This window comes from Fistularia commersonii, chromosome 1, assembly GCF_037954325.1.
Source record: "Fistularia commersonii isolate RoL2024-O1a breed Wild chromosome 1, RoL_Fcom_v1.0, whole genome shotgun sequence".
NCBI lineage: Eukaryota > Metazoa > Chordata > Actinopteri > Syngnathiformes > Fistulariidae > Fistularia > Fistularia commersonii.
The window spans coordinates 3384019-3456107 of NC_141284.1; the positions used below are offsets into that span (position 1 = coordinate 3384019).

The 72089-nt window shown below is 45.2% G+C and overlaps 3 protein-coding genes across 3 annotated transcripts; 2 read left to right on the top strand and 1 right to left on the bottom strand.

The window, feature by feature from the left end:
• The first annotated feature begins 2940 nt into the window (after positions 1-2940).
• Positions 2941-36506, top strand: adcy1a (adenylate cyclase 1a). The gene is made up of 20 exons (XM_086144497.1): positions 2941-3740; positions 6063-6212; positions 10619-10737; positions 13485-13596; positions 16152-16279; positions 18325-18483; positions 19427-19568; positions 20568-20723; positions 23253-23447; positions 24926-25023; positions 25208-25292; positions 25996-26085; positions 26210-26472; positions 26616-26742; positions 27169-27285; positions 29869-30015; positions 30427-30525; positions 32961-33075; positions 34434-34558; positions 35489-36506. The coding sequence occupies exons 1-20, from the start codon at positions 3069-3071 to the stop codon at positions 35798-35800; spliced, it is 3411 nt and encodes a 1136-aa protein (XP_086000623.1). The 5' UTR covers positions 2941-3068; the 3' UTR covers positions 35801-36506.
• Positions 36507-51050: 14544 nt separating this feature from the next.
• Positions 51051-54502, top strand: igfbp1a (insulin-like growth factor binding protein 1a). The gene is made up of 4 exons (XM_086144501.1): positions 51051-52451; positions 52534-52706; positions 53138-53266; positions 53374-54502. Exons 1-4 carry the CDS (start codon positions 52085-52087, stop codon positions 53482-53484), a joined length of 780 nt encoding a protein of 259 aa, XP_086000627.1. The 5' UTR covers positions 51051-52084; the 3' UTR covers positions 53485-54502.
• On the bottom strand, positions 53392-70116 carry LOC147237136 (insulin-like growth factor-binding protein 3). Its single transcript, XM_086144498.1, has 4 exons — positions 69626-70116; positions 67419-67666; positions 65160-65279; positions 53392-58112 (listed from the first exon to the last, which is right to left on the bottom strand). Exons 1-4 carry the CDS (start codon positions 70023-70025, stop codon positions 57987-57989), a joined length of 894 nt encoding a protein of 297 aa, XP_086000624.1. The 5' UTR covers positions 70026-70116; the 3' UTR covers positions 53392-57986.
• Positions 70117-72089: the final 1973 nt, after the last annotated feature.

A 72089-nucleotide genomic window follows, 5' to 3' on the forward strand; every position in this document is an offset into this window, starting at 1 on the left:
TAGACAATGCAAAGACAAAGTTACATGAACTCCATAAGTAGCGTCTCGTAATGATAAACATCAATCTGGTTTAATACATCTAAATACATGAGCACCAGGTCCCGATCAGATTATGGATCAAGTTGTAACTTTAAAATGTAACTTTCACTTTGTGTCAATGATTTTCTTTATATTTATTCCTGTTCTTTAAGGAAGATACGACCAGAGGACCCCTGACCGGTTCCAGGGTTCTCGGCGGTCTTGGCCTCGTCGTCGGCGCCACGATCGGGACCCGCAGCCCCATTGATTATCGGGACACGCCGGACGACAGCAGGTATTGATCGAGGCCGTAATTGACTTCACGCGTGCGGAGACTCTTTTGTCCACGGCTCCCAAAGTGCTTCCCATTGACGTCTTCATCCGCTGACCCCTTCGGCCGCAGTCATCCTCAGCACAAAAAAAAAAAAAAAAATCAGGCAAGGTCATCCCCCCTCCTTTTGTCTTCTGATGGTTTTATGCTGAAAAGACGCACTTTTTTAAAAAAAAAATAGCTGGTTATTTTTAGGGACAACTGCTTTTCCAGTGAGGATTTTTTATTTTGACAAATCTGGTAACAGGGGCGTACAACCACCTTTTCAAGTAGAAATGCTTTTTTTTTTTTTTTTTTTTTGAGGGGGGGTGAAAAAAAAACCCAAATATAACTTTCCATCCTTCCTTCATTTTCCATTTGTCTATAAAATCTGACTTTTTATCTTCTGCCCTAAAACATTTTGCTTCCATTGTTTGTTGAATCGAATGGTCCAACGCGGGCTTTGTGACATTTCGGACGCGTGTGTGTGTGTGTGTGTGTGTGGGGGGTGAAGGACCCCGGAGCAGGTTGCTCTAGCACATAAATCACAATATTGCCATCTATTTATAGCAGGTGGCCTTATTACATATTATAATGGCCGTGTTGATGCCGGGGAACGACACCGACTATTTCCTGCTTCCACATCCGGTCTGCAAAACCTTTCACAACGCCGGCGGCCATATTTGGACTTCCTTTCAAGGAGGAAAGAGTCCTTGACAGGAAGGGTCAAAACGTAGCTACTAGTCGAATGAAAGTAGGATTTTGCCGAATTCTGATCTGTGAATGTTTATTTTTGCAGGGGGGATTTTTTTTTTTTTTATTCTTTAATTGCCATTGTTATTATTATTTATTTTTTTAGAGAATATTTTTGCTGATTTCCAGGTATTTTTCCCTGTAATTTTGTGTAGAATAGATATAAAATGAGAAATACACAATGAAATCTAGGAACCCCCCCCCCCATTAGGAATGAATGAATACATTAAAATAAATCAAGTTAAATTAACAGCTGGGATATGCTGCCCCCCCGTAACCCTAAACAGTATAAATAATGAATGAATAAATTAATAAAAATGAAAAAGATTCTTAAAATAATTGTGGGATGCCATTAAGCAAAATATTGGGTTTGAAATTGACCCTGGGAGACTTAAAACAAGTTATTGTGAAAAACCCTGATGGCGAACACCCAAAACAAACAGGAAGTGATGCGTAAACAAACACTTGAATAAATAACAGTTGGAAATGAAAACAAAAATGGCTTTTCTCTACGGCGGACAATCAGTTAGGGTGCTACATGCCAAATGAAATTAGGTTTTAATGATTAAATGAATTTGAAACATGATAAAATAGAATTTAAAAAAATTTAGAATTTAAATAAAATGTTTAGAAAAGTCGAAAAAGCACGTTGAAACTTTTGGAAAATGCAGGTTCTTGCCAAACGCAACAAAAAGTCTCTCCTTTTGCACGAAGATGCAAACAAACAAACAAACAAACAAACACAAACACAAAAAACAAACACACGCAAAAAAACAAACAACACAAACACTCAGACAGTGTCATATAGTTTAATAATACATAACATTCGACATGTAATATTAAAAAATAGATTAAACAAAAAAAGGTGCGACTCCTTTACATAATCAACTGTGCGCACACACACACACACACACACACACACACACACATCAATCCGTTTATTCTTTTAAACGGTGGCGCTGCACATGCACGTGCATCCCGATTGTTGTGTGTGTGTGTGTGTGTGTGTTTGTGTATGTGTATGTGTGTGTGTGTGCGTGTGCGTGCATATATATACATATGCAAATGAGCCCCCCAACACGAGCATGGCGTGGACGCGCGTCCCCCTGCTGCCCACATTCCCACTATTTGGGGAAAAGAGCTATTTTTAGCGGCGCGTCTCCGCGTCCTGCAGCCGCGCGTCTGCGCCGCAGTGGAGTGCGCGTACGCGTGTGTTTATTTGACGAGATGCGGGAAAGACCAAAAAAAAATCGCTGCTCAACCGGAGCTTCCACCGGCGGAGGCTCTATTTTTAGCGCGGGAAATACATCCGCTGCAACTGCAGACACTGATGGGGGGGGGGCGTGCACGTGTGCGTGCGTGCGTTTGTGTGTGCACCTGTGTGCGTGTGTGTGTGTGCTTGTGTGTGTGTGTGTGTGTGCTGTTTTCACCCTCACCTCTCCAAAAACAAAAAAAAACACCACAGAAGAGGTGTTTACTACGTGATGAGGAGAAAGTAGTTTTAATTCCACGCGCGTGTGTTCGTGTGTGTGTGTGTGTGTGTGTGTGTGTGTGTGTGTGTGTGTGTGTGTGTGTGTGTGTGTGGTGGGGGGTGACGGATCCTCGTGGTGAGTGTTTTGATGGTCACGCAGGCGTCCGGAGGCTCCGGCCGGTTTCAGTGTCTGAGAACCCCACGGGTGGTCCGAGTGGGAGGGAGGGAGGGGAAAATAGAGAGAGAGAGGGAGAGAGAGAGAGGGAGAGAGAGAGGGAGGCTGCTACTTTCCTGACGACGCACCAACAATCCGTCAACCTGTGGAGAAGGCGCGCACTGGATCTCCACCTCCATCGCCGAGCGTCCACGCCGCCGCCGCCGCCGCCAGGACGCATGAGCCGCCGGGGGAGGAGGTCGGCTCCGTTCCCCGCCGGAGGAGGAGGAGGAGGAGGACCGGAAAGTTAAAGGGGTGGAGGTGGAGGTGGCGCGGGGGGAGTCGCACGCCAGCCCCGCTTCATGAATGGCCGGAACATGGAGGAGATGCCGTTCGAGAGCGTCAAGAGCCGGCGGAGGAAGGCTCGGCGCCCGGGCCGTGCGCCTCCGGGGGCCGCCGCCGCTGCCGCCGCCGCCGCCGCCTCCACCTCCACCTCCGCCGCGGACGAGCTGTGCAGCCCGGAGCTGGAGGCTCTCTTCCAGAGCTACAACCTGAAGCTGGAGCAGACCGCCACCCTCAAGGCGCTGGCGGTCCTGATCGTGGCCGCGTCGTCTCTGGCGCTGGTGGAGCTGCTGTCCGGCCCACGGCTCACCGTGTCCAAGGGCTCCCACCCGGTGCACTGCGTGGTCTTCCTGTCGCTCTTCATCGTCACCAACGTCAAGTACCTGCAGGTGACGCAGCTGCAGCAGATCGCCAAGCTGGCGTTGCTCTTCAGCTTCACCTTCGCGCTGCTCTGCTGTCCTTTCCCGCTGGCGCTCGGCGCGCCGCAGCCGCCGTCCGCGTCCGCGTCCGCAGCTGCCGGCGGGCCGGAGCGCGGCGTGTGGCAGCTGATGCTCGTCACCCTCCTGGCTTACGTGCTGCTTCCGGTGCGCACCCTGCTCGCCGTGCTCTTCGGCGTGATGCTGGCCGCGTCCCACTTCGTTGTCATCGCGACGTCCGTTACCGGCGGGAAGCAGAGGCAGCTGTGGAGACCGGTAAGCGGGATGGCGGGATTCGAACCCGCAACCTGAGGGGAGGGTGTGCGGTGTGCGTGTGCGTGGACCAAAGAGGGCAAAAAGCGGCACTTTTTACGCGCCTGCGTAATGAGGCGCCCCGGGGAGCTGTCCAGCCGCCGGTGCTGAAGCGGCACACCCGGCAAACTTGTGTGTGAGTGTGTGTGTGTGTCTGTGTGTTTTTTTTTTTGTTTTTTTTTTGTGTTTCTTTTTGCACAACATCAACACACACACAAAGTACAGGCTGATGATTTCACCCCCCCCCCCCCCTCCAAACTGCTACCACCGTGCGTGACAGGACTGGAATAACTGGGTGGTGGTATATTTGGGAAAAAAAATGAAACAAAAAAAACTTTTCTTTTTTTTTTGTGAGTAAAAATATGTTGGGATTGCAAACAGAAGATCCCCCCCCCCCCCCCCCCAAAAAAAAAATCCACCCGGCCTATTTTATCTGCCTTCAGAGCACCGTCACAGTCCTCAGTTCCTCCAAGAACACTAAAAGTAAATTGATTTTTTTTTTTTTATTATTTGCTGAGGCCTAATAAAGGAAAAGGATCCACTAATTCAGCAGTGAAGAGCCACCAGACTCCATTTATTTCACTTATTAGAATAAGAAGGAGGTGGAGGCACTTCCGCTCTTATCCATGTTAAGTGAAACCATAAACACTTACCGATTTTTGTCTCATTTAGTTTAATTCTCCTTAAAAAAAACAACAAAAAAAACACAGAGGCCTCCTTGTTTTTCCACCTGAAACACGTTTTAATTCTTCGCTATATGGAAATTGCGCTTCAGCCTAGCAGCTAGAACGCAAAATTGCCCAGACATGTGACTGAGCGGCTGAATTGTTGGACGTTCCTATATGCTGCCCTGTGATTGGCTGATGAACCGTGTTTCTCGCCCAATGACAGGATAGGCTAACAACCCTGTTACCGCAAGCTCAGGATAAGTGTTGGATAATGAATGAAGTTGTTGTTTTCTTGATTCAAAGACCAATATTCTATGTTGACCGCGGCCTGATTAGAGTTTGGAATACAATTTTAAATTCTGTCCAACTAAATTGATGTAATCTGATCTAATTTAATCTAATTTACGAAATCGGTTGTAAATTCTAGGAATATGACATGAATCTGATGTCTCCTGATGTAAAATTGATGTAAATTTGAAGCAATCTGACTTTGTAAAATGAAGTTAAATCGACATCCCCTGATGTAGGATCAATGTCTTATGACTTTAAACTGACATAATCTGACATTAAATTAACGTACTATGACGTAAATTTGATGTAATTTGGTGTTAAATTTAGGTAATCTTATGTGAAATTGATGTAATCTGACGTTAAATTGACAGAGCAGGTGTTCAATTGATATAATCTGATGTTTAATTGATGTGATTTTATGTGAAATTGATGTAATCTGATGTAAAAATTAAATAATCTGACGTCAAATTGTCGTATCGGACGTTAAATTGATATCACCTGATATTAAATTGCTGTAATCTGACGTTAAATTGACATATCAGATGTTAAATTGACGTAATCTAACATGAAATTGACGTATCAGATGTTAAATTGATGTAATCTGACATGAAATTGACCTAATCTGACGTGAAATTGACATAATCTGATGTTAAATTGATATATCAGATGTTTAATTGAGCTAACCCGAAGTAAATTCACATTCTCTGACGTTAAACCGATGTAATTTTAAGTTTAATCGACGTCCCCTGATGTTAGATTGACAAAATCTGACCTTTAATTGACATAATCTGATTATATATTGATGTCCGGGTTGCTCCTTGACATTCACATTGTTGTGGCAAAATCACTTCGACAATCCGAACGTCCGATAGCAGCTTCGACATCAGCCGATGTGTCGGTTCCCCCCGGGCCTCCCGACAGCGTTACCAGTTTCACCATCAACGTGAAAATCACTCACGAGCGGCATCTGTTTCACGATACCGACCCCCCCCCCCCCCCTCCATCTGGCTGCACGGGATTAAAACATATCCTTGACCTTTGACCTTTTTCTGTTTTTTGAGGGAGGAAAGGTAAGCGGGGGCGCCGTTCATTCTCCAAATTAAGAGCGCGTCCCGATCGATAGTCCCTGATCATTAATCGATACGGTACTTTGTGTTTCCGGCCTTTTGTTGTGTAATCTATACGCCGCCGCCCCGATTCATCTTATGGATTAATCAGGGATTGTCTAATCTGAGCAGGACGTATCGCTGCATATGGACACGTGCACGCACACAGCCCCCCCCCCACCCCAGCTGTGATTGGCATGTGTGCTCTTGTTGTCACGCAGCTGGTGGCCAACGCCGTGCTCTTCACCAGCGTCAACGTGTCGGGGGCGTTCGTGCGGATCCTCACGGAGCGCGCTCAGAGGAAGGTCTTCCTGCAGGCCCGCAACTGCATCGAGGAGCGTCTCAGGCTGGAGGACGAGAACGAGAAGCAGGTGAGGCGGGAACGTGCACGAGCGCGCCCACACGCTTGTGCGGAAAGTCCGTTGCTGATCAACGACGGTGGACGGCGTCCCGATGCGACGGTTTCCTGTTACTCGAAGCTCCGCCCACTTGCACGCAAAGCCAGAGCTCCTTCAAAATTTAAAGTCGGTTTGATTGTCAATTTCTCCGCATGTAAGATAAGATAATACTTTATTGATCCCCAAATGGGTCATTCTCAGCAGCGCAACAATAACAATATTAACAAATATGAGTATAAATATAAATAAAAGATATTTGTTTTATTTATCGTAAAAAAAGAAAATTAAAAGATAGAAAATGACGTCCATGAAAAATAGACAGCAAAATGAAACACAACAAGGATAGAAATAGTCAGAATGAAAAAAAAATAATGTACCGGACATTTGTCACAATCCTACGGTGATGTGAAATTAACAAAATAATAATAATATAATTAAAAAAAAAATTAAAAGATAGCAAAAGACGTCCACAAAAAATTGAGAGCAAAATGAACCACAACAGAGATAAAAATAGACAGAATGAAAAAAAATAAAGGTACTGGACATTTGTCCCAAACCCACAGTCACATGAGATTATCAAAATAATAATAATATAATGCAAATGAAGAGGAAAGTGCATTGTGAGATTAAACAGTAAAAATGAAACTATGAAGTATGAAGTATAAAATGCACACAGATACAAACTGATATTTGACGGCATGATAGAGTAGCAGCACCTTTTCGTGCAAAGGTCGATAAGTATTACCATAATTGTCTGTGGTGCAACAGCAGCATGATGGTAAAAGAAACCCTAGTAATTTTATGTGTCATACATATGTTTATATTTCATTTTATTTATTTATATATATATATATATATATATATATATATATATATAACTGTATGTGTGTGTGTCCAGTTGAGCCCCAACCTTTTTGTACCAGTTTTATTTTTTATGCAGGAAAAAAAAAACTTCAGTTTTTGTCACTATTACACTTTATATTAGGCAGTTACTATAATTTTGCACGATATTAATTCACCATAGAGTCAGAGGGAACCCCGCGCTTGTTTCCCGCACGAAAGGACGCTTCTGCGGCCTCATTGTTTGCTCGTTTCCTCCCGAAAAAGCTCTCCGGCGAATGTTGTTTCTGGCTCATGTTTTTTAGCTCGTGATAGCTGATGTGTGACAAAGTTAAGTGTGAAAGTAAGGCAAAGGCGGAAACAGTTGTTTTTTTTTTCAAAATTCAGTTCAGAGGGGAGTGGGATAGATAAATAAAATAAAGAAATCATCCAATCGTCCACCCTCACTATAAAATTTGTCACTTAATATTTACAGGGCTACCAGTCTGACATCTAACCATTTCTGACACATGGGTCACATGCTGCAAAACTCTAGCAAGCGAGAGAGTTACTTAGTTATCCGCCAAGTTATTTCTTTTAAATTTAGGAAAAAGGGGATTAAAATGAGTGGATGAGCTGGACCAAGTAAGAGGCCAAAAATGTACCACTTCCACAGGGAGTGAGAGGAGGACTTCTTTTTTCTATGTCATGTAGGTCGAACAGGCTGGCGTCGCTCACAATCAAGGACACTTTACACTTGACTTTTAGCGCCTCCTTGTGTCCGACAGCAGGGGGTTGTACATTCGAGACTCCTCAACCGTGACGTCAACAACGACTGCGTGGGTGACCCCTCCCAGTTTGGATATAAACCTGTCCCCTGAGTTTTCCTTGTTTTTTAGCATTAGCAGGTCCCACATAGGGGAAAAAAAAACAAAAACAAGGGCGTCCTCATACGGGGACGGCAGGTTTATTACTCCTCACGGATGTTACTTCGGACGAAACTTCCATCCACGGAAGGATAGAAGACGTTCCGATAATCGTTTATAGTTACGTCCGTCAAGTGTTGTCAAGAATCACTGCCTGTGTACCTCCCATGTACCCTCATGTCACTCTGGTTGTTTAGCAAGGCTTCTGCTAAGAGGCAGTGCAGATTTCAAGGTTCATCATGATCTGTTTCTGTGCTGCAATTGAACTCATGCCTACAAAAAATTCTTCTATGTGGTGACGCCATGCCGGCTTCCTCTTCCTTGCTCCTTTCGCCGGTCGCACTTGAGCATGCTGCGGTGCCCCCATGACTTCCTGCTCTGTTTGCTATGGTAGCAAACGGCTATGTCTGTACGGCAGGTTTCGCAATTAGCATAAACTTAGCCATTAGCGCACACCGGTAACATCACACCTAGTGTGCTCAGGGCTGCAGGGTAATCGTCGTCACGTATGTCTTGGTTAGCATCGTAGCTTAGCACACCAGATGAAGGAGAGGGAGAATACTAGAAGCTAGAAGGTGCAAAGAAGTCAAAATGTCCTCATATGAGGACTCTGGGTTTCACAATTACAAGCATTTTTTATTTATTTTTTATTCATCTTGACTTAAAATCTTGAAGGAAGACAAATTAGTTTAGACCAGAGGATGTTTAGTTCTTCCTGTGGGTTTTTGGCTAATTACTTCCCAACTTTTTGGGCTATTTCCCATTTGCCGCTCACATTTAACGAATTAGTGAATTTCACTTTTTTGAAATGAAATTTAGGTAAGAGGGTGCAAGCCAGCCGATGCATCGCCCTTTCCGTTCTTTTATTTATTTATCTATTTTCGTATATTAAGTTGGTTTTTTTTTTTTTCTCAGGTGCCGATGTATTTCTAACAACCTTCCCGCCGGCAGTAACTATGACAGCAGCTATTTAAGGAAAGAACAATTACTGTGGCACATGCACCCGGCGCCACACATTCCACCCCCTCCACGCACCTACACGCCGCCATTTAACCGCAGAACAATCAGGCAACTTTCACATGCGCGCCACACACACACACACACACACACTTTGCAATGTGCCGCACCCTTTTCATGGAACTCACCCACATGGCTTGTTAACGGAGAATTAATTATCCCATGTATGAAACGCTAGACAACATGTGAGCGCGTGCACAGACAGAAACACACGTGTGCACACACATGCACGCGGGCACACACACCCACACACACACTTAGCACCTGTGCTTTGTAGATTAGATGATGATATGCTGTGTTTTCCCCAGCAGTAACAGGCTCCCTTCTGACAGGTAATTACACAAGCAGATTGCTTTCGTGGCCTCCCTACTCCAGCAAAGGTCACAGTTTATCTGGGCGGGACACACACACACACACACACACACACACACACACACATGCGCACGCACACACACACACACACACACACACCCGACCCCCTGATTGGGATCTATCGCCAGACGACGTCATGCAGTGGCCTGCCGGACAGCACGTGTCTCCGGTTCTGGTCGCTCTGTCGCTAAGCTTTGACTGCTAGGTTGTTATGCTAGTTTGCTAGTTTACAATTTGCTAATGCACTTTTTTTTGGATCCATAAAAAAAAGAACATTCATTTGAAAAAAAGTAACCATATTAATTTTCTAAAATTTATTTTATAATTTGAAAATATCATATATTTCACATGATTTTTGGTATTCTTATTTTTATTTTTTATATGATATCTGCAGATGTCCAGCTGATATGTTATATAAAAATACTGTTTTAGTTTGACTTTTAATGTTGATTATTTGCTGATTTCTGGTGAATTTTCGAGTTCCTTTGAACTAATTTTCTAAAGGAACTTGAAAATTAGGCCAATTTTCAGGTCAGCTGGTAACTGCTGTGATTTTTTTTTCATTTATTTTTTATTTGTTTATTAATTTGTTATGTTTTAAGATGTTATTTCTTCCCTTTTTTATTTTTAAAATACAATTCATGCCTTTTTTCCTCCCAAGATAACATCTTCTGGATTGTCAGGCCACTTTCCTCTGGTTAGAAAGATGTTTTTGTTTTTTTTGTAATTTCAGGTAATTATTGCACACTAATTTTCAAATATTTTCCCCCTGGAGGTGATCCTTCTTCCAGATAATTCTCAGATGAGCTCTACCGGAGGCAGACATCATTTAGTACTAATTTCTATTTTTATTTTTCCCCTGATTTATTACTTTGAGTAATTTCTGGTTGGAACACCTTAAAAATCAATAAGAAAATGAGCAGGAATTTAGGAAAGTAAAGCAATTTTGTTCTATTTAATTTTTTTTTTTTTTTTTTTTTTTTTTGATAATGAGTAATGCAGGGTGACAATAATAAATCCTGAATATTTATAATAATGACTCCGCGAGCAAGAAAAAATGAAATTGAATTTAGAATTTATTTTGAAAGGTCAGATCGGTATCTGGTATCTGCTTGTGACATCTAAAAACATAACAAATCTGCGCAATCGTCGCGTTTATACGAATCCAAAGGGCACAACGTTGGAATATTTCTCCATCCCCGTCGGTTCCCTCTAAACTTCTGACCGAATCCCCTCCCTCCGCAGGAGCGTCTGCTAATGAGCCTCCTGCCCAGGAACGTTGCCATGGAGATGAAGGAGGACTTCCTGAAGCCGCCCGAGAGGATCTTTCACAAGATCTACATCCAGCGTCATGACAATGTCAGGTACGTGGGCGTCATGGCGACGGCGGTGTTTTGATCCAGGTGTCACCTGCCCCGAACGCCGGAGGTCGGGAATAGACGGAGCAATTAAGTTCAGCCATTAAAGCAGATGCAATCAAAGAACGTAAAGGTTAGCCGCGGAAGCGGGAGGAAGTGGCGGTTCGCCTGCAGCAGGTGGAAAAACATCGCGCCCTCCACAGGCGTGTGCTTCCATTGGCACGACATCCGCTTTTTCTCTTTTTTTTTTTTTTTTTTTTTGGTTTCGCGGGATTGTCCGACGTAATAACACGCTAATAATCATTTCTGTTAACTGCGGAAACAACTGTCAAGTCTGTAATGATATAATAATATATCATATTAATATAATATGGTGTATTAATATAACAGGCAGGTACTGAGAGTGTTTAGACAAAAAAAAATTCTTTCTGGATTTCATATTGTCTACTCCCATGACAAAGTTTATCATTTTAAAATGACATTTGAAAATATTTGCTGAGAGATTTGCTAAGAGATATATATATATATTTAGTTTTAAATATGCTGTTTATATCTTTTTTTTGATTGGAAAAAATGAAGCAAGTGTTTTTTTTTTTTTATTTGTTTTTTCATATTTTACTTGTGACGCTATTTGATATAAAGTATATAATCATATTTTGTTTTAAAAACATTTTAATGAGCCATTTTTATGGATTTTATATCATCTACTCCCATGACAAAGTTTATCGTTTCAAAATGACATTTGAAAATATGTGCTGAGAGATTTGCTAAAAATATATATATATATGTATATATTTAGTTTTTAACTATGCTGTTTCTATCTTTTTGATTGAAAAAATGATGCAAGTGTTTTTATTTTTATTCATTATATTTTATTAGTGACGCTATTTGATACAAAGTATCTTATCATAGTTTGGTTTAAAAAACATTTAAATAAGCGATTCTTGTTGTTTTTTTTATTATAAATTTTTTCTGTCCAATCATTGGAAATCCTATTAATTATTCTCATGAATAAATTAGCAAAAATAAAGATGAAAAGGTGAAAATGTTAAGAATGAAGCAAAAGATGTCTCATACTAATCATGCACTTGAAAAAATTATATAGCAATAAATAAAATATTATAGCATATGATGTTTGAGAATGAATGTGTAATAACGTTGTAATAACAGTGAAATAAGATTGCAATGACAGTAATCTGCCACAGAATAATGTAATGCGATTACTTTTTTTTTTTTTATTGCCTCGCACTCGGTCGCGCACGAGGGTCACCGAGGCAACGTTTTTTAATAAAACCGCCATCACATTCCAACGATTGCGGCGAGGAGAGGAAGGGGACGAGTGGGCGTGAAGGGCGAGGCAACGTGTCAACAGCCCTCCCGTGGAGAGCACGTCCGCTTGTCTCCTGCACCTTCCCAGCGCTCGGGGGAACATCTACAGCTTCCCGGTCACAATTGCACACTTTCACATGCAAACACACACACACACACAAAAGGGGAAGCTTTATGTTGCTGAGCAGGGGCGTGACATCTCCCTCATCCGGTCCCTCTTTCATGTGGCCCTTGAGAAACGTTTGATCGCACCTATTTAAGCTCCGCCACCTCCTTCCCCGCTTCCCCCTCTTCCCTTTCGCTTATATCTCCATTCCTCTCCTCCACACACACACACACACACACACACACACACGTCGTGATCCTGGGCTTTGCATACATCAGGCTTCCCGGAGCTGCCGCTTCCTCACTGCCAAAACAAGTGCAGGAGCTACAGTCACGATGCGTACAAAGGCGCGACAAAACGCCAAGTCGTGGCGGAGATGGGGGTTGTAGGGGGGGGACAATGGCGTCTGCGCCACGTGTTTTGTGCAGCGGCCAATCAGAGCGAAGGAACCGGCTGGAGCTGCATGAGGCGCGAGAACTTTAGCATTTGCTTCGGACGTCGACAAAGCAAGCTTTGATAGCTTCCACCGAAGCATTGGTCGGTGATTTTTTTTTCTTTTTTTTTTGTGCAGGATCTCCAAAACATGGAAAAGTATAATCGATGTCTTACCAAGGAGTCCATTTTTGTAGTTTTTTATTAACCGAGGAATTGTAGTTTTAGCGTTCAAGGATAGAGTTTGACAAAGTCAGCGGGAAAAAAAGGCCACATGAGATCCACCTCCAGGCCAGATGTGGATGAGAGGGTGAATTTCTGTATGTGGCTCTGTGATTGGCTGCTGGCCTTGTGATTGACAGGTGAATCCCCGCCTCTGGCCCCAGCAACCTGGAATTGCAGTGTTTTTTTTTTCTTTTAAATAATTAAAAAGAAAACAAAAATGTTAAATTTCTTTATTTACACTCGTGAACCCACCACTTTGTAACATCTCTGCATCCAAAGCGATGCATGCAAGCAGCTAATGTCCCAAGCTAAGCTAAGCTAATTGTGCATGGGATCAGCCGGAGCGTTTGAAAATGTATTTTCTTTTTTTAAAGCTCATTGGGATAAGCGGTGGGGGGGGTAAGATGGCTATGATAACCTTTGACACCTGTATGGTTACCACAGCAACCTTCACTAATGGCTAGTGATGTGGTAAATTGCAAACAGGTCACCACCAGTTGGCATGTCAAACACACACACACACACACAACCTTTTTAATTTGATTTAACTATTAAGGTGAATAATCTCACAAAATTAATGCAAATTAATCCCCATTAGAGACCGGAACTGATGGATTACCGAACTGTCCAATCAGCTCTCTGGGTCTCGTCCCCCCTGCAGCATCCTGTTCGCAGACATCGTGGGTTTCACCAGTCTGGCGTCCCAGTGCACGGCGCAGGAGCTGGTCAAACTGCTCAACGAACTCTTCGGGAAGTTCGATGAACTGGCGACGGTAAGCCCACCCACACACCCACCCCCAAATCTATTTAAAGATTTGTGAGAAATTCTTTGGAAATTTGATTAAAAATTAGCTTGAAAATATATCTAAAAAAAGGAGGAAAAAAATCACATTTGAGAAAAAATAGCCAAAGGCACATTAGCCGATAAAGATGCGATTTTTCATCAAAAGTAGTATTTTTTAATAATGTAATTGAAGTTATTGAAGGTCAGAGTCCAGCTGTTTCAGTCGGCGTCCATGCCATGTGCCATCTTGTCTTAGTTACTGTCGCCACGGCGACTCAAACCCAGCTCTATCTAAACCGCATAGTTACATTTTTTACCTTTAACTTTTAGTAGTTTATTTTCAATCATGATATTTAACATAATAACAATAAATCTATTAACATCAAATATACATATGTGAATGTATAACATATATAACACAACACAGATCAGTAATACCAAGAGGTCAGAGTGTCAATAAAAACTATTTAAAAAAAATTGGAAAAATAAAAGGCCAAAAAAAAAAACAACTTGAAAATCAAAATCTGCAAAATGCTTTTTTTCTTTAATAAAAATGGTCAACAAAAAACAAATTCAGAATTTATCAAAAATAAATATTATTCTGATATAAAAGGACAAATCTGCAGGAACGGAGGAAACCAAACTCAATGAGAAGGGGGGAATAAAAAACACTACCAAATAGTTGCAGTCATTCCTGCAGTGCCCACACACACACACACACACACACACACATACATGCACCCGGTACTAAAAAAGAAACCCAATGTATTATTTAGTGGAGCACCTCATTTATTATGCCGGGCCATATATTGATCTGGAGGAGGGGGAGGATGAGGAGGAGGACATGAAGGTCAACCATGAGGAGGAGGAAGAGGAGGTGTGAGAGGAGGAGAAAAGAGGAAACCGATTTCTTTTTTTTTTTCTTTTTTTTAGACAGGGGAGATAAGAGTTGAGGAGGGTGGATGTTTCTGTGTGTGTGTGTGTGTAGCCTGATAAAGAGAGTCACTAAGCCCGTGTTGAGTTGTTCTGTGAGAGGAGATTAGCTGAGCGATAGCTTTCCTGCCGCCAGACGGCTGTAATCACGTTATTACTGCGCGACACTCGGGCGAGGGGACGTGGCAGAAGTCCACCTGCTGGGAGTCGGCCTGGAAATGAACCCCGAAGTAGCATTTCACAAAAAAAAATAAAACTGAATAAACTGCTAAAATGGTCAGAAATAACCTCAGGACGCGCAATATATCGTGTTTTTAAAATCCCGCAAACTAAAATCTGATGGGTGTGACCTTGAAATGACCCCCCTTACTGCAGATTTCTTCCCGAAATTGCAAAAAAAAAAAGTGATTAAAGATGTAAATGATAATTTCATTATAAGTGGAAAAATCTTACACTAGCAAGAAATTATTCTTAAACAAAGATCCTAAAAATCTGATCAAATATAATGAGAAAGAAAGCAAATCAGATAAAAGTAAATAAAATGGAATTAGATCAAAATAAAATTAAATTAAATAAGAATAAAACATCAAATTAAATAAGGTGAAAAATATCGGTATTTATCAATACATTTTGTTAATTGTATTCCTTTTTTTTTATTCATTTTTTTTTACTTTTATGTTTTTTTTAAATATTGTTTTCAAATTAAATAAAAGAAGAAATGCAGACAAAAAAAATTACCTGGAAATCAAAAGGAATCAACAAACCCATTCCTTCGCTTTGGCCTCTTCTGGGTTAATCATGCATGTGTGTGTATGTGTGTGTGTGTGTGTGTGTGTGTGTGTGTGTGTGTGTGTGTGTGTGTGTGCGTGCGTGTGTGTGTGAGTTCCAGCAGCCCTCCAGTGACATTGCAGTGAGTTGGGTGACAGTGTGCGTGTCCGTGCACGAGTGTGTGTGTGTATGCGTGCGTGTGTGTGGGGGCGGGATTCTACTTCAAGAGCATGTCGGAGCAATTAAAGAGTTGGCCCGCACTACAAACACACACACGCACACGCAACTGTGTGTGTGTGTGTGTGTGTGTGTGTGTGTGTGTGTGTGTGTGTGTGTGTGTGTGTGTGTGTGTGTGTGTGTGTGTGTGGCTCCTCTTCTGGCCACGTCATTGATGCAGGAACTAGACGGCGATCATCTTTTTTTTTTCCCTTCTGGTTCCCATTCCAGAAGTAGATCCCCCCCTCACTGCTTCCATGGATTTTTTTTCAAATAAATTCAAAAATGTGAAATTATATGAGCACAATTAGCTTGAAATTCAGTATGAAATAAGAAAAATTAACGATGAAATGAAATGGAAGTTAAATATTGGTGTTAATCAGCTACTGAACATCATTTTTCTCCCCCGTTTCCCTGAAATTTTGAAAGAAATTCTTGAAAAGTTGAAGGGAATGACCTGAAAATCGATCAATAAATGATAATAATAATTAATAAAAATATAGGTCAATCAACACGAAACATCCAAGTGACGATTCGAAACCCTTTCCAGTGACGCCACCACTGTTCTGTCTTTTGTTCTCATCTGGATGTGTGTGTGTGTGTGTGTGTGTGTGTGTGTGTGTGCAGGAGAATCACTGCCGGCGCATTAAGATTTTGGGGGACTGTTACTACTGCGTGTCAGGACTGACCCAGCCCAAGGCCGATCACGCCCACTGCTGCGTGGAGATGGGCCTGGACATGATTGACACCATCGCGTGAGTCGCACACACACACACACACACACACATACACAAATGTGCACAAATGTCATCTGCTCTATGAGAACGCCGCAACCCAAACAAACCTGAGGCGTAATCCACGGTAAGGGGGCGGGGCTTCCCGCGCCCACCTGTGCTCTTGCAAAAGGGGGCGGGGCCAGCAGACATCCAATCAGGCACGCAGACGGTAGCGCAACAAGCTAACATCCCCGGACCGAACCAAAAACGCTCTGTTTGGGCGAACTTTTTAGCTTTGAATAGTTGTTTTTAACGGGACGGCCCGGATGGTACGACCCGTCAGGTCCTGTGAAAATAAACATCCAAATTAAAGAAGTAACAATAAAAATGGAATCTTCCGAGAGCGCCTCCGACGGGGCAGACAGCGCTCACGTCGACAGCAGACGCACTCCGCAAACATTTTCTAATTTGTTACGAGGAAGGAGCTCGTCGCTCCCCCTCCTCCCTCCGACACGAAGCGGTTGACAGAAACACAGAAAGCCTTTACCTCATTTCCTGGTGTGAACACCGGCTTGTCATGTTCCCTTCCTGACGCTCAGGCTGAGTGGATGGATGCTGCAGCAGGAGCCCTTTATCTCAGAGGACAGGTGCTGCCATACGTACTCAGCCCTCCGCGTGCACGTGCGTGCGGGCGTGCATGTGTGTGTGCGTGCACCCGCGCCAGCGTGATATCCCCTCCGCCTGACAAGCAGAGCACATTACTCTTTTCCGCCACCTTGTAAACACACACGCAAACACACACTTTGTCAACCCCCCTCTACATCTCCATCACCCCTGCTTCCCCTTTGCTCCCCCCTCCAGTCCGTGACTCTCGCCTGCCTGAAGTGTCTGACCTCCCGCCGCTGACGAGTAGCTTTGCGAGGTGATTTAGGTGGCGAAGGGTAGGGGGGAGTAAAAAAAGGAAAAGTTAACACCCCATCCTCCACACACACACACACACACACACACACACAGCAGCTCCTGTAAAGTTATTTCCGGTATGAGAGAAAATAAACACATGATAAATTTCACGCTGGTTTGTTGGGTTTAGCACACATCCTGAAATTGGACCTAAATTGGGGTCACACCAATTTTTACCTGAAATTTGGTTTCTTTAGCTCATGGCTAAAGCTAACAAGTAAGTAACGCCGTGTCGTGGGTGTGACAGTCGCCATGGTAACCGTAGGCGGACGGTCCCATTGTAAACACCTGTAACCTCTGACTCGCGGCCACAAGGCTAGCTCAAAGCTAAAGCTAACACGACATTGGTCGGTTGTCATGGTAACCATAGATGGACACTCACATCTGGACCCCACGCTGTGCCGTCGTTCGGTCATTCTTGGCCCCGCCCATCCTTGTGAGGAGGGGGCGGAGCCAAATGCCCTGTTGTGATTGGATGAGAGCCGGCGTTGGGGGTTGGACCTGATTGGTTCAGCTGTCAATCAGCAGGAGGATGGAGAACTCGGACAGGGAAATGACTGGCGTCATTTTGAAAAAAAAAAATAAAATAAAATAAACAAAGAAAATTAAAGGCGGAGACAAGAAAAAGCATTTGGGGGGGGGTTACGGGGCCGAGACTGAGCCGGGACATGGCAAACAGATTGAGAGATTAGTGGGTCAGAGAGGGCGGTGAATAAAAATGCGTCTTTAGCCGAGATTTAAAGAAAAAAAAAGAAATCAGAGGAAGGGGGTTTAGTGACAAGCGGTTCGACATGTGAGGATGAAAACTTTGTTTGACCTCTTGGTTTTATCTGCTACCTCCAACGGTCGCAAACCAGCAGCTTCACTGACGGCTCTGACTGACACTGTCTGGGTTAAGCCCCGCCTCCAAACTACAGGCCTTAACTTGTAACCAAAAGTATATACACAAGATGTGTGTGTGTGTGTGTGTAGTAAACACAACCTCAGCTAATAACAAGTCTATTACAGTCAATTCATTCTCCCATTGGATGGGGAAAGCCGAAGCAGCTGACATGTAAACACGGGATGCGAATGCCGCTCCCCCCCGCCGACTAATGTTTGACCCCCCCACCCCGTCCCTGCAGGTCGGTGGTGGAGGCCACGGAGGTGGACCTGAACATGCGCGTGGGGCTGCACACGGGGCGCGTGCTCTGCGGCGTGCTGGGCTTGAGGAAGTGGCAGTATGACGTCTGGTCAAACGATGTCACGCTGGCTAATGTGATGGAGGCCGGAGGGCTGCCGGGGTCAGTACTGGAGTGGCACACACTCACACACACACACACACACACACACACACACACACACTTGCTCGGAGCCCCTCGGTCACATGATGTGGTGTATCGCAAATGGAGGACGCCATGTTGGATTTCATTTTTTTTTTCAAGTTTGCATGAATGCATCGCAGAGCAATATTAGTACGGATTGATAGAACCTATACAAATTAATCAAGATGTCTCTCTGGCGTCAAACCGACGACCTCGGGGTGTGTATTTATCAAAACTGGCATTTATTTCAAGTTTTGAACATCCTTAGCTACATTTTAATGTGCCGTCGGAAAGAACTATCCTGAAAAACTGCTTCACTTCAGCTTTTTAATCTCTGAGGGTCACATGCTATTCTACAGCAAACGTTGAGACGTCAGAAGATAAAAATAAAATTAGCTTGCGCTAGTTAGCGCCCGCTAGCAAGTTCCGCTAATCATCGGTTTCTGCCTTTTTTTTCCTTTTTTTTTTTTTCTCCCCCTTACGTCTTTATTAAGAACAAGGAGAGATAAAACGGCCCAGTCACCTTCACCCCACCCGCCAGATGGAAGTCAGAAAGTAAAATCCCAGAAATAATGCTTCCCGGCTCGGCGGACGGGAAAAAAAAAAAAAAACGCACCAGTGCGCTAACAAGCTGATTAGCATTTTGAGAAGCGGCGTGGAGCGGGCCGCCTCATTGGCCGGATGCCGCCCCTGTTCCAAAGTGAAGCAATAAGATTTTAAGACTCGTTACCGGATTAAATGAGGATGAAAATCTCCCGGCCGCGCAGAGGTTTTTTTTTTTTTCCAGGACGACCCATTAACGTTGATAAAAATAATGAGGAGGATAATGGCTTTTCCCGGTGGGGTTGGGGGTGGAGGTGGGGGTGGGGGGTCGCGCTGGCCGGCCGGGCTAACGCCTTCCCCCTCCCCGGCTCTGCCACAGGAAGGTGCACATCACCCGCACCACCCTGGAGTGCCTGAACGGGGACTACGAGGTGGAGCCGGGGCTCGGCCACGAGAGGCACGCCTTCCTGCAGAAGCACCACATCGAGACCTTCTTCATCGTGCCGTCGCATCGACGCAAAGTAGGACCCCCGTGCCCTCACCCGCAGCGGGCCGACACATCTGTCAGGGCTGTAATAGTTAATCCCCCCGAGGCGGAGTGGGGAGGCAGGGTTGTGTGTTAAGCCGCCGCACACATGGCCGGTATCACTATCTCACACCAGCCTTTACATGTGATCCAGAGTGTGTGTGTCTGATGATTTTTTTTTTTTTTTTTTTTTTTTTTTTGCAAGTCCCCCCCCCCCGGCCAAATACACATACACACATACAACTATTTCACATTTGTCGTTTACAGTTTTAATCCTGCACATTTGCACATTCCAGGGGGAAAAAAAAGGTGGAAAGTACCTCTCCTCCTCGTTAAATAGATGTTTATTTATTATTTGTCTATTTAAAGTGATTCCGCCTCCAGCGCCACATTTCAGAATAAAAGGTGGAAAGTACCTCCCCTCATTGCTGTGTATAAATATAAGTATATATGTGCGTGTATATATATATATATATATATATATATATATAAACATTTATTATTATTTATTATTTGTGTATTTAAAGTGATTTAGGCTCTGGCGGTGTGCTAGTTACAAGAAAAATAAGATAAACGATGCCCAAGGGACAGTACAGAGCAGGGGTGGGCAATGATTTTGGCTGCCAGGCCACATTTCTTATTTAATTTTTATGCACGGGCCAACTAGGTATAAAGTCAATTGAAAAACTGAAAACTGCAATTTAAATGTATAAATATTTTGGCATTTTAATTTCAACGTTAAAATCATTCATGATCATATAAATGTGTCAACATTATTTTGAATGTAATCATCCATACAAAATTAAACAAAAGGAAAAAATAAGGAGTTTCTACATTCAATACCGATTGAAAATACTTCTTAAAATAAGAAAACAGTTTGGCGGGCCGGATAAAAAAAGCAAAAAGGGACGTAAAATGCCCAGGTTTGATATAGAGCGTGTCCGGGTTGGTCATGCCTTCATCCGATTGGTTCTCCCCCCTGCCTTCTTTCCAGATCTTCCCGGGTCTCATCCTGTCTGACATCAAACCGGCCAAGAGGATGAAGTTCAAGACGGTGTGCTACCTGCTGGTGCAGCTCATGCACTGCAGGAAGATGTTCAAAGCAGAGATCCCCTTCTCCAACGTCATGACCTGCGAGGACGACGACAAGGTGAGGGTGGTGGCGGCGGCGATGGCGGCGGGGCTGGTGTGCGTGAAGGACGGGGTTCCGACGGGATTTGCACGGGATTTTTCAAGGTTTGCACGAACCAGCGCACCGGTTTTGCCCTTTTTGTAAACAAAGATGGAGCTTCTCGATAGCGAATGTTAATGTTAGCGTTAGCATTTGGGCATCCACAGGCCCCAATTTGCACTAGTATTGTGTTTCATTTTTATTTTTATGTTTTGTTTTATTGTGTTAACTCTCTGAGAATAAAGGTTTTCTTTCAAATTTTAGAAATTTCTTTGGTGGGGATTTTTCTGCGTTTTTTTTGTATTTCGCTGGCTCAGTCCGTCCGATGAACGCTTCGGTGGTTCCTTCGAAGTTGGACCGTACGGGGATTACATGGATATCTATAGTCTATTGTCACATAGAGGAGTAGAAAAAAAAAAACGTCCATTTGTGACAGTGAAAAAAATCCCGCACGGTTTCATAATCTGCACATGCACACACGCGCGCAATCGTGCACCATAATCTGGATTTCATCAGCTTGTTGAAAAGCCAGCCAGTGGAATAGATATTACAGGCAACCTGTGGCGTAAAGTCACCGTGCGTGTGTTAAGTGTGCGAGTGTGTGTGTGCACGTTTTACATGCGCACGTGCATGTGTTTGCATTTGTGTTTGCGAGTGCGTACGTGGTTGTTAAGATGGAGCCTAAGAATAAATACTAGCCTGACTGGTTGATTTACATGGGTTAGCGTTGTTAGCGGTCTTGGCGTGCCAAATTGGTAGCCACGCCGCAGCCGCCGCCTGGCTTCCTCAATCCAGCGGTTTTCACATCATGGAATGCCGTCGGAAAGCGGCCCCTCTGGCTGTAATCCGGCCGGCTGCGTGAGCTTGGCGGGGCATTAGCGCTGCATGATTCTGATGAGGTTGCCTTATGACGGCTGGTAATCACCCGCCGCCTGCTATCATCTCTCCTAATAGCATTAGCCACATTGTTACATGATTATCCGAGTAGCCAAAATCCCGGTATTGTGACGCAGGAATGTTATAATGGAATTATGACGCGACGTTCTGTTTTTCGGACGCGGATGATCAAACGCCAAAGTTGGTGACGCGTTTGGGGGAAAAAAAAAAATCAAAAGATGCTAATTTTCTTCCGAGGTCAGCGGGACAAACCCGCCGCAGGTTTTCAGTCCAGCTGCATCGCTATTGTTGGAGGAGGTTACCATGGAGAGGCCGGTTACTATCATAACCCTGTCTCCATGGAGGCAAGGTGTGCAGCTGCTAGATTACCATGCAAGCTAATTTTAGCATGTAGCTTGAAGTTCAAGTGTTCAAGTTTTTTTTTTGATTTGAGGCTGGGCTTTGAGGCCCAGTGTTGGGGGAAAAAATATTCACAATTAGTTTTGTTATTTATCATAAAATCAACATTGTCACAAATTTTAGCAATTTACTAAGCTTATTTCAATATGTGATGCCATTTAAAAAATCCATATTGACGTAAACTACATGTCAGAATAGTGCTAATGTAACAACAGGGAGTGGTCTGCTCACAAAGCTAACGTCAGCTACTGGAAGGCTAATCGCATTGCATAGTTGATGCTAACACCAGCTGCTAGCCATGTTAGCTCTTTGTGGTATCCAACTGTCGGATACCATAAAGGTAGTTGCAAAAGTTGGGATGGAGTTTGTCCATCCAAACCATTCTGGAAACCTTTAAAACAAGCTAACTACAAGCTAGCTAAAAGCTAACTTTGTGACATAAATGGTTTGAGACTGGGTTCTGTACAACATTCTCCTGCCTGGGTTCTCTCTTGGTTGTCCATCTTCCCCCTCGCAGTCCAAAGTCAGTTTGTCCCCAACTAGCCACACCCACTGCACTCAACTAGCCGCTGCCACAGCACCCAACCTACCACATCCACTGTGCCGAACTAACTACTCTCAATGTACCCACTTACCATGGTAAGTGGGTACATTGCCCGTTACCCCGTTCTGGCGGTTCTTCTGCACCCATGGTACCCAACTAGCCATGCTAACTGTACCCAACTAGCCATGCCCACTGCACCCATATAGCCATTCTAACTGTACCCAACTAGCCATGCCCACTGCATCCAACTAGCCATGCACACTGCATCCAACTAACCATGCCCACTGCATCCAACTAACCATGCCAACTGTACCCAACTAGCCATGCCCACTGCATCCAATTAGCCATTCTAACTGTACCCAACCACCCATGCCCAATGTAGCCAAAAAGCCATTCCTACTGCACCCAACTAGCCACTGTCACAGTACCTAACCTGCCACATCCACTGTGCCAAACTACCTACTCTCACTTCAGCCATGGTACCCAACAGCCGTCCCCACTGTCCCCAACTAGCCATGGCCACTGTCCTTTGCATTCTTGGGTACCATCTGGTTGCAATGCATGGAACGCCTGATGTCTAATTAACTCATGGGCGATTCTCGTAAAGTCGTCGTGAATTCTGATCTTATGTTTTGTTGATCGTATGTTTCCCTCCCCTTCCCTGACAGCGGCGGGCCCTGCGCACCGCCTCCGAGAAGCTGAGGAACAGGACGTCGTTCTCGGCCCCCGCCGTGCAGCACTCGCCGGCCACGCGGGTCAACCGCTACATCGGGCGGCTGATCGAGGCGCGGCAGACCGAATCCGAGACGTCGGACCTCAACTACATCACCTTGTTCTACCGGAACAGGGACCGGGAGCGGAGGGTGAGCCTGAGTGCGCGGAGTTACCCGCTCCCCCTTCCCCTTCCTCCTCAAAAGAAAAAAAAGAAAAAACTCAGGTTAATTTTTTTTCCAAAAGGTGCAATAACCGCACTTTCCTCCTTCCAGATGAGATAACAGGCTTCGTGACTGTATCTTCCCCCACTCTCTCTAATTCCCCCCCCTTTTCTCCCGCGCTCCCACGTCTCTTGTCTATGATGTCTTTGTGTGTGTGTGTGTGTGTGTGTGTGTGTGTGTGTGTGTGTGTGCAGAATCCACCCACCCTCTCAGGAGGGGGTGCAGATAATGATTTGGGAACGTCTGAGCGACACACGTGATATCTTTCTCCTATGTGTGCGTGGGTTGAGCCCATAGAGGCACAAAAGGAGACAGAACAGGGGAGTGTGTGTGTGTGTGTGTGTGTGTGTGTGTGTAGACATTCGCATTGGTGGCAGAGAAATAGGGGCAGCATCGTAGGACTGTGGTTCTGTCTGTTTTCAGGCAGAAAGGCAATGGCAGGGCGCCGGAAAAGATGGGGTGGGGTGGGGGGGGGAGACGTTGCCGGAGGAAGACGCTGTGCGCAGGGCGTCGTGTTGCTATGGCGATGATATCAGGGGGAAATCTAATTGCGCAACAGACTGGCGCCCCCCCCCCCCGTTTGCTTTTTAAAAATTTCTCTTTTCGTGTTTCTGTTGGACGTTGTCACGTAAACCCGGCCTCGGTTTGACCTTCGGGGTCGGCGGCGTCCCGCCAGGCGGCGAGGAGGCCTGGCGCCGTTACCCAAACCCTACCGAGGCGTCGCGTGTGGTGAAGTCGACCGGCGAAACTCCCCTGCAGCCTTAGCTGTCCAACCAAGCTCTCCACCCGAACACTGCGTCCTCTCCCTGTGATGCTAATATACAAATTCATACGCGTTACCGTGACAATTCACCTGACATCAGTTAGCGCTAAAACACACATATTTTACATTTTTTTGCTGATTGTAGCAAAAATAAAACTGACACTGTCCGTGCCTCTTCTTCTCTGGTGATATTCATCAGTTCATCAAACCCCCCTCCATCGATAGTAGCTTGCTCCGGTGGATTAAGATCATTTTGTTTCTTCTCTGGTCCTGGCGGTGGCACTGGAAAGATCTCAACTGGATCGATGAAAACGTTCCCAGCCCACGTTGCGCTGTTTGGTACCCTGTTGGGGTCGACTCCTCGAACCGTCACCACTGTTTGAGGCTGAAATGACAAATTGGCACCAAAACCACAGCGCCCCCTAGTGGCTCGGTGGTGCAATTACACCACATTGCAGATTTATTTCTTTTTGCTTTGTGTTAATCATAATAATTATTATTAATAAATAAGAAATAATGTTAATTCTAAAGAAAAAATAATTAGAAGAATATAAGAAGAATAAGATGAATCATGACAATTATTATAATATTGATTATATAAGCCATTGTTATTATATATTGTGTGTGTGTGTGTGTCTCCCAGTATCACCAGGTGTACGACGACCACTTCATCTGCGCCGTAGTGCTCTCCCTCATCCTCGCTGCTCTGTTTGGCCTTATCTACCTGCTGATGATCCCGCAGTACGTGTGCACGAACACACACACACACTCACACACAAATACACACACATGCACTTTATGCACTGATGCAGCTTAACTGGATTGCGTGAGGAGGCTGCTCTGGGGGGAAAACGGGGGAAGCCCCTCTCTCGCTGGAGGGGCGTTCAAGGGCCCGGCTCCCCCCTCCTGACTGTGTTTCCCTCAGGGGGATGTTGGTGCTGCTCCTGCTGGTCCTGTGTGTGTGTTTCCACGTGGCCTGCGTCATGTACCTGCACCTCACCAGCGTCCAGGTAGGGTCGAGGAGAACGCCACATACACAGATGGGATGAGAGAAAAAAAAAAGGAAAAATCAGAAAAAAATAATGCGAAGCAATGATTCAACGACGTCACTTTAATTGAATATTATTTAATTAAAATTGAATTTATTTTTGTTTTTAATTTTTTTTTATTTTGTTTCATTCTATTTATCAATAATATGCAGTTTTTTTTCGGCTATTTATTGATGAGTTTGAGAGATCTTTGTCGGCTGAGGAGGAGGAAAGAGGAGATTCAACCATAAAAACCTATCTTTAACCTAAAAAAAAACAAAACAAAAACTGTGCAATATTCCATTTCACTGTGCAATATTCAGAACTGTGCAATATTTCATTTCATAACAGCTACACTACAATTTTTCCTTTTATCATACTATTGTGCACTCCTTACCTCACTTGTTACTAAGACACTTATAGTTTTATCACTTGTTTACTAAGACACTTTATAGTTTCACTGAGACACTTTATAGTTTATAGTTTATTTTTATTTCTAATTCTGCCTTTTTCTTTTTATTATTTATTACTGTTATATTTTCTGTAACTCTGGCACAACCATTTCCTTCGGGATTAATAAATTAGTTCTTATATTATCTTATCTTATCTTATTCATCTCTTCCGTCTTCTTCTTCCCGTGTCCTCCTCCTCCTTCTTCACCTCCTCCTCCTCCTCTTCATCCCAGTGCCAGCCGTCCTGCCTCACCATCCAGATCCGGACGCTGCTCGCCGTCTTCCTGGTCCTGCTCACCTACTCCGTCACTCAGACCTGCGTGGTGAGCTCAAGGACTCGGCGGAAAAATCAGAATCTCCAGGATCGGGAGAGAAACGTCAGAAAGCGAAAAGTAGGACGGAGAAGATAAACAAATGAATATATAGTGTGTTTGATTCCCTCCCCAGGTGGGTTGCGGGCCGTGGAACCGGCCGGGGATAAACTCCAGCACGCCGCCGGACGACATCGCCTCGCCGGCGACCACCAATGGCACGACGGCGGAGCGGGTGGGCGCCGACATGTCGTACGCTCTGCTGTCCTGCGTGGCCGGGACCCTCACCGTGGTGCCGTACCTCCGGGTCTCCTCGCTGCCCAAGATCATCCTGCTCCTCCTGCTGTCCGTCACCTACACCGTCGTCATGGAGACCAGCGGCTACCGCCAAGAAGTGGGGTAGGCTCAGCCCGATGCTCCGAAGTCCCCGGATGAAGGGACTTCTAGATGTTAACAAGGAGGACTTTGAGATTGGTTTAACTTTTTTAGTGTTTTCATTTTCTGTGTGTGTGTGTGTGTGTGTGTGTGTGTGTGTGTTCCAGCGGCGGGTTCCTCCACACTCAGGGTTACGACCCCGTTCTGGCGGTTCTTCTGTTCTCCGGCGCTCTCGCCCTCCATTGCAGACAACTGGACCTGAAGCTCCGACTTGACTACCTGTGGGCCACTCAGGTGTGTGTGTGTGTGTGTGTGTGTGTGTGTGTGTGTTACAGCATATGCTTCCTTTATATTAATTGTTGTTGATTTGTAATTATTGAAGAAAAAAATGATATATAAATATATCTGTGTGCTGCTCAGGCAGAAAAGCGGGACATCTCTTCGGTGTGTGAAGCAGGAGAGTCAAAAAGTAAATAAAAAAAAGATAAATAAATGGAAAAGTATTTATTTAAAAAAAAAATTGCTTTCTATTTTAAGAACAAGAGCGGTGTTGTTTTTGCGAATTGCCGTCGCCCTCTAGTGGCAAAACTGTGGTATTACATCAAGTTGCGACCCTTACTGTTGCTTCTTCTTCTTCTTCTTCTTCTTCTCCTTCTTCTTCTCCTTCTTCTTCTTCTCCCTTTTCTTCTCCTTCTTCTCCTTCTGTGGTGCCTGCTGCAGGCGGAGGAGGAGAGGGACGACATGGAGAAGGTGAAGCTGGACAACAAGCGGATCCTCTTCAACTTGCTTCCGGCTCACGTGGCCCAGCACTTCTTGATGTCCAACCCCAGGAACATGGTGAGGTCCCATAATTATTTTTGGCAAAACAATATTATTTTTTGAAGTTGACATTTAATCTAACATTATCAGAAATGCATAAAATATTTAAAATTATTTTTCAAAAATAATAACAGACCGGGATCAACAATAACTGAGTTACCAACAAATTTAGGTCATTTGCAGTATTTTAATTTAATATTTTTTAATAATAATAAATGATTAAGTCATATAATTTTCTTATTCCACTAAGAGCCATATTCAGCAGGTGTTTTTAGAATTATAGCGAGAATCAAAAAGTTGTAAAACTTCTTTTAATCCCTAAAATCCCTATAAAAACCAGCAGTATGTGAACTTAAAATTCAGCATGTAATTCCCTATCAACAGTGCATGCACACACACATTCTGCCCGGTGACCTCTGACCCCTGCCATTCTATTCAGCAGGTGCTCATATTCTAGATAATACGGGCGCTGGAGTTTATCATGAAAGCTTAGGAAGTGATGACATCACACATCCTCTGGCTACGACCCCCCCGCCGCCCCTCGCCGTTTCACAAGTTCCGAGAAAAGGGGGCGAGATTCAACTGTTAAATCTCCTTTTTTTTTTTTTTTAACATGTAAGTGTTTATAAGAAATATAACATAGGCAGCGATTTTAAATATTGTAGGATCCTCTCTCACACACACACACACGCACATGCATGCATGCACACGCATGCATACAAAATATAACTTAAGTGATTATGATATTAAATCTCAGTAAATAACTGGGGAAATTGTCGACCCATTTTCATGTAATGGAAAAAGAATTGACTGATGCGAGATGGCTAAAAACAAATAGACACTTAACACTTTAATAAAAAAGATGGATGCTTTACACTTTAATGAAAAAATAGACACTTTACACTTTATTTTTATTGAAATTATGACCTTTTCATTTTTCATATTTTTTTTCCTTATTGTCTTTCATTTTACAAGTTATTCTAAAGCAATTTTATAATTTTATCTCTATTGTCATTGTTGTTTCTATTATTATCATTATTAGACAGTTTCCATATATGAAAATTAGTTATCAATACCTTTGTCTTGTTTTTCGATATTATATATTATGTGTAGTGTTAAAATCTGCAATTCAACAATATAAAAAAATTAAAGGAAAATTTAATTAAACATATATATTTAATACAAATAAACGGACTCGTATATTCTTAGCCTGCACCTTTGGTGCTCAGTAAAAACAATGAAAATGTGTGTACTGTTGATGTGGAAATTTAAAATATTGATATTTTGGTTCTATAAATGACCAAAATGTGAACTTTTTAAGTTCCTATTGGGACCTTTTGTTTTGTTTTGTTTTTTTTTTCTGGCGGCCTGCTTGCTCGGAGGCCAGTAAACGCGGCAGGCAGGAAGTGAGGAAGGATGTTTCCGGCGCTCCGCCGACCCCACGGAGCTGCAAGCTATAGAACGGCTTCCTCTCCTCACTCTGGGTTAAAGTTCACCTTTTTTATGCTGCAGAGAATAAACGCATCAGGGTGGGAAAAAAAAAAGAAAGTCTGTTTCCATGGCAGTGACCTTTTTTTTTTTTTAATTAAAAAATGAACCAATCCCTGAGTGAGTTGCTGGGGGTGACAGGAAGTTGAGGCAGGCGGGGGCGGGGCTTACAACAGGAAGTGATTCCACAAAAATCAAGAAGAGCGGTATTTTCAAAATTAAAGGACAGGAAGTGGAGAGTAACACATCAATAATAGACACACAAACACACACACACACACGCACACACGAATGCATGAATTTCAGTGTTTGTGTAACACAACTAATGATGCTCAAATACAGAAAGACACTCACACACACACACACACACACACACACACACACACACACACACACGCACGAATGCGTGAATTTCAGTGTTTGTGTAACACAACTAATGATGCTCAAATACAGAAAGACACTCACACACACACACACACACACACTCACTAGTTTCAGGTGTTATTTGACAGAAGATGAGAATTATTGATGATCACATAGATTGATGCATGAATATCTCCAACACACACGCTCGCGCACACATGCTTACATACTTACAATCACATACACAAACGAGTAGGCACACACTCACAAACACACACATACACACACACACACACACACACACACACACACTGGTTTCAGGCGTTATTTGACAGGAGCTGAGAATAATTGATGATCAAATAGATTGATGCATGAATATCTCCGACACACTCACACATGCACACACACACACACACACTCACGGACAATCACATAAACAAACATACACACACACAGAAACCAGCTTTATTTTGCATATACAAAGAATTAATGATGGTCAAATAGACGAATGGATAAATGTCCATCCCCACTCCCACACACACACACACACACACACATAATGGACTTGCAAAGCTAACACTAAGCGCGTGCGCACTCCTCGTGCACAGTGACTTTAAACACCGATATAATCCCCTCCCTCTAGAGCCGGACTCGGGATTATAAATTATTATTTACACAAAGTGTTGCCAAATGCAAGTTTCTCCTGATAATCCCCCCCGCCGGCCCTTTTCACCTCCTTCTGCCCCCCAGGACCTGTACTATCAGTCCTACGCCCAGGTCGGGGTCCTGTTCGCCTCCATCGCCAACTTCAACGACTTCTACATCGAGCTGGACGGGAACAACATGGGGGTGGAGTGTCTGCGGCTGCTCAACGAGATCATCGCAGATTTCGACGAGGCGAGTCCGCCGTCGCCGCTGTCGACTTTTGGTGACCTCTTTCGGGTTTTTTTTCCACTCTGGAGCCGCGGATCTGTCGGTCGATCGGTCGTCGGTTTTTCTCGACTGTCTGTCTTTGAACGAAAACCTCGCTCGTGCAACCTCGTGTTAGTGCGAGAACGGCCCGACGCTCAAACTCCTGCTAAGCGACGAAAGAAATGCCCGACGTGCGATTTCGACGCCGCTGCGTTTCATCTTGGATACTGCTAGCTTAGCAATTTCCCCGGTTGGAGCTATGACCAATCAGAGCAACAGAACCTATCGATTGGGGTTGAATTCAGGAGAATGTCCTGCGATTTTCCTCCAATTTCCAAGATAGAATCTAACCCGTTCCACCTGCTTCCTGTTTTTTTTTTTTTTTTTTTTCCCCAGCTGATGGACAAGGAATGCTACCGGGACATCGAGAAGATCAAGACTATCGGCAGCACCTACATGGCTGCCGTGGGGCTGGTGCCAACCACCGGCTCCAAGGTACGCCGCCACCGGGCTATATTTAGCGCGTCTGACGTCACGCTAGCGCCTGTCAGAGTGGCCCAGAATGTGTATTAGAGAGTATTTTCAAGCAACCTTTAGGATTATCAAGAACGCAGTCACGTTTCTCCACGCAAATCCTTGGCGGCGGAGGCGGAGGAGGGGATTATTCTGGAAATCCCCGAACAAAAGAAGCCTCTCTGCAAAACTTTCTGCAAAAAAAAAAAAAAAAAAAAAAAGGAAGGAGTTCCAGGTCTGACTCTCCTCCTCCGTCTGTGGGGTTTTGATCAATCGATTGGTCAATCGCCACCAGATCACCGGAGTCGATTGTATGACATAAGTACTTGATACATCAGAAAAACAACTTAATATTTAGTACAGAAACCTTTATTAGCAATACAGAGAACAGACATTTCCTGTAGTTCTTGACCAGGTTTGCACACACTGCAGCAGGGATTTTGGCCCACTCTTCCATACGGATTCGTCCAGAACCTTCAGATTTTGGGGCAGTCGCTGGACTTTCAGCTCCTTCCAAAGATTTTCCATTGGCTTCAGGTCTGGAGACCGGCTAGGCCACTCCAGGACCTTGAGATGCTTCTTACGGAGCCACTCCTTAGCTTCCCTGGTTGTGTGTTCGGGGTCGTTGTCATGCCGGAAGACCAAACCACGACCCATTTTCGAGGCTCTTACCCAGGGAAGGAGGTTGTTAGCCAAGATCTTGCGAAACATGGCTCCATCCATCCTGTCCCCTTTGCAGAAAAGCATCTCCAAAGAATGATGTTTCCACCTCCATGCTTCAGATGGTTTTTTTGGGGTTGTGCTCGTCCTTCTTCTTCCTCCAAACACGGCGAGGGGCGTTTATCTCCATTTTCGTCTCATCGGACGACATGACCTTCTCCCGTTCCTCCTCTGGATCACTCAGCATTATGTGCTTCTACTTGATTTCTTTGAGACTGTGGTCTCAGCTCTCTTCGGGTTGTTGACCAGGTCCAGTCGTGTAGTTCCGGGCTGATCCTTCACCTTCCTCATGATCCTTGATGCCCCGCGAGGTGAGATCTTGCACGGAGCTCCAGACCGAGGGAGATTGACCGTTATCTTGAACTTCTTCCATTTTCTAATAATTGTGCCAACCGTTGTTGCCTTCTCACCGCGCTGCTTGCCTATTGTCCCGCAGCCCATCCCAGCCTTGTGCAGGTCCACAATTTTATCCCTGATGTCCGTTGCGGAGAGGTTAGAGTTTGACTGAGTGTGTGGACAGGTGTCTTTTATACAGTTCAAACTGATGCAGTTAATACAGGTAATGAGTGGAGAACACGAGGGCGTCTTAAAGAAGAACTAGTAGGTCTGTGAGAGGCGCAGTTCTTACCGGTTGGTAGGTGATCAAATATTTGTCATGCAATAAAATGCAAATGAATTACTTTAAAATCATGCAAGTGTTTTTCTGGATTTTTGTTGAGTTGAAGTTCACAGACCTCTACATGCTTTGCAAGCTGAAAAATCAGCAGTGTATCAAATACTCGTTCTCCCCACTGTATGTGTGTGTGTGTGTGTGTGTGTGCACGACTTTTCAGGCAGAGTTCAAATATCACACACACTTTCAATGTTTCCAAATAGCCCATTCATGTCGATTTGGCTTATTTAGTCATATTTTGAAAGGGAGGTAATATATCATTGACTGATATTGGTTTGAATATTTTTGTTGTGTAAGTGTTATGTCACTATTAGCGTGACATCAACAATGATGATATAGTAATAAGTATAAGAATAAGAAAACTTTATTTATCCCGAAGGAAATTGTTGTGCCAGAGTTTCAAGTAAAACATAACAATAATAAATAATAGTAGGAAATTGTATTAACAGTATATACCATAGTAAAGCAATTGAATATTATTTCATAATAAAACAATAAAGCTAAAATCATTACGTTGAATGAATACGTTTCAGTAACTGGGAGAACCCCGGGGTCGCGAACCCATGCTAAGCTATGTTAACCCACACTAACACACACTAAGCCATGCTAACCCATGCTAACCCACACTAACCCACACTAAGCCATGCTTACCCCGCAAACCCATACTAACACACACTAAGCCACGCTAACCCACACACTAGCCCATGCTAACCCATGCTAATCCACACTAATCCACACTAAGCCATGCTAACCCATGCTAACCCACACTAACCCACACTAAGCCATGCTTACCCCGCAAACCCATACTAACACACACTAAGCCACGCTAACCCACACTAACCCACGCTAACCCATGCTAACCCACGCTAACCCACATTAAGCCATGCTCACCCCCGCTAACCCATACTAACACACTCACTAAGCCATGCTAACCCACACTAACCCATGATAACCCATGCTAACCCACACTAACCCACACTAAGCCATGCTAACCCATGCTAACCCATGCTATCGTGATTGACAGGCCAAGAAGTCCATCGCCTCGCATCTGTGCACCGTGTCAGACTTCGCCATCGAGATGTTCGACGTCCTGGACGCCATCAACTACCAGTCCTACAATGACTTTGTCCTCAGAGTAGGTGAGGCTTGTATAAACTTCTGACCTATTGCACTGGACGCGGCGGACTCTCAATGCCGGTAAGTTTTGCAGGGAAATGCATCAGAGAAGCCGCCGCCTTCCCCCTCCCCCACGCAGGATGCTCGTCACCGCGAGACCTGTGGCGGTGGGCTCCATTGTGTTGGGTATCCTGTGGGGAGGCTGCGGCGTGAGCCCGTGTTTAATGGCGGCGCGGCCTGGCGTACACAATGCCATCCTGTCTGCACGCCGCAGGGCACGGAACGTGCGAAAGACGCGCACACACACACACACACACACACACACACACACACACACACACACTAAAAAAAGTAACGTTGCCTTTGTTTCTCAAGGGTTGCCCCCCCCCGATCCCACCGACACATTAATTGCACACCGATAACCTCCCTGGATTATTAAAGTTTTAAACTCATCTTTAAGTAAATCTAAATTTTCTATCCATGCAGGGATCGCAGATTCAAAAATACATATATATATATATATATATATATATATATATATATATATATATATATATATCAATTATAAACCATATACAGCTATAAAAGCAATATATCAATAATATAAATTTTAGTATAAAAAATAAAAAAATTACATATTTATATATATATATATATGTATATACACATATATACACACATATATTATATGATATATAAAAATAAAACATTATTAGAATAATATAATAATTAAAATAATAATATGTTTATATCTTTTATCTGTGATCAGCTGTGCTCCCCTGAAAGATGAAATAGAAAAAAAAATGAAAATGAAATATGAGAGAGCAGAAATTGGTCCCTAATTCAGTCTGCAAAACATAATAAAAGTTTTTTTTTTCAACCTGCAAAAGAATCATTAAATTTATGAAAAATAAGCCGAAAAAAGGAAAAAATAACAAACAAGGGTTATTTGTAAGTTTATCTGAAGTAGTTAAAAGTCAAATATGGGGAAATATTTAAAACAAGGTAAGAGAAAATCGAAGTTATTTTCTGCCTGATAATAAAATAAATCCATAATTGCCTCAAAATTAACTAAAATATATTAAAAAAGGAAAATGAAATAAAGTTAGAAATCAGTAAGAGTTTGTCAAAATGTATTGAGCATTGATTGGTAAATATTAGAAAATGAATGACAGGTGATGAAGACGCAAGCAGAAGATGGAAGTGAATAAATGTATGCATGAATGAATGAATGAGATGACATCGGCAAACGTCTAGCGGAAACAACGAATCTGCACAGGAAGTTTTAAAAAATGCTTACAATGGAGGATACCACCTGTTAAACATTGGAGGAGGGAAGATAACTTCCTGGATGGACGGCTGACGGAGGTTCTGTCTGCAGGCATCAACGTGGGGCCGGTGGTGGCGGGCGTCATCGGGGCGCGGCGACCCCAGTACGACATCTGGGGTAACACGGTCAACGTGGCGAGCAGGATGGACAGCACCGGCGTCCAGGGGAAGATCCAGGTGCCTTCTCCTTCTCACTGTGACCTTCACTTGACCTGCACCCAAAGTCGCTCCGATCTGACCTTCGGAGCGACTTTGGGTTTCGGTTCTCGAGCGTCAGGTGTAATTGTGTCTGCATTGTAATAACAATGGGATAACAAAGGCATGAGTTTCAGGTTCCACGTTCTAATCCATTTTTCTCTCTGTGGAGTCTTCATGTTCTCCCCATGCATGCCTGGGTTTTCTCCGTCTTCTCCTCATGCATCTCTGGGTTCTATTTGTGGGTTCCACCCATGTTCCTTATGTGCCTACCTGGTTCCCTCCTTGTTATTAACACGCCTTGGTTCCCTCCATGTTCTTCACATGCCTACCTTGGTTCCCTCCATGTTCCTTATGTGCCTACCTTGGTTCTCTTTATGTTCTTCACATGCCTACCTTGGTTCCCTCCATGTTCTTCACATGCCTGCCTTGGTTCCCTCCATGTTCTTCACATGCCTGCCTTGGTCCCCCGCCATGTTCCTTACACGCCTACCTTAGTACCCCCTAGTTCCTTATGTGCCCACCTTGGTTCCCTGCATGTTCCTTACATGTTTATCTTGGTTCCCCCCATGTTGTTAACATGCCTACCTTGGTTCTCTCCATGTTCTTCACATGCTTACCTTGGTTCTCTTTATGTTCTTCATATGCCTACCTTCGTTCCCTCCATGTTCCTTACATACCTACCTTGGTTCCCTCCATGATGACCATCTTCCTCCTGAACCGAACAGTCCATTGTCCAACACCATTCATTGTCCATTGAACCTGAACCTGTGCGCAGGATGAGCATGTATGACAAACCAATGAATGCATGAATACATGAATGAATGAAAGAAGTTCTTCCAATCAACAGAAGCTGTTGAAAAGCCTTAAATGATAGTTTCTTGTTTCTGACTTGAACTCTCGTCTCCCCAGGTGACGGAGGACGTCTACCGCCTCATCACCGACCACTACAACTTCGTGTGCCGCGGCCAGGTGAGCGTCAAGGGCAAAGGTCAGATGCTCACTTACTTCCTGGAAGGTCGCAGGCGTAGCGGCGGCCGACTGTCGCACGGCGAGCGCCGCGCCGGAGCCTTCGCCACTAGTAGCGTGTGCACCAGGTTAAGCCCCGCCCCCACGGTCGCCGCCTTCGCCGCCGTCCGCGCTCCGAGCCCCTGCCCGGCCAAGGCCACCACCTCCGCCAGCACCATCAGGTACCTGCCGTCAGTCCCCGCCGCCATGGTGTGACGGTCTCCATGGAGGGAACGCTCGCAGCGGAGTTTCAGTCCCGACTGGCGCCGGAGGACGATTTGCCCGCGGCTTTGCGACCAATCAGAGGCCAAGGATGTGAGTTCCGAAACTTTATTTAAAAAAAGCAAACCACGCACGGTGGACAGCGTAGCATCGACATCCGAAAGACAACAAACATTTGGTCGCTTTTTTTTTTTCCTCTCCACAACCAAATCAGTGCTGTTGCCTTAGCGACCACTTCTCAGAAACTTGGGGGATTTTGACGCCATTTTTTTTGTCAGCGTATGCCTTTTTATTGGTTTCCATGGGGACGTGGGAGGTGGGTGGCGGTGCATGACCATGAGTGTTTTTTAACGTGGTTGTAGCCGGACTGTGCCAACTTGCCAAAACGCATAAAACAAAGCCTTTTAATCGTGACCCTCCACCCCATAATTTCCGCTCAACAGCGTCCAGACCCCTTCTGGTGCATGATGTGATGCTGCGTCCTTCCCCCGCCCGTGATGCTTGATTTCTGGATTCTTCCTCGTCAAAGTTTAGCAATAAATGCGTCTCCTCTTCAACCCCCGGCCCCCAGTCCCTCGCCAGCTCCCGTCTTTTTTTCTCTGCATGCCGTAGCATCTGGAAACCTCCCCTTTTATCGACCTGACGGTGTTGATGTAGCCAGTAGCTATTTGAAGCATGACTTTTAGATATTTAAAACAAACAAACAAAAAAAAAAACAACAGCGACTATTTTCTGTATCGTAAGAGTGTGATTTTAATCCTCATGGGAAAAAAAAAAAAAAAAATTGAAAAAATGATAATAATCCCGCGATGTTTGTTAATTCAGAAGTATTTTCTATAATGGAGATTCTCTGTCCTACTTTTTTCTACCAATGTTAACAAAAAAATTATATATATATATATATATCAATCTATATAGATAGATAGATAGATATATGCATAAATAAATACATTTAAAAAAAATTGTGATTTTTTTTTTTTTTTTTTTTCCAATTCTTGAGATAATCTAATCCAGATTATTTATTTCGACGGCGTCAGCATGCGACTCGCGGCCGCATGCCGTAAACCTCCACGACGTGCATGTTTTGACGCCGGCGCGGCATTTCACATTTTCATTTCGAGATAAAACAAACAAAAAAAAAAAAACGGGTTGTCCTCATGCATGCTCTCCCAAAAAAAAAAAAAAAAAAAGGTAGCAGTTCCTCTTGAATGTATGGTGCTTCTTCCTCTTCTTCTTCTTCTTCTTCTTCTTCTTCTTCTTCTTCTGTTGGTGTTCTTCACAGCCCGGCGTGGGGAAAATCACCCGAGAACTTTTCAGGGTTGTTGTTGTTGTTGTTGTTTTGTTTTTTTTTCCCCTCCCTTCCTTATTCCCGCCGCAGTCGACCGGTTTCAAACGTGCCAACCTATTTTCATAAACATATCAGTCGCGCGTCGAGCTGCGGCGCTGCGAGGGGGAGGGTGGGGCGGAAATGTTTATTTATTTCATGGGAAAGTGTGACGTCTTATCCCGAGACGCGGCCATTCGAAGGTCTCCTGCTAGCTGTTAGCATTGAGCGCTCAAAGCAAAAGGGGAAAAGTACAAGTAAAGGTTATATATATTTTATTTTCATTTTTTTCCTTATTCCGCTCCTGTATATCCGGGGTATTTTTCATACTGTGCGATACGGGTACAACGCCCCGGTGTACTACGACGACTGTACATTGCTTTTTGTTTTCAGAGAAGTACTATCTGATATCTGTCAAGTTCTTTGGACGTACTTATCCAGATGTTTTACGTGAATGTACATTTTGTTAAAGATGATATTTTATACTCCGTGTTTGCACTCGCGGCGATATCCACGTAAGATGATGATGATGATGATGAAAATAAAGCCACATCCTGGGATGGCGGTACTTGTTTTGGGGGGGGATTTCTTCCTGTTCTCATTTACACACACACATACTGTACACACACACACACACACACACATGCACAAGCAGAGTGTGAATGTATGGAAAGACCTGTTTTGAAAGATATGTTACGTAAGAGAGGGGAAAAACAGGGTAGGCGAGGCGATCAGCGGCGTTGGGGTCAGTGTCAGAGTCCGGCGGCGTCCCGCCGTTTTTATGATCTCATCAGTTAACGATTTAAAAAAAACACAGTTTGTACGTGTGTGTATGTGTGTGTTTGTGTGTGTGTATGTGGGGTTACAAACCTCCCTGTGCTGGAATCTGGACCCATAGGTATCATGTAGTGTGTGCTACGAGTTTCAATTGTTGATGATGCTCTTGTTTTTCATAAGTTCTCCAGCGGCAAGTTTATTTTCATTTTATTTTATTCTCACAACACTTTATACTTGGCCCGATGTGATTAACAGCTGGATGAATTTGCGGAAGAAAGTGTGTGTGTGTGTGTGTGTGTGTGTGTGTGTGTGTGTGTGTGTGGGTTTGGGGGGGGTCAAGTCATAGCTGCTCCAGTGTTAGCTCAGTTAGCTCTGGTGCTAACACAGATAGCTTGAGTGTTAATTCAGTTAGCTCAAGTGTTAGCTCATTATTGGATTGTTAGTGGTAGCTCCCTTGGCTCGAGTCTTTGGTGACTTAGCTTCAGTGTTAGCTCACTTAGCTCCTATGCGAGCTCATTTGGCTTGAGTTTGCTCAGTCAACTCAAGTGTAAGCAGAGCTAGCTCAAGTTTTAGCACAATTGTCTCGAATGTTAGCTGACTTAGCTTCAGTGTTAGCCCACTTAGCTCAAGGTTTAGACCAGTTACATCAACCGTCAGCTCAGTTAGCTTGAGCATTACCTCTGTTCTCTTGTGTGTTAGTGGTAGCTTACTTAGCTTGACTATTCGCTTAGCGAACTCGAGTGTCAGCCAAGCTATCTAAAGTTTTAGCACAGTTATCTTGAATGTTAGCTGACTGAGCTTCAGTGTTAGCCCACTTAGCTCAAGGTTTAGCCCAGTTACCTCAAGTATTAGCCCAGTTAGATTGAGTGTTTGCTCGGTTCTCTCGAGTGTCAGTGGTAGCTCACTTGAGTGTTAGCTCACTTGGCTCGTTTTTTAGCACTTATCTCGAGTGTTAGATGGCTTAGCTCCAGTGTTAGCTCACTTGGCTTGAGGGCTCACAGTTTCCTCGAGTGTTATCAAAATTAGCTGGAGTTTTAGCTCTGCTAACAAAACAGACCTCGGTATCGGCTGTCACGTGGACAGGGAAAACATTCACCGCTCTCTCTCTCAGAGTAAACACCCAAAATAGTCAAATATAAATCTAGAAACAGTTATCAGTATTAAAGTACTAGTTGTAATTGTATTTCTTATGAGTACCGTATTTTTCGCACTATAAGGTGCACTTAGAATTCTTAAATCTTCTCAAAAGTCGTCCATGTGTATGAGCTCATGTTGTGCTGACTGACCTCCAACCAGTTTTATGTGCCACAGTGCGCTCAAACATCTGTCAAAATATTTTAGTGTGACTTTGGAAAGCGACAAAACCGCTTGACTGATTGTCGGACCGTTCCCACCTGACACGGGGACGTCTTATTAAAATCAGTCCTTGGTTTAGATATCCTTTATTGATCCACATTGGGGGAATTTTTTTGTCACAGCAGCGGCAACAATGACAACATCAATAAATATGACAAACAATTAAAGATAGCAAAGGACATCCACAAATAAATATACAGCAAAGTGAACAACAACAAGGATAAGAACAGGAACAGAGTGACAATAAATATGACAAAAATAAATATGATGCGAATGGAGTGACAGATAAAAAAATAAACATTTGATAACTAATTATGTAGAGCTGGAATTTAATGTTGTTGCAACCTCACACTAACGCTGGGAATGATAAATGTTATGTATGAAAATAGAACCGTTCATTGATATGGCGGCTTATAATTTGGTCCGTAAAATACGATAACTCAAATCAGTGAAACGACCGACACACACTGTGAAGCTGATCGTTCCTGTGGGAAAAAAAGTTGTGTGTTGTGTACTCTCAGAACCCCCCCCACCCCCGCAAACACACACCCTCCGGGTGACGCACGACCGGCGGGGGGGGGTGTGTGCCCGGAACTGCGCTCCTAAGTTTGGGGCTGAGTATAAATATTTGGCCCCTAGTGACTCATCACAACCTCCGGCTGTCAATCAAAATGTTGTTTTTGTTTAAATATCTGAAGGCGCGGCTTCCTTTTGTGTGTGTGTGTGTGAAGGGGATCGCATCCTTATGGGGGGTTACCATGGTGACCAACCATGACCATCGATGTGCATCGCGTATCAGTCTGCTTCTTCTTCTTTCACGTCTTCCTCGCTGTTTTAACAAACAAAAAAGCAGGTTAAAATCAAAATCCGCAAAAAAAAAATGGCCGCCCTTTTCATTAACGCGCATTGGGGCGGACGGGTTGGTTGCATGTACTCGACGCCACTCCTCGTTTCCACTCTTTCACACACACCAGAAACCCAGCAAACAAACTGAGGGGGAGCGGGAGGGTGGAAGAGGAAAAAGAAAGTCAAACAAACAGCAGGGTCTTATCATTGTGTGTGTTTGTGTGTCGGTTTGAGTGCGAAGGGATGTTTCAGGTCCTGTCGCAGGAAGAACCGGCTCCCAAACATTCATCAGAGATGTTGAAGTGTGTGTGTGGGAGTGTGTGGCAAACACACACACACACAACACCTTGCCCGGGAGGGAGGGGGTGGGGTGAATGACAGGTCGTCCCGGCAACAGGACGAGTCGGTGCCTGGATGCGGCGCCGTCAAGGTTGTGTTTTACAGTCAGTGATAACACTCACACACACACACACACACACACACACACACGCGCGCGCATGGACCTCTATTAGCGCTGTGATTCATGCTGATAAAGCACAATCACTACAGAGGATGTCAATACTTCTATCCTTGATAACCCAGATCTCTCCGACGTGTGTGTGTGTGTGTGTGTGTGTGTGTGTGTGTGTTTGTGTGTGTGTTAACCACCTGCCGGACAACCTGATTTGACTGAGAAACACACCCCCGCAGGGGAGTGCCAAACCAAACACTCGCCCACTCTGAGATAAAGCTGGTGGAAGCGAGTCACTTCAGGGGCCCGGATTACGGCCGAGGAACCGCCGTCCGTCAGATGGAGGCCCCTCTTTTGGGTTTACAGTAGCCCCCCCCACACACACACACACACACACACACACTTGCTCTGCTTACCCAATGACCCTGTGTGTCATAACTTCCCCTTACTGTAAACGCAGCTGGAATCTGGACGGTGGAGCGTGGGAGGACCAATACGGGGCCCCGGGGGCCAAACAAGCCTTCGTACAAGGACTTAAATCAAATTAAAATTACGCATTCCTGCCGGGTTAGACGGGAGTCGGGGTGGTTAGTGGGGGGGGGGCGTCCTTAGAAATGCGTGACGTACGCGGCAACCGTTCTCCAAACAACGCAACTCCGGACGTCAGTTCCTTTTATTTTTTAATTGTCTTTCGTTTAAGGGAGCAGGGAATTGAACCGCCAACCTATGAGCCATCGACTCATAGGATATAATCGAATAATACTCTGGTTTAGTTCGTGCGGGTAATTTTCTGGTACATTTCCCGGATGTTTACGTCAATCCCCACCGTAATTGAAGCGTTTGATTGGTTACCGTGGCGACGGGGTTTTCGTCATCCCCCTCCCCTGCCCTTCGCCATATCCTTTAAATCCACACTTTCCGCACAAAACAAAATTAAAATAAGGGGCGGCGCGGTGGTGGGGGTTAGGACAACTAGCTTAGTGTAAATGTGGCTGCAGTCAAAATGAGAACAAAAATAAAACACTAAAATTGCATTAAATGTTGTTTTCAGGGGGCAGGAAAATAACGGAGTTTAACCGAGCAGATGTTCTGGTCGTCTGCTGCCGTTTTATTTTTCATCCAGGAGCGTTTAAAAGCCCTAATCGGATCCACATTGAAGGGACGGAGCTCCCAGACGCCGAGGCCTGAAAACACTTCCAAGAAAGCGGCTTCGCACGACCCCGAACTCTCCCGGTGTGTTTTTGTGTTTTGGTCAGAGCTCTCCGGCGAGAGACAAAAACACTGTCTGATTAGCTGGGAGAAAACATCCCACCCCCCCCTCCCCAGATTCTTTCTCATCAAGGATTTCCCCACCGCTGGAGTGTTGTTCTCTGCCTTGTGTGCTATTACGCCCCCCCTCCTACACACACACACACACACACACACACACACACACACACCGTAGCACACTGGGTCAATGAACCGCGTGTTGTGTAAGACTGCCGTCGACCCTCAGCTGGACGCCTCCTACTGCTCCTGCCTGTTTGGGCGCCTCTTCAGGCAGATTTGTGATGGGCTGAGGAGTGTGTGTGTGTGTGTGTGTGTGTTGGGGGGGTTCAGAAGGAGTGGGTGTCATAACCCTAACCCTGGCCAACGGAGTGGACGGCTGTGACGTGAGGTGAACCGATAATCCTCCGCCGCACCCTCGACCGCTCAATGTGGAAAAATGCGTACACAACAACTTCCTGTTGTGGAACGGGACTAGCCAGAAACATGCTAATGTCATGCACTTTTTTATTCATATTAACTGAATTCAAAAGAAACATACATAGTGAGCATGGAAGTTTCGAGAAAACAATCATAGAAAAATATTATTAAACAAATGTAAGCACTTTAATTGATAATGCAAAAACATCCAATGGTGAAAATCTATGGGGCTCTCGATGACAACCGTGTTGATGCTAACGCCAGCGGCTAGCTCCCTTCTGTGAATGTTAGCAATTGAAGATCAGTCCACTTAGCATCTTTAACATCTAAATTGTTGACACAGACTCAGACAGCTAGCCAGCTGTGAGCCATAGCAATCGAAGACCAGCCCCTATTAGCATCTTTAGCATCTAAAGTGTCGATACCTTTTTCAGGTAGCTAGCCCTCCTTGGGGGCATTAGCAATTGAAGATCAGCCCCTTATAGCATTTTTAGCATCTAAGTGTTGAAGCTTACAAGGGCAGCTAGCCCTCGTCTGTGAGCGTTAACAATCGAAGATAAGCCCCTTTTAGCATCTTTAGCATTTAAAGTATTGACGTTGACCCCTGCAGCTATACTTCCTCTGTTAATGTAAGCAAACAGGTAACAGCAACTGTAGCGTTTTTAGCTCTCTTGTCGATGATTACTGCACTTTCTTATCCTCTGGATCATCTGGCCTCACGAGATACCTGCTAGCTAAGGCCCGGAGGAACAGCAAACACCAATTTAATTGGTCAAACTTGTGGAACCTTGAAGGACTCACTGCAATCCTGCACAAATTGTGCTAACATAGTGCGATATAGTCACTGGTCGCTTATGTATCTTTATTTTCAGGGTTACCGTGTGAGGGAAAAAAATGGCGTGATAGTCCACAATATTGAATTCTAAACTGGAATTGGTGGAAAATACTTTTAGCGTGCAGCTGGACGTCACAAGATGTGCTTATTTGACCTTAAAGGGAGACGGAGGTGTTGGATTTGGAGCGTTCCAAAAACTAATCCGGTAGCCTTGACCTAAAACTTCGACTCGGAACGAAACCCTCCATAAACCTGCCGCGTCGCTCCGGGTTCGGGAGTCCCACGCCCGTCCCCTAACCCCCGGTTCCCGCTCGGTCGCGCGGCGCTGAGCGCTAATCGAATGAGCTGCGTCAACAACACGTGCGTCATCCGACGGCAGCATATGAGAAGAGAACCGGGAACAGATGTGGGCTGAACATTCCCTCGGCAGTGTGCGATTTTCTGCTCTTGACAAAATAATGATGCTTTATGATGTGTTGGGATAGGATTTAAGCCCCAGCCGCCGACCCCCCCCCCCCTTTCACCTCCTGTACTCCAGAGTACTTTGGTCAGGCTCCTCATCCCCTGAGATAAGACCAATCCAAATTGAAGTAAGAAACCCAGAAGTACGGCGGATTACCCGGGTTGTCTGTGTCCTCGCACCAGGACGGAACATCCTGAGATCTTAGAATCCAATTCTGCTTTGCTTGTTGTTGTTGTTGTTTTTTCACGCGGAGTCAGACGCCGTCTCCGAGCCGGACCGGACGCCTGTTGACCTTCTCCGGGCCCAGACCCCGGTACCTTCAACGGTCATCTGCGAAAGCTACGAGGTTCCCAATTAGGAAGCGGCGTTACGGGTTCGGATCACACGAATCCGGGAAACCCGGCGGACCGATTGTGGCACAGAGGTCCGTTGTGGAGGGTGAGTCGTGCATAAATAAAAGCTTTCGGTAATTGGGAGAAACTATTGTACATTAATATAAATCCGACATCCCCGTGTGGGGGCCTATTTTTAGCGAAACGCACTCCCTGTTCCGAGGACAGCGGTACGTTTTTACTAGCCTACTGATCCCGTTTAAAACCAAAAGTAAACAAAGCCTCTTGGGAGGTCACATCATCTGCCAAGAACAATATGGACGAATGTTCTCGACAGGATTCCACAAGCGGAGATGAGTCCGTCCAACTGAAGTACTTGGCACGAGTTGTAGTACACTGAAAAAAAAACAAAAAACTTCAGAAAGTACTTGTTACGCATGGCTTGCGTGCGACTGCTATCGTCCCCGGGAAAAGGGCCTTTCTGCCGAGCCCCCTCGCCCCCGCCTTCCGACCCCCTCGGGAGCAATAAAGTTGAAAAACGAGAGCGTCCGCCGCTCCTCATCCCGCCCGTCCGTGGCTGTACCTCACGTTTGATCTGGATGTTCTGGACACAGTGTTCTATTGTGGCCGGGGGAGAAGGATCTCCACGCGGATTCGATGGAAGGAAAGGAGGGGTCCGCTCCAAATCTGGACCTGGATGGAAAAGCCCTATTTTCTTGCGTGGAGGGGGACATAATGATAATAATGGCAGATCCTAGCGGCGCGGCTCCCTCGGCCCATTCATGAGAGCGTTTCCAGTCGGCTTTGCCAAGTAGTCCTCTGGCTGGGACTTCCTCCTACTTCTCATTAGAGCCACAATGAGCGAGGGAAGCACCGCGGCTAAAACACACAGTCGCTCAGAGAGCCGGCGAGAGGAGGAAGCCCGACACAATGGCTGCTGGCACATGGGAGCCTGGATTTCCTGGGTTTCCCACACACAAGTGCACAATCGCGAGCTCGCAAAACATAAGACGTGCCGCTTTCACGAAAAAACATACAAGGCGACACACACACACACACACACACACACGCATACGGATAATACACAACACACACACGCATGCACCGCCGCCAAAACGTGTCCGACCGATGAGTCCATGCATCTCATGGTGCAGATTTGCCCGGGCCGGCATCAACGGCGGCGGTGCCGCTTGCCGCTGTCGCGCCGACCCCCCCCCCCCCGGAACCCCGATTCAAGATCGCCGCCGCCCGTTAAATAAGACATGGATTATCCGATTAAGGAAATCTTGTGAGAAGGAGAAGGAGAAGTAAAAGAACAACTTTGCCCAGGGATTAGCGTCTTTGTGCCCGCTCACATCACATTCCTTGCCGCCGATTCTCAGCCCTGGGAGAGGACGCCGGCGGGCCCGAGCCCCGGATGTGCAACCCACTCCCACACACCTGCGACGCCGCCACCCTGAGCCAGAGGGGCCGTAACGTCCAACTCTGGCATGGCGCAAAGCTAGCCCGAACTAGCAGGGTTCAGCCGGGTTGGACGTCTGTGATTGACGTCCGACCCGTCCAGGTAAAAAAACCTAGCCTCTTCCCCCAACCGCTATTCATAATTAGCCATGGATGAATAAATGAATAAACATTTGTCTTTTCTCCACAACAGATCCGAGGTGGATCTGCGTCCGACGCCGTGGCCCCTTCAGGTACCACGAAAAAAAATGGTAAAAAAAAAAAATTAAAAACGCAGTTAACCTTCAGATTACCAGCCGGCAGCCTGACGATGTGAGCGGATAGCAATTGAGCTAATTCAGTAATTTCCTATCTATACTTATACAAAATGTATTTATTTACTTATTTATCTGTTATCCATTTATTAATCATAGTTCTTCACACTATTATTTAATATTTTCCATCTTCTGGCAGGCTCAACTGCGTACAAGGGATCATTATTATTATTTGATTACACCAGTTGCCACGGTAACCGTGAAACAGCGATACAGCTTTGGGGACGGGATGACAAGTGCGCACTGAGGGGTTCAGGTTATTTCACTTTTTTATTAATTTCCAGCATGGTTTTGGGATGTGGGAGGTTCCAGGGTCGGAGGCGTCTGAGAGCGCTATGGAAATGGTCAAAATATGCAAATTACGCTAAATACAGAAATGGCCAAAAATGACCGAAAAGAAAAGAAAAAGGGGGTTATGGGCTGCGAAAACGGGGATAAATTAACTATGAAAAAAATTGAAGGAGAGAAAAAACTGAAAAAAAACTAGATTTATTTTCATTAAGCTTTTATTTTAAGTTTTTTTAATTCCTGTATTTAAACGTGATGCATTTCACATCCCAGTGTAAAATAAATAAACAGATAAATAAATATCACGCTGGGTATAAATGGGAGAAATAGAACTTAAAATCAGTCGAAAAAATTACTAAAAAAGGTGAAATCAGCATCAATAAATAAAATGAATGACGATGTAGCACATATAGTTTATGAATGCATGATATGATTTCTATACAATTAAATTATGAAAAAAGACAAAAATGAAATAAAATCACGAGCTCAAAATAAAATAAATGTGAATGAATAAAAAATACAACATTTTTGATTATATTAAAAATTATATTCATTATATTATATTACATTTTGTGTTTTACTGATCCCTGCTATCCCTGCCGCACCCGGCCATCTTATATGTTACACAAACTCACACACACACACACACACCTTCAGGTTGATACGCCGGGGAGGGCAGAGGGTCCATCCCCCCCCCCCTCGGACCACCTCGGGGTTCACGCAGGTGGACATTCTTTCTGTGGGCGTCATTTTAAACAAGCTTGTTTTTCTCCGCTCGTCTGACGGCCCGCAGAGGGCAAGGTTTAAGTCAGTATTTTTGCGTATATGTGTGTGTGTGTACGTGTGTGTAGGTGTGCGTCTGCTCTTGTTGAAGGTAAACATTCCAGCGCTGGGACGTCCAGTGCCAGGAGATGTTTACCTTCAAAAAAAAAAATAAAAGACGTGAAAATTAGCAATAAATGACTGAAATGAGGAAGATGAAGATCTTCAAAAATATCCTTAATTTATTACCAGAGATTTCAAGAGACTGAGAAGAATTTATCAACATTTGCAGGAACAGAAATTCCAGAGTCACAGATCTATTTATTTGATTTAATTTATTTTGTTACATCATCAACAATACTACTACTATGAATACCCCTACCTGTAACAAAGCAAAAATTATGTAATAAATACAATATTAATGTTAATCAATAATAATAGATAATCAAATAATCACAAGTATTATTATCATATAATTAAATCAATTAAATCATATAGTTATCATTTATAATCATTGTTATTATTACTGTTGTTGTTATAACTGTTATTATTTTCACTACTAGTAGTCGTACCTGAAAGGTTTTAAATTACACATTGTTTTTATGGTTATCCTTGTTTAAAAAATTGTATTATTCAATTATTATAATATCATTTGCAGTAGTGGTATTATAATAATAATAATGATAATAAGAATAAAGTTGGTGTGAGAAAAGAGGATGGAGAAGAGAATGGGGTTAGAAGGAGGCGGTTGATTCACCATGGCAACCCCTGAAGGTTGAAGCCAACAGGAAAACAATAAATGATGATAATCCCATAATATGCAATAAACATTAATGATAAATCTCCTCATTACGGAAAAATATTCCTCTGAATTTGAAATCGGTGGTTGGGATCATATATCAAATATAAATATATATATCAAATATATACATATATATCATAAGTATATCATTGGGATCATATATCAAATATAATAAGAAAGGGAAAAACCTCATTCATTAATTGATTTACTTAAAAAAACGGTAAAATCCCCAAACCACTCACCAGAACATTGCCTAGTTTATAACTACCCAATTACTTTTCAATTACATAATAATTACTTAAAAATTAAGGGGAAAAAAAAATCAAGAATTGGCTAAAGAATTATATAAAGGCCTTTTCTGGAAACAGCCAGAGGTTTACATCACCGCCAGTAAATGTGTGTGTGTGTGTGTGTGTGTGTGTGTGTGTGTGTGTGTGTGTGAGGGTCTGTTTTTCCTGGTCCTGCTTGTCAAAGGTAAACATTCCAGTCATGGGACGTTCAATGCCAAGCGCCGTTTGATGTCCATCATGTGACGTCTTATCACGTCTCTCACGTCCCACAAACACCACCAACCCGGGACTGCGGAGGGTTTGGTGTGTGTGTGTGTTGTGTGTGTGTTTTTTTTTTAAAGTAGGTCTGTCCCTGACCTGAGATAACTCGGCTGCTCCACCGCTAATGGGCTAAAATACAAAAAAAAAAAAAAAAAAAACCTCTCATTTCAATGGGATTCAGAAAAAAAAAGAAATACAAAGAACAGGAAGAAGAGGAAACACGCAAGTAATTGTAAAACTCTGCTGAAAAAGTCCAGGTTTACACCAAAAGCCGCAAATATTTTCCTGACAATAATTGCCCTAAAAATTTGTGATGATGCTAATTGAAATTATTGTCATTTTTATTATTATTAGTTAATGAAATTAATCTCAAAAAGTTTAAAATAACAGAAATTACCTGCAAAAATCTCTCTTGTATATTCTGATTAAATAAAATGCTCTGACGTGTTTTAATTCCAGTGTGTGTCTTCACTAATTAATTATAATGCAATAACAGAATGAGGAAAAAAAAATAAAATACAAATATAAATAGAAGAAAAAGAATAATGCACTCAGATACAAGTGAAAAAAATATATGAAAAACCAATTTTAATAAATCCCTGAAAAAGTTGATAATTAATTGAACAAACATGATTAAATCTATTTAAAAAAACTTCCCTTAATATTCAGATAATTATTAACATAACAAATAAATTGATAGAAATATATCAAATACAAAATTATTTGGAAAATGATTCAAAATGTAGTAAAATAGCTAAGAAAAACATTTTTGATAATAAAAAAAAAAGAAAAAAAATGTTTTCACTAATTTATTTATTCATTTATTTATTTTCATCTATTTTCCCCTTCCATTTCTTGTTTATTTTTCAAGTCAATTTTATTTCTTATCTTGTGTGTTGTTGTTTTTTTTGGGTCACATGAAATATTTTTGAATCGCATACGTAATTCTTGTTTTTTTTTCCCAATTTGTGTGTTTTTTGCCATTCTGCAATTTAAAGTTATTTCAATTCTCTTGACTATTTTCATTGGTTATCATTTCTATAGCTTTCTAATTTACTTTAGTTTACTTTTTGTGACATCTTTCTATTAATTTGATCTTATTTTAAGAATTTTTTGATACTTTCCATTCATATTTTGGGATGTTTTTTTTAATATATTTATTTCAGCAACTGTTCTGTTCTTTACTTTTCCCTACATTTTTAAGTTTATTAAAAACAACCTAGCTCTTAAGAATTTGGGTCATATATCTATTTTGCCTTTTTGATTTAAGATTTTTTCAAATAATTTCTAATACCAATTTATGACATTTTTTAATGACTTTTCCACTTACCTCCTCTCATTTTGGCCACTCCTTCATTATGTTTTTTCTTAATTATATTTTATTGTTTCAATTATCTTTAAGTTTGGGGATTTTCAACCAAAATGTTATTCCATAACATTTTGGACTTTATGAAACATTTCATGGTCAGTTCCTACTCACTTTCAAGACATTTTTACAATTTCAAAGAAAACTCTCATACATTTCTAGCCCACTACTTTCTTTCTCATTTTTCCTATTTTTTTTTTTTTTTTTTTACAAATAAACTTTATAACAGTTTGAAGTTTTACTTTTCCCCAAATTTCCACCAATGACGACTGAAAGATCTGACAGGTGTTTGGTCATTTAAGTTATTTATAGCAACAATAACACTATTACTACTAGTACTAATATTACTAGTACTACTATAATTATAATAATAACCATAATAATTATAGCAGACGACACTCGAAGATAAAATGACGTGCAGACATAAAAACATCCGCGTGTTTTATTTTATTTGTCTTGTTTGCTTTATTTTGTGGTGTCTTGTCATGTTTGTCGCTTCTGTTTGTTTTCTATTTTACCTTTGTTTTTTTTTGTTTGAAATTTAGCTCGTTCCTGTCATTTAGTTTTGTCTTGTGTTTGTTTTGCTTATTCCTTTTCTTTACTTTTGTTTGTTTTGCTTGTTTCTTTTATTTACTTCTGTCTTGTGTTTACTTTGGTTGTTCCTTTTATTTACTTTTGATTGTTTTGCTTATTCCTTATCTTTACTTTTGTTTGTTTTTCTTTTTCCTTTTATTTACTTTTGACTGTTTTTCTTATTCATTTTCTTTACTTTTGTTTGTTTTGCTTATTCCTTTTCTTTTGTTTGTTTTGGTCCTTCCTTTTATTTACTTTTGCTGTTTTGCTCCTTCCTTTTATTTACTTTTGTCTTGTGTTTGTTTTGTTTATTCCCTTTCTTTACTTTTTTTGTTTTGCTTATATCTTTTCTTTACTTTTGTTTGTTTTGCTTATTCCTTTATATTTACTTTTGATTGTTTTGCTTAATCCTTTTCTTTTGTTTGTTTTGCTCCTTCCTGTTATTGACTTTTGTTTTTTGTTTGTTTTCCTTGTTCCTTTTCTCTATCTTGTTAGTTTCTTTTATTTTCTTATTTTGGTGCTCTTATTCTTTTTTATTTTCCTTCATTCTCTCCCTTTTGCTTTTGTTTATTTTTTTCCCATCGATGACGCCGTTAAATCCCCACCGGAAGTTCCTCATGAACACACGTGTACGCGCGTGCACGTGCACCCCCCCCTCCCCCAGATGATGCAACCTCATCAAACGATTGCGTGGCGCACACATGCACGCACGCACGGACTTCATTGCGTCAGATCACGTCGATAGCCGTGCGTGTACGTGTACGCGCTTGAGTAAAAAAAAAATAAAAAAAGTGGACTCTCTCTCTCTCTCTCTCTTTCTTTATCTCTTTCTCTCTCATCGTGCGTGTGCGTTATCCCGCCTGTCTGCAGGGGTCAGCGGTGCCCCGCAGCGGCGGGCCGTGAAAATCGTGCGTGTGCGGGTCTCTGCGGGGGGAAATAGGGGGAACGTGTCAGCAGCCATGTCCGCACGCTGCTGCCCCCCCGCACCCCCCGCACCCCCCCGCCAAGATTGCCTCTTCTATTATTGAAGCCAGGAAACGGGTAATTCCGAGGGGGGGGGGGGATTTTGGACCCGCGCCCGTTTGCGCGTTCCCGCGGATGCGCGCTCCACGGGGCACCCGCATTCCGCGCGGTCCGATGACGCCTGCGCGCGCACACACACACACACACCACTTTACACCCCACCACCACCCTCATTTGCGACGCTATTTCTGAAAGTTGGGTTTATTACACCCCCCCCACCCATACACACACACACACACACACACACACACCGACACACACACGCACTACCCTCCCCCCTTGATGCGCGGATGCTTTCTCATGTCAAATTAGAGCCGAAATAAAGGGACCGTGTTGATCTGCCCCCCCCACACACACACAAACACTCACACACACACACACAAACCCTTCCTAAAGTTGTGTAAGAAGTTTGAAGAGGACAATTAGGGGGAAGGGGGGTGAACAAAAGGAGCAAACAGAAATAGATTTAACTCAGGAAAAACGATGGTGTGTGTGTGTGTGTGAGTGTGAGCGTGTGTGTGTGTGTGTGTGTGTGTGTGTGTGTCGCGAAGTAGTTTTTAGTGCGAGCACCCGGGTGAGAAAGCAAGGGGAAGAGGTGGGGGGGTGGGCCGGAGGAGGAGTGTGTGTGTGTGTGTGTGTGTGTGTGTGTGTGTGTGTGTGTGTGTGTGTGTGTGTGTATGTGTATGTGTGCGTGTGTGCGCAAACATCAAACGGCGATGTCGTCACGCATGCGCCGTTTTCCAAAATAAATATTAACGTGCTCGTCGTACGCGGACGAGCCTCATGACCGGACGTCGGAGCAGCCAATCAGAGGCCGGCGTGTCATTACACCTTCTTTTCTCAAATCATTCATAACGCCGATGCGTCAAACGCACGCGGGGTGGGTGCGGGGGGTGCGGGGTTTGCGGGGGGTGGGGGTGGGGGGGAACCCGGCTATAAATACGGCTGCGCGCAACGCACAGTTAGACATTTTTCACCCCAAAATCAAACAAGTGAGCGGCGGGAACCCGGTCTCACCTTCTCGCGTCCACGTTGGGTATTTTTTTTTCTCCACGTCCACGTCCCGCAATGTCGGCCACGGGTGGATTATATGCGGTGCTTTGCTCCGTGCTGGCCTGGGGCGCGCTTGGCTCCCCGGTGCCGGCGGGCTCGGAGCCGATCCGCTGCGCGCCGTGCACGCCGGAGCGGCTGAGCCAGTGTCCCGCGGTGGCGCCGGGCTGCGCGGAGGTGCTGCGGGAACCGGGCTGCGGGTGCTGCCCCGCCTGCGCCCTGCGGGCCGGCGAGCCGTGCGGCATCTACACGGCGCCGTGCGGCTCCGGGCTGCGGTGCACGCCGAGACCCGGCGACCCGCGGCCGCTGCACTCCCTCACCCGGGGCCAGGCGGCGTGCGCCGGGAGCCCGGAGCCGGACGCGACCCCGGAGCCCCTCACGCAAGGTAGGACCCCCGCACACCCCGCAAGATCGGGATTCAAAATCAGAAAATCAGACGATCAATCCCGACCTTCCTCTTCCTCCAGACCAGGCGGACCCGGAGCCGGAGATGGAGAACGGCGCCATCCTCTCGGACCCTCCCGGCTCCAGCCACTTCCTCCCCGGCCACGGGAAGCCCTTCGACCCGCGGGCCGCCGCCGACGCGCAGGAAAGCATGAAGGCCAAGCTGGTGGCCATCCGCCGGAAGTTGGTGGAGCAGGTGAGAAGACCCCCCCCCCTGCGAACCCCCCACCTACCTCTTGTTTTTTTTTCGGTGCGAATCCCCTGCGTGGGGGGAAAAAAAACGTCGTGAAAAGTTTTTTTTTTTTTTTTTTTGCATTTGGTTTTGTAGTGGGGGGTATTTACCCGGAGCTGCCACTAGGGGGCGCCCGAGTGCCGTTTAAAAAGAAAATTGGACAACTTTCCCTTTTTTTTTGCAAAAAAATAGAGAAAAGGCATTCTTAAAAGCGATAAATAGAATAAATTCCAAAAAATAAATATAGCTCTAAGCTAAAAAAAATAACTTTTTAGTTAAGTCTTATATTTTCTGAAAATTCATTGTTTGCACTATATTTTCCATTGTAGCTGGCGACAGCAATGTCATTTTCCCGGTGTGTGAGTTGACCCTTTCTCGTCCCCTTTCCCCTGCAGGGGCCCTGTCACGTGGAGCTGCAGAGGGCCATGGAGAAAATTGCCAAATCCCAGCAGAAACTGGGCGACAAGTTGACCCGGTTGTACCTCCCCAACTGCGACAAACACGGGCTTTATAAGCCCAAGCAGGTCAGTCCTTCCGCTCGACGGTCACCCCGTCCAATCGCGCCGAAAGCTATCATGGTGAAATGTCCGTTAAAACCCAAACCGCTGACCTGAGTGCGCGTGTTTTCCAGTGCGAGTCGTCCCTGGATGGTCAACGGGGCCGATGCTGGTGCGTCAACTCCTGGAACGGGAAGAGGATTTTAGGTTCGACCGACTTGCCGGCGGACGCCGAATGCCCTTAGAGGACTAGATGGAGCGCTGCCGCCCCTACAAACAAACAAACAAACAAGCAAGCCACTGATTTCCTTCTCTTCTCGGCGATCGCTGTTTATTTATTAGTTCTGTCCATGGTGGTGTTTATTTCAGGTACACTGTCGTCCTCTTCGAACACCCGTCCCAAAGAGACACCAAAAAAAAAACACCTTTTTTTTGTTCATATTGATGCATTTACTTCGACTCTTCAGCCTTATTTATTTTGCATTTGTTATTTTGTAATTATTTCTCGAGTATTTATATGTTATTTTTGCTTTATTGTTATTATTATTGTTGGTATTATTTTATGGCGCGTGTATAAAATGTATATATGTATCTCGGCCCCCGAGTGACTCTGCCCGCCGCCGAGTTGAGCTTTTTTTTTTTCGTTTGTTTTTTCAACCGGGCAAAACAAAAGCACTGAGCGTCCAAATATCATTAAGGACTTTATCTTTTGAATTTTAAGATTTTTTTTTTTTTTTTTTTTTTTTGCTATATATATTTTTTAAATGCGACATGATCGTCTCGTCATCCAATGCGAAACCCTCAGCTTTTTTTATTTTTAATTTTATTTTTCGTCCCCCGCCCCCACACGATTCCACGGGGTTACACATAGCAAACGGGTATCTCTGCATCGACCTACCTCCGATATTTATGTCTGTTGTGTTGTTGTGCTCTCGCTATTCTACCACACGTGCGCGCGTATTTCTCCGTTTCCGTTTTCCTTTGTCCCGTCGTCTCTGACCAAGATCACATGACCACGGCGAGCGGCGAGCCGCGCGGTGCTCGGATGGCGGCTCCCACCCGCCCCGCCCTTTCACATGCTGCTGTTGGGATGGAGAATTTGTCGTCGTCGTTTGTTTCGGCGTGAGCCTATTCCAAAATGCTCACCATTTGTAGTGCGTGTGCGTATGTGTGTGTGTGTGTGTGTGTGTGTGCGTACTTTTTTATATGTAACGGAGATGTATGAAAAAAAAGTGATATATTTAATAAAAACATTAACCTCAACTCTTTCACCCTGGACTTATATGCATGTGTGTGTGTATGTGTGTGTCTTCACCGGGACTTGATTGTGAGCACGTGTTTGTGCCCCCCCCTCCACACACACACACACACACACACCAACCCCCTCCGGGACCACATGTTCTATATTGAGTGTGTTTGTGTGCGTTATCAGGATGATCCAAAGTGGAGCTCCTTGTCTAACTTTAGCCGGGTTGACGGGACTCGCCCCCTCAACCCCCCTCAACCCCCCCGCCCCCCCTTTTCCTCCTCGCCGCTACCTTTTGACCCGCGCTCTGTTTGCCGTGGTGTGGCGAAGGAATCCACCGTGCCCGCTGCCAGCCTGCCTGGCACCACCACATTTATTTTTAATTCTTTTTAACAAATTGAACCTTTGCTTTATCCTTATTGACACATTCCAGGTCAGGTGGGGATGGGGGTGGGGGGTAAAAGTTGGAGGGGGGGGAGGTGATTGCATTCAAGGGTTTTTTTTTTTAGCAGAAGCGGAAAATAAAAATAAAATGACATCAAAATGAAATAGGATTCAATTGATTTAAATCAACTGTAAATAAAATTTAATAAAAAACAGAATCATTTAGATGATGAGATGAGATGAGAACGGCAAAACAAAATAAGATAAAATGCGATTGAATTCAATTACATTAAAATAAAATGAAATAAAATAGGAAGATATCATAAAAATCGAATTAAGCTAAAGTAAAAGTAAAAATAAAATAACTATCAGACATGAGAGAGGGAAGAGCCCTGTGTGTAAGATAAACAATGAAGCAGAGGTAACCCCTTTAAATGTGTTTGCTTGTTTTGGTTACTTTTTTGTAACATTTATAGTATTGAGAAAAGCTTTGAATTGGAAAAAAATAAAATAATTCTCAGTTGAGAGAGGGTGAAGAGCCCCTTGTGTAGGTAGACAAAGAAGCAGAGGAAACACCTTCAAATGTGTCCACTTGTTTTATTTAAAAAAAAAAAAAAGACATTAAATACAAATTATATTTCGAAATCAATTCCTTTCTCGGACAAAAAAACAAGATAGCTGGAGATTTCTTTCATTGTTTTGTTCTTTTTTTTGCTATATTTTATAGAATCATGAAAAGCTTTGAATTGGAAAAAATAAAATAAAAAAAAATTAAAAGAAGCATAAACAAAACATATTTACCCGTGAACAGAGTGATCTCGAAACGGGGGGAGGGGCGGGGTGCACAGAGTGTTATCGCCGAAATGTGAGGCGTTCACTGACGCGACGTGAGCAGAAACCCAGGAACTTTAAATATATATGTATATATATGTACATATACAAATATGTTTAAAGTTGGCCCAAAGGCGCCAAAACACACCGTAGATTTGAGGGAAAAAAAAAAAAAGAACGCGAAATCAACGTAAATAGGAAGTGCATATTCAAGTATTTCTATAAAACAACAGGTTTTAAGTCGACCGCACTTCCTGTTTGTACTTCCTGTTTGTATCGGCAATTTAATGACAAGAGCCAATCAGATTCTTGGTGGGAGGCGGGGCTTAATCTGGATGGGTCCCCTGTCAATCACAGACACCCCAACCATTCATCCTCTCAGCCTCACCCCGGGATGGTTTAGTCATTAAAACAGGAGTGAATTAAAACAAGCCATTAAAAACATATTTCTATAGGTTGCGACGGGGTCGGGACGGCGAGTCTGGGGGCGGCAGTTGATTTAAAAAATATAAAATAAAATAAAAACATTCATTAGTGATTATATTCCCCAAAATACACTGAATCGTAAAAGACTTTGCTGTGCAATCGGTGAGAATTTGTTCATCAGAAAAACCTAAGTTTGGATCAGCTTATAATTCTTTCTTCGATAAATAATTATTATTCTTAATTTTTTTTTACGTGCTGTACATGATGTCCTGTCAGACAAGTAGCTGGCCAGGAAATAATATTATTAATATTAATAATAATGCTAATAATAATAGTAATAATAATAATAATGATATTAATAATATACAAAAAAGACACACAACTATAAGGGAGGAAATAGCTTAAACATTTTGAAAAAAGGTCCTCCCGCATCAAGTCTTTGAAATTATGGGATGTAGCACCGACAGGCTGCTAGGCACGGGGGGAGGGTTGGGACGCTAATATCCATCAAAGAAAGCCACTATCATGCTACCGCGCTACTGGGCGAGATTTTATTTTTCTCCCTCTTTCTTCATTCTTCTTTTTCCGGCACTCTCTTCACTTTTCAAGATTTTTTTACACAGGATGGGGGGGGCTGTGTGTGAATGTGTGTGTGTGTGTGTATATGTGTGTGTGTGTGTGTGTGGAGCCATTGGGAAATCCGTCGCAGGTACCGATTTCTAACTGTTTTTCTTTAACTGCATGAATGGACGGTTAGCGGTGCAGCTAAAGTGCTTTAAGTGCTTGTGCTTGAAGCGGTGTGGTTTGTTGGGGGGGGTGGGGGGGGTCAGAGGTCATCCGGCATCGAGATGAAGTTGAGATGAACTTCGGTTCGAGGACGAAAACCAGGAAGCGCGAGCGATTTCACTTCCCGTCCCGTCACGTGGAGACCGGATTTGGAAAAAAAAAAAAACATGGACAAGACGCACCAGATGTTTCGAGATTGAGATATTGGACGTGACGCATATTGGGGCGAGCTGTCAATCATGACAACTGATTGATTGATGACCCTCTGTCATGTCTGACACCCTGCTAGAAAACGCCGGGTTTCTAAGACGCAGAGGACGGGCCCCGAGAAAGTAGCTCCGCCCCCCTGATCGACACCACACATGTCAATGGGGCGGCGTGCACTGGCGGCGTGCAGCGACCGTATTGGGGGTGCGGGGTGGGGTCGGGGTTTAAGGCACAGCAACTGCACGGTTCCCCGAGAGGCGGGGAGGTGGCGGCGCGGTCGAGGGTCTCGCTTGCTCGCCCGCCGCACCGCCAGAATGGACCCTGAGCCGGAGAGCGTTTTTTTTTTTTTTTTCGTTTTCTTACTGCATTGTTTAATGGAGCCGCGCCTGTAGGGGGCGCTCTCACGCTGGGTGACACACACACACACATAAACACACACGCACTCACACACACAGTTTGTACGCAAACAAACACTCACGCGGTGCCCGTGCACACGCATGCGGCTGTGCACGGATGACGGGTGCACACTTATGTTTTTTTCTTCTCTTCAGTGAGTGGAAAAGACCCTCCTTCCTTTCTTCCTTCTTCTCTCTCTATCTTAACAGGATAGTGCAGATGACGGGATTTTCTCGCTGGCCTCTCGGGCCTCGCCGTGGACGAATGGGGGTCGGGAGGCGGGGTTTCGGGATGCGGCGGCTGTGACGGACAGGAGGGCGTCCAACGCGGAGGAGGGCGGTGAAGGTCCAGGTCTCCTTTCAAGAAAGTTTACACAAGGCAACATGCAAGAGCGGAGTCGGCTCTTCCTCCCTTCCTTCCTTCCTTCCTTCCTTCCTTCCTTCCTCGCTTCCTTCCTCCCTCTCCGGCCTCCTATTGGCTGTCGGGGCTGTGGCACTGCGTCTCGTCCCGGTCCTTGCCATCGTAGCCGGGCAGCGGCTGCCCGTACTTATCCACACACCAACAATAGCCCCGCCTCCGGCCTTTGGATGGACGGCACTGAAAAGGAGAGTGCCTGTTAGCATGCGTGCATGTATGTGTGTGTGTGTGTGTGTGTGTGTGTGTGTGTGAGTTGAACACAAAATGAAAAAACCTGGAAATATGGGAGTGTCCGTTTTCATTGTTAGCTTAAAGTTCCCCACTAGCGCTAATGCAAACGCTAACAACATCTTAAACAGGGAAGTAAACAGGTAACGTTGATTATTTTATCTATTTTATTTTATGTATTTATTTTGATTTTGGCACTGCTTTGGTAAATACTCTATAATCTCAATACTCTATAAATACCCTATTTCTTTAACATTTTTTTTCCCATTGCTTTGCATTTTTAGCTCTGTTTCCTGTGTTCGATCAACCAATTATGATTCAATCAATATCTTTATTTTTTTATTGTAATAAGCTGGGTTGGTTGCTTTGTCTTGTCTCCTGTAATTGATCGATTGACAGGTGAGATGCCATCGTTACTTATTGATGAATAGATGAATGAAATGGCTGTCGGCACCCCTGCCTAATTTGCCCAGTGAGAGTGTGAATGGTCACATGCCTCTGTATGAAGCCCTGTGATTGGTCCAGGGCAAACCCCGCCCCTCATCCAATGGCAGCTGGGATAGGCTACAGCCCCCCCCCCGCGAGGATGAGTGAATGATTTTTTCTATTCAAACAGATTCATTTTGAGTTTTCTTCAGGTTTTGCGGTTCTTCGAAGGGGAAATCCTTCTTTGGTCCAAGTCGATTCATTTATTAGCATTTAGCGTCACAAATTCCAAAACAACTTCCTGACTTGGCAAAACTTACCGTCGAATCAGATTCTCGTATCTTAAGCGGAGCATCGAACAAATGATTCAGCTGAGGTTTCAGGAAGAACCCCAAGAACCCTTGAAATTATCCTGACAGAGGTTTATCAGCATCACTTGTGTGTGTGTGTGTGTGTGTGCGTGTGTGTCACATAACTCTCTTTTCTGCTGGCATTAAGATTCAAGACGTAACGAGAATCATGAAAAATAAAAAAAAACACGGGACACTCAATCAATCACGGCGAGGAATGGGACGGACGGATTATTTTAAATTAAAAATAATCTCCCAATAAATAATAAATAACAAATAATAAATAATAGATAAGTAAACACCCTAGTGATGGAAGAGTGAGCACCGAGCGCCAGTCGAGCACGGACAGCTTATTTGTCAAAAAAAAAAAAAAAAAAAAAAAAAAAGAAAGGAAAAAGAGATGAATATGCAGATTATTTCCAGGGGGGGTGCAGGAGAGGAGTGTAAAGGTAAACACGAAGCTGCTAAAATATTTGCCGAGGCCGGCCCGTGGGGGGGGGGGGGGGGGGGAGAGGCTGCAGGGAAACCATGGCTGCTATTCTGGGAGGCTGGCAGACGCTCAGAATCATCTGGAACTGATTAGGGCCGGCGCGTGCACGGGCGAGGCGGGTGGGGGGTGGGGGCGGCGTGCACGAGCCTGCATAAACACACAAACAAGAGCGCGGCGTGTATACATAACCCCCACCCACCCAAAACAGTTATATCAGATGACCGGCGGGGGGAGCGGCGTTTAGGGAACGTATGAAATGACACAATCGTGGACAGGATTAACCCCTCACTCAAAAACACCCCTCCTCCTGCGCCGCCGCCCATCATCCCCGCTTGGTTAGCGGTGACAGCTCGACGAGGTGAGGCGGAGAGGGCGAAGGCGGTGGCGAGGGCGAGGGCGGGGGCGGGACACGCCCCCCCCTTCCGTCCAGTTTTGGAGGGGGTTAAGTACGTCGGCCTGCAGACGCAATTAAAGCTGTCTGAGAACGTCGCTGCCCCATGTTGTTAAAAGTACATTCTGTTTTTTTTTTTTCTTTTCAGCGCCAAACGTTTGGAACACCCCCCGTCACTCCCTCCCGAGGCCACCACACCAGCGCCGCCGCCGCCGCCGCCGCCGCCACCGCCGCCACCGACACCCCCACCCAGACACCACCCACCATCTGTGGATGCTTTTAAGAACAGTACCAAACTGTTATTTTCCTTTTTTTTCTTTTTTTTTTTGCTTAAAATCTAGCTTCATACTTTTACCCTCTTTTGGTAGAGATTATTTGTACTTTTATTTTTCATTATTTCATTGTATTGTTTAAAGGCAGCATTTAACGGTCATATTTCCGCGGTGCAGAACGGAGACATCTGTCTGTAGTTTGGGCACTGGCGGCCATATTGTGAGGCACGTTGCCTGTTTTGACGGAGGCTAACATGCTATCCAAACCACACCAGGACGACACTCTAAGCTAGCGGCTCTGACGTGCACGTCCCTGGATCCATGATGGGGAAGACGCACGGGTGCCCGCCACATGACGGCAGCGCAGAAACGGCGTCTTAGCACGGCTAACTCCTCGTTTTAGCATCACATCCCCTGCATCGTTGCTAGCTTCCCATATTTCCAAAATAGATTATCCATGACGAAGCTTTCTCTCCAAGTCGCCGCTGCTCAGACGTGAGTCACGCTAGCGTCGTTAGCTTAGCCGTGGTAGGGACAACGTGAGCTTCAATGTCGCGGTAGGAATTGCCGAAGCCTTCTTCAGCTTAGCTAGCGACTTTCATTGACTTCCTCGCCCCACTTTCAGGTTTCCTAGCGGTAGCCCCCCCCCCCCCCCCCTTGCCACCCTGTCACCCCCTTCAGCCCCCCATCCCCCCAAAACGGTGCCATCGTCTGAGTCTGCGGCCGGATTCTATTTTCACCCTGACCCGGCGGACGCGTCTGCAGAGAGGAGCTTAACATTGTGTTCCTCTCCTCTGGTTAATGATGACAGAGTCCTGTGTATGCCCTCTGTGTGTGTGTGTGTGTGTGTGTGTCGGTGGAGCGCGTGCATTGGGGGAGGCTTGAAAAAGCCAAACGGGGGAGGCAGAGGCAAAATGTGTATGTGTGCATTCCCCTGTTGCTTGGCTACCTTTCGAATTTCCGCTCAGTCCCTCTTTCATCTGTGAACTATTAGCAGTCATCCCAAGTGATCCTTCCTGCACACACACACACACACACACACACACACACACGCACGCACACATGCACACGCACAGGAAAACAAAGGGATTTTTTTTCCCCCACCAATGTTTGCACTAAGATTGTCCCTCTTTTTTTTTTACATTGTAATTATATGGGCATTTTAAAGAACATGCAATCAACTGGGTTTGTTCACGTTGTCATCAAACCCGTGCAGCCGACCCAGGGCCTTAAAGGGGACGGGAAAAAAAAAAAAAAGTGAAGGAAAACGTCGTTTAGATGGAGTTTGGTGCAGAAATGGCCGCCGCTGAAAAGTTTACGCGGATTCAATCGGTCAAAGGGCAGAAGAATTATTATATATCCTGCATTCAGGGCGAAGCCAGCAGAGAGAAGTACAAATGTTCATCTTCTCATTTAACCGTCTGATCACTGCAGGGTCTGCAGGGACTTCCTGAACGGTTTCGGACCACGGGAGGAACCCGGAGAAACCGCCTGGTCGGGAATCCAACCAGGGATCTTCTTCCTGTGAGGCGGACGCGCTAATGGCTGCGCCGCCGCTCTGCAACTTTCTCATTTTTTTAAAGAAAAGCAACTCAGCTAACGTTAGCGCAGATAGGTTAGCATTAGCTGGGCTACATAAAACTGGGTTCCTCCGCCTCCTCCTGGAAGATCAGTTGCACAAACTCGCCGCTACCGGCCAAACGGGCGCTTTAACATCGGCCTGAGAGTTGATCGGGCCTTCTGATTGGCTGACTGAGCGTGGGGGGGGGGGGGGGGGGGTCAGTGGAGACCCCCACCCCTTTTTTGTGCCTCCAACAGTGTGTCGCTTTTTAAAAAAAGGCCCTGCTTCATCCACCTCGCGCGGCCATAATGATACCTTTATGTGTGTACGCACTCATGTATGTGTGTGTGTGTGTGTGTGTGTGTGTGTGTGTGTGTGTGTTGTGGGGATGAATGCGCGCTCTTGTGACGCCCGTCTTTATAGCTAATAGCAGCGCCGCCGGGCTTCACGGGCATTAAAAAGAGCCCGCCTCCACCACAGGATAAACACAGGCTCGTAAAACGCAACGCAACGTGTGTGTGCACGCACAAAGGCCGCATGTATACGTGAAGGTGTATCTGTGTGTGAGTGTGTGTGTGTGTGTGTGTTGCTGGTGTGCACTTCGCTGCAGGATATTACTTTTTTTTTTTTTTTTTGCTAATATAGAGAGGCTAATTGGGAGTTCCAGTGAATTTAAACCCCCAAATAATTTTTTTTTAGAAGAATGGAGCCACACAGGATTTAAAAATAGGAGGCGGAATAATATTTAGCATCGGCGGGACGGAACGGGGGGATGGAGGTGAAGGAACACTTCATTCATTCATTCATTCATTCATTCATGCAAGGGTTGATATACCGTTTGATAGTAAAAAAACAATTTTTTTAAAGATTATTGGCTAACTATATTGAAGCTAATCCCTTCATTTCTGATTGAACCGAGGTGATGAAAAGGTCTGTGACGGACAGCTGTCAATCCGAGAGAGGCCCGCAAGGTCGTTAATTCGGCGTCAGACAGAAGATGGGGAATGTAAGAAACATGACTTTGGTACCCAGCTGGGAGCGAGGAGCCAACAAACTGAGCGGGCTCTTTCCCGTGGTATTACACAGGTACTATACTGGTATTACACTGTTATTACACTTTGGTCTGTGCTGGGATTTTTTTTCTTTGGTCAGCAAAATTCTCTGGAGCGTGAAACCCCTCAGGTGGATGGATTTCAAGAATCTGAGTAAGCAGGAAGTTGGTTTTATGAACAAATGTTCTTGTCTCCTTACAGGAGACCAATGGGAAAGTCTTTCCTGGGGACTGGAGCCAATCATAGCTCATCCTGGTGCACAGGGGGCGGAGTCTAACCCGGAAAAGAGCGCCTGTCAATCATCACAGGGCAACATGGAGGGAAAGTACACAGGGGAGAACCGACAGAGAGAACCAAGGCAGGAGAATACACACACACACACACACACACACACACACACACACACACACACACACACACACACACACTGGCATCAGACAAAAGATGAAGTGGGGGAGTTTGGAGGGGGCAATTGTACGTGCAATGTGGGTTAATGAGGAGTGGCTGAAACGAACACCGGGCAGAAAAGGAGCCTGTGTATGCATGCAATGTGTGTGTGTGTGTGTGTGTGTGTGTGTGTGTGTGTGCGCAGAGGGACAGAGGAAGAGACATTTAGTGGGGTGTAATGAGTGGGTCAGTGTTGGGCCTGCTTGGCCTCGACCAGGATACTGAGCCAATTCATATAACTGCTGCTAAAAATAACCCACCCCCTAACGCACACACACACACACACACGCACACACACACACGCACCACCTCAACCGAGGCTAACAGCACGTCCGCTGCGCCGCGATGCATCGGAGACCCCCAAATCCGTTCCGCTCTCTGCCCGAGGGTTTGGGGGGAGGGAATCCTCAAAAGAGCGGTGTCGGCGACGTGGAGCGAGCGTTCTATCTTGGACTTAATATGATACGCAGACGTTTATAGTAAACTAGAATTACCGTCCGGCGGCCGCAGGCCCTCGGCCAGTGACGGCCGGGGAAAGCGGGCGCGTGCGGATAATTATGACGTTGACGGGGGCCGTTGACCTTTGACCCGCCGGCCATAAAACATCCCCCTAACAGCCTGTTCGGGGAGGATGTCGTTACACATTAATGGCCGCCGGCCGCCGACGCGAGGTCATGACCACCCAGAGGTCACGGCATCCGAGGTCACCCGGGAGGTGGGTGGCAAAAAAATAATAATTTTGAGTTCATTTAATTCATTTTTTTCTCCATTTTGGGGATTTTTTTTATTTTTATCTTAGAGATTTATATTTTGGAATGATGGAGATCTGGTTGGGGGGGGGGCCATGATTTTTTTTTTTTATTATTTTCTAAAACATCACGTTGATTTTGTCCACATTGGTGGGTGACGGTTTCCGTGGTCGTGCTTCTTCTAACCTCCCCCTTCGCCGCCGCGCTCCCTCCTTTTCACAGCGTTGTCGCCCTAGACGCCTCACACGGCCTCCTCGCCGCCATGTTTTTACGGTCATAAATCCGCACCGTGAAGACACATCCTGCCGGACGGATTTAACACACCAACCCGCTGCCGCCCCTGAGAGGGTGACCAGGGCTGGCAACCGCTGGACTCTTCATGCACACACACACACACACACACACAGTCCCCCACTTGTTGATGAAATCCAGGAAGGAGAAAAGAGACCGGTTCTAATAACACTAACAGTGAAACTATACTTTGGGGACTTCTGGGAATCGGTGTGTGTGTGTGTGTGTGTGTGTGTGTGTGTGTGTGTGTGTTATGGCTTGGGTCTGACTCACAGCACCTGCAGGGGGTGTTTTTTTTTGGTGATTCATGTTTCTCAGAATGGCCTCTCTCTCTCTCTCACTCTGTCTGAGAAAGCTCTCTGATAAGAAATTGGGATGGTGGTGTCATTAAACTGTGTGTGTGTGTGTGTGTGTGTGCGTGTGTGTGTGTGTGTGTGAACAGATTTATACCCCCTCCTCCACCATCCTGCAGGCTATGGGTGGCCCGAGTCTGCGACCACAGACAAGAAAAACTAAACCGGCGACAGCCGGTTTGTTTTTTTTCACCTCGCCAACGGCACCCCACACCTACGACCTCACCAAAACTACCGCCATCAAGCGAGCGCCGCACGTACACTCCCCCGCCGCCACATCTACCGCGCCACACACACACTACCCGACCGCATTCTTGCATCCCTACCCCCCACACTCTCCCACACCGCACACACCCACAAACACACCTGACCAACCTCATTTCCTGTGAAGCATGAGTCAGACGGTTACTGGAGGAGCACATGGTTATTAGCCATTCTGATAATATAGTGTTGATGTGGTTGCCGGGGCAACTGGAACTGCACAGCAAAAAAAAAAAAAGTGTGTGTGTGTGTGTGAAGGAATCTCTGGAAGTGTCCGGGCATGCAGTCGGGCTATTTGCATGTCCATTTGCAGGTGTGTGTGTGTATGTGTGTGTGTGTGTGTGCACGCTGTTCACCTGTTTTTTCTTGTAGAAGCCCTTCCTGTCACAGTTGGGAATGCGGAAGCCTCTCGGGTTGAGCACGTTGCTGATCTTGAGGCTGTTCAGGATGCTCTCCATCTCCCGCCGGCAGGGACCCTGACGAGTCGGTGAGCAGATCAGTTAAAAGAAAGGAAAAGAAAAAAAAAAAAAAAGAAAAAAATGGTGACGCAACACCGTAATGCACGAGACGCAGGGAAGCGGCGCCACAGTTTCCATATTCGTTTCCGTTTTTGGCCACCTTTTTTGAAAAGCCTCTGCTTCCATACAAATAATAATAATAATGATACTAACAATATTTATAATAATAATCCTTGTTAAAATTCTGCTTCGCTAACTGCCAATCAGGCTGTCAGCAACAGTGATGCAGCCATTTATAAAAGCCTCTGCCTCCACACTTATATTGATAATAATAATTATTATTATTATTACAATCAGAAGAAGAATAAGGATCCTTCTGAAAATCCTGCTATGTAAACTGTCCATCAGGCTGGACAGCAGCCATTTATAAAAACCTCTCCCTTCACACACACAAAAATAAAATAATGATAACAATAATAATAATAATAACACATGTTATTCTTATTATCAATAATAAGAATTATTATTATGATAAGAATAATAATCCTTGGTAAAATCCTGCTATGCTAATTGCTACTGTGCTCTGTTTTTACACTGTTCGGTCTCTCACAGCAACCCTGGACGCACAAAACAACACATTTATAAATAGAAATTGCAATTTTTTGTACATTAATGTACGTGGTATATTTATATAGTAATTATAATAATATTATGTATATATGTATCCATCCACAGTGGTGCTGCGCTCAAGAACCGTGTTCAGCACTTGGTTCAGGTGTAAACTTGTCAAGCTAGCCTGGCGGATTAGACTGATGAAAGTTAGCGATGCAAGACGAGTCGCTGTCTCGAATAAAAAAACGTCGGTCTTCGATTTCTCCATGGGGAATGGCGAATGGGAAGATCAACAACAATGCGTTCAATGCAAACCACCCCGAAGGTGGCCCTAGATTAGCCACTGTTAGCCAAACGATAAGCAACGGAGCCGCTCGTGATGCGGCGGCAGCAGTGTTCTGCTAACCCTAGCTAGCTAATGGAGCGTTTAGCCACCAGCGTTTAGTACCAGGAGGACTAGATGCCTGGAGAAATCCAAACAACACGAGTTGGAGGCTTCCATTGCAAATTGCGGTGGCCGTCTTTTGTGCGACGAGCTGCACGTGCCGCGCGTGCACCCAAACACTGGGACGACATAGTGACGTAAACATGGAGGCCCGGGAGCTTTTTAATGAGGCCGGCATGTATACAAGATGTTTGGAGGGTCTGAAAACAAAGCCGTGACATAGCAGGGTCCGTCCTCGCAAACGCTAATCTTCTAGCACGACCTTTCATTGCTTGCCAAAACACCGTGGGATGAATTCCCCCGCCCTGCCCGTAAACACTGACGCACACGACGACCGAAGGCCGAAGGTTTCTCTTTTGTTCACGGACCAATTAGATTTGTTCTCATCATGTTAGCGTCTAATGTCATTGGACGATCTCCATCTATCCCGGAAATTGTCTCAAATGCTCATTTTAATCGGATGACGCAAGCAGCGGCGACCCCTGACCTTTGACCCATCTGGGGCGTTAGTCATTCATTCATTATCGAAACCGGAGCAAGAGGCGGGGCTTCAACCGGCAACCCGGAGCTCCCAAATAGGATATACTTTATTGATCCCAATATCGTAAATTCTTTTGTCACAAGAGCGCAACAATGACAATATCAATAAATATGGGTGTAAATATGAATAGACACAATCAAGCAAAAGACATCCACAAATAAATAGACAGCAGAGTGAACAACAACAGGGATAAACAGACAACAGAATGAAAAGAAATGTACATATATGATATAATAATAATGTATAATATATTATATAATGATGTGATGTTTAATATTATTTTAATATTATATTATATAATAACGTGATGCTTAAATATTATGTTAATATTATATTATATTATAACGTCATTGTTAAGTATTCTGTATATTTTTCTGTGTTTTCTGTCAGACAGAAGGGAGGGTTCTCCCAATCTCTGCTTGTGATTGACAGCTGGCTGTGCAGGTTTAGCCCCGCCTCCTACCCCAGTGTCACCACGGATTGGCCCCGCCCTCGGCGTGCATGCCGAGCGCCACGGTTTGCGATGCAAAACTCCGACATGCTCGGCGTTCTGACTTACATACTCCGTCTCCCTCTTGTTCTCCAGGGAGAAGTTGTGCACGTCCATGTTGGTTCCCCCGGGAAGCGACTCCACCTTGTAGCTGTGAGACTTCCTGCTCTGGTCCTTCTTGATCAACTTGCTGTGCAGCGGCGTCCTGGCGTCCGTGGGCCCCCGACCCGGGCCGCCCTTCACCGTGACGTCAGGCGACGCCGTGGTGGACGCCGTCTCGTTAGCGCAGCCGCTCTCCGTCGGACTCCGTGCGCCGTCTGCGTGCACAGCGAAGGAAGGAAAAAAACAACAAAAAAAAAAACCTGGTCAGTAGCTTTTACTGGTATTTTTACGGATCCCAATGGCCGCCATGAGGGCTAAAAAAAAACAAAAAAAAACAAAATGACAACAAGATGCAGAAGAAATAAAGTTCGCTCCCGCCTCCGCCGCCAAGTCGTAAACAGAAACGCCATGATTTCATGTCTGCGCGTTTCCACAGAGCGGCAGGTCGTAGAGAGGAAGCGGCGGGGGGGTTATGAGTGGGGGTTGCCAGCGGAGACGACTATTAATACATGGCTGTCTCATCCCCCCCATAAGATTCCTGTCGAATCGTTAAAGACCCAGAGGTACGGGGGGACCATGTGACTCGGAGGAGGGGGGGCGACCTTATATGGGCGACGCCACCCATCTGGTCACAGATTTTTAAAGATGTCGCCACGAGAAGTGGGTGAGACACACACACACACACACACACACACACACAGGGTTTTAAACCTTTAACTCAAAGCAGATTTTGTGTTCGGGGGAGCTGCGGCAAGAAGGTGTTCGCTCCTCGCCACCTGATCTTTGAGCAGACAGGAAGTAGCGGCAGGAAAAAGAAAAAATTTGAAAAAAATCATGGTTTTGTACGCTGGCATCCTTTTTTTTTCTTTTTTTATTTTAATACAAGTGTAAAGTTTTATATAACCTTTAAGGAAAATATGGGGGCTTTAAGATACACACACTTAAACAGAAGTAGATGGACAGGGTGCAATTACACACTCTTGCCACTAGGGGCGCTAGGGATCACTTCCCACCCTCTTTTTTTGGGAAAAAAATACACCCCGGGAGGTTGTGTATGAGCATGAAATGTTGTCAAACATTATTTTGATGCAAAACAGGCCTGAGAAGAGGACACACACACACACACGCACACACACACACACACACACACACACGCACACACACACACACACATGCACACACACTTGCAGACTGTCAACAACTCACTCAAACCAGCTCCAGTTTGTGTTTTCCCATGTTTGTGTATACTTGTGTATGTCTGTGTGTGTGTGTGTGTGTGAGTGTGTGACAATATGCCTGCTGCTGAAATGTTTGCGCGCCACACATTTCTGTGGCCAAACCAAATAACCAGGAAGGAGAAAACACACACGGAGGCTCCTAGGGGCCTGACGTCAGCGGAGCCTAAAACACACAACAGTGTGTATTCACACGGAGGTGGCATGTGTGCCATTTTCACACACACACACACACACACACACACACACACCCTCACGCAGGGCAAAGCACAATTGTCATTTTACTGTTTTTTGAGCCTCAGCGTGTATCAAGCAAAATATATTTATAGTTATATCATATATTATTTATTATGATATCATATATTATTGTTATTGTTATAGTATTTATTCTCTATGAGTGCCGGGTTGGGGCCTGAATCTCCTGGTTGTATTTGTTCAACAGTGATAATCAAATTAAAAGAAAACATAGGGAAGCTATTTTTGTACTAATCGATTAAGTGTGTGTGTCAGTGTGTGTGTGTGTGTGTGTGTGTGTGTGTGTGTGTACTAAAACAGAGAGGGGGGGCAAGTGTTCTATCCATCAATTTGTTCCTTTATTTGGCAATATTTACGTGCACGTTTACGAAAGTATGTGTGTGTATGTGTGCGTGTGTGTGTGTGTGTGAGTGTGTGTGCGTGAGGTGTGATCCGCCCCAACTTTGATCCTGCATTTGTTTAACCCGTGTGTGTGTGTGTTTGTGTGAGTGTGTGTGTGAGTGTGCGCCATCGAGCGGGGTCACCCTCCCTCAACACACACACACGCACGCGCACGAGTGCACCCCCCCCTGCGCGCACGAACTTATCCAGGTTCCAGAGTAAAGGGGGTGCAGAACATGTGCGTGACCACCCCCCGCCCCTTCACGCACACACGCACGCACGCACGCACGTACGCACGCCTACCTTGTCCGTGCACACGGGGCTCCTGGACGACTCTCGTCGCGCACACGCCTCGTCCCTCCAGCAGCGCCTGCAGGGGCCTCCTCTCGCCCGGCCGCTGGCGGCACGTCAGGCCGGCGCCGCAGCGCGCCGTGTACACGCCGCACGCGTGGCCGCGTTCGAGCGCGCACGTCACGCAACACCCGCATCCGGGCTCGAGGACGCGCTCGGCGCAGTCCCGCGGCAGCGGCTTGCAGCGCAGCAGCGCGCCGGCGTCGCACGGCTCGCAGCGGACCAGCGGACCCGCAGCGGCGGCGGCGGCGACGGCGGCGGCCGCGGAGGAAGAGGAGGAGGAAGAAGAGGGGGGCCGGGCGAGGGCGGCGAGAGCGGCCGCCAGGCAGAGCACGCACCGGGCACCGGGCATCCTGGTCGGTCACAGGGCGGGAGGAGGAGGAGGGTGGCGGCGGCGGCGGCGGACGCTCGGCGGGGCTCGGGGAGACGCGGCGCGCCGGCGGGCCTCCTCCATCTGTATTTGCTTTTACGCGAACTTGTGCTTTTTATACCGGCGGGAAAAAAAAGAGAAGAGCCGACAAGTCACACCCCCCACACCCCCGCACCCCACACCCCACTCCCCCGACACCCCCGCCCGCCCCGGCGGAGAATGTAAACGGAGAGCACCCGGAGCGGGGGGACCGGGACCGGAGCGCATACACACACCTCTCTACACACACGCCGCGGTGTATTTTCGTCGCTTGATTTTCCACGCTTGTTCTGGTAAACAGAGCATTTTCAAAATAAATTTATATTAAAAAAAAAAAAAAAAAAAAAAAAGAAGTAACTGTACCGGACTCTCGCCGCAAATCACGCGAGATCAGCCCTCCCCCCCCCTCCCTACAGAGATTAGACGAAGAGGGAACCCACGGAGGGGGTCTCCAAACCCCCACCCCACCCACTCTCGCCGGCATATGGGCGGACACACACACATACACACACACACACACACACACACACACACACACACACATATGCACACACAACTCCACGCGCAAATCCGATAAAGCGTTCCTCTGTGCATAGGTGCGTGCGTTGGCGGGCCCCCGCGGGTGTTTCTGTGCATGTGACCTCGAGTTTGCGTGCGTGTGTGTAAAATATCGCTTTACCATCCGGGTACTGAAGCCGGCCAAAGCGCACGTGCGGACCAGACCTGCATACCTGACCTCCATGTTTTTTTTTTTTTGTTTTTTTTTTTTTTGTTTAAACGATTATATCAATTACTATTATATTTTTGATTATCATTTATTTGTTTATGGGCATTTTTCTCTGCATTCTTTCAGTAGCACCTCTGCACGTGCATGCTTCACACACACACATACCTCCAGGACCCCCACAAAGCTTTTTTTTTTTTTCACATTATTAGAGATGGAGATTGTTCAGATTCTGCAGGCGCAGCATCCCGAGCACCCCCAGACATCCCCCGACCCTCCACCTCGCACCCCCTCACGCTCACCCCCACCCAGCCCCGGCTCCTCGGGCAGCCCGTGCAATAACAAACGGGCCGAGGCGGGCGCGCGCAGAGAAAATAAAGCCGTCAGTGGCCGCCATTGTGTGTTTTCCACCACGGAAGCAGAAACGGTGTTGAGACGGCGGCAGCAAAAACAAGCAGGTCGGAGGGCGAACGGCGGGGAGGCGTCTCGCCGAGATTAGTTTTCTTATTGCTCGACTTTTTTCTTTCACGCCGTGAAATATTTCGTCTCTGACCTTTGGCTTGTTTACAGTCCCCCCCCCCCCCCCCCCCCCTTCGGTTTTCCGTCTGCGGCGAGAAAGATCACGTTAAATCGCCCGCTTTGTTTTTAGCGTCCGGGATGCAGTGTCCAAAATGGCCGCCAGACTAGTTCGAAGCCACGGTGTGTGTGAGAGTGTGTGTGTGTGTGTGTGTGTGTGATCTCCATCTTCACCCCCCACCGCTTTAAAAACCCCAAAACTCGAAACCCCACTCCACTCCACTTGGAATTTGACTGAAAGTCGGTATTGTTACTGAACTTCCAAGGTAATGACGGGCGTCTCCATGGCGATGTCCGTTGATTTCTGATATGTAATCAATACTGCGGGCTTGTTCTCCCGCCTGGGTTCTCCGTGTTCTCCTGTGTGACTTCTTTCCAGTCTTCTTTTTGTGTCAGCTTTTCCCTTCAGGGGTCACCACAACAAATCAACCTTCTCCATCTATTCTCTGGATCCTCCTCTTTCACACCAACTACCTTCATATCCTCTCTCACTACGTCCATCCATCTTCTCTTTGGTCTTCCTCTAGACGTCCAATTCCAGCATCCGTCTACAAATATATTCTCTATCCCTCCTCTGTACATGACCCAACCATCTCAGTCTGGCTTCTCTGAGCTTCTCTCCAAAACATCTAACATGTACTGTTCTTCTGATGGACTCATTCCTGATCCTATCCATCCTGGTCACTCCCAAAGAGAACCTGAGCATC

Coding starts and splice junctions, on each gene's coding strand:
- adcy1a (XM_086144497.1), top strand. CDS start 3,069: ATGAATGGCCGGAACATGGAGGAGATGCCGTTCGAGAGCGTCAAGAGC. Junction 3,741..6,062: donor AGAGGCAGCTGTGGAGACCG/GTAAGCGGGATG, acceptor GTTGTCACGCAG/CTGGTGGCCAACGCCGTGCT. Junction 18,484..19,426: donor GAGGCCGGAGGGCTGCCGGG/GTCAGTACTGGA, acceptor GCTCTGCCACAG/GAAGGTGCACATCACCCGCA.
- LOC147237136 (XM_086144498.1), bottom strand. CDS start 70,025: ATGCCCGGTGCCCGGTGCGTGCTCTGCCTGGCGGCCGCTCTCGCCGCC. Junction 65,280..67,418: donor ACAAGAGGGAGACGGAGTAT/GTAAGTCAGAAC, acceptor CCGACTCGTCAG/GGTCCCTGCCGGCGGGAGAT. Junction 58,113..65,159: donor GCTTCTACAAGAAAAAACAG/GTGAACAGCGTG, acceptor TCTCCTTTTCAG/TGCCGTCCATCCAAAGGCCG.
- igfbp1a (XM_086144501.1), top strand. CDS start 52,085: ATGTCGGCCACGGGTGGATTATATGCGGTGCTTTGCTCCGTGCTGGCC. Junction 52,452..52,533: donor CCCGGAGCCCCTCACGCAAG/GTAGGACCCCCG, acceptor CTCTTCCTCCAG/ACCAGGCGGACCCGGAGCCG. Junction 53,267..53,373: donor GGCTTTATAAGCCCAAGCAG/GTCAGTCCTTCC, acceptor CGTGTTTTCCAG/TGCGAGTCGTCCCTGGATGG.